This window comes from Xenopus laevis, chromosome 3S (genome assembly GCF_017654675.1).
Source record: "Xenopus laevis strain J_2021 chromosome 3S, Xenopus_laevis_v10.1, whole genome shotgun sequence".
Lineage (NCBI taxonomy): Eukaryota > Metazoa > Chordata > Amphibia > Anura > Pipidae > Xenopus > Xenopus laevis.
Window position 1 is genome coordinate 60,343,170 of NC_054376.1, and position 60,948 is coordinate 60,404,117.

The following is a 60,948-nucleotide window of genomic DNA, read 5'->3' on the forward strand; positions in this document are numbered from 1 at the left end:
TCAGCGCATTGTTTTCAAGCCACAGAGCCTGGAGAAAATTGAGGGGATGAACATCTAACTATATTTCTAAACGCCCAAACTTCGTTTAAACGTTCGTGAGTATACTCACATGAGTCTCACCTCAGTGTGTAAATTCTAAGCACGGCAAATAGTATAATCTGGAGGAGGCACCTTTTTAGAAATAATCTAATTTCACAAGGGGTGTAATCCCTCAAAGAATGTTATATGCAAATAATTCTAAATGTTTGTTTTTCTCTGGGGATCCAAATTAAAGAAAGATTTCTCACAGAAAACCCCAAGTCCTGAACAAGGATAATAATTCCTATGTATATTTTTCAGGTATAAAGTGCCTGTTTCACTGTTTGTATTGGCATCTCTCTGTTTTCTTCTCTGTAGATTATTCAAGTGTAAAGAACACAGATTAAGACTTTTCAGTACCAGACCTTTGTGTGAGTGAAATACAGACAATTCTGTTCATTTTCTGCTTGAAAGAATATGGATCAGAGTGCCTGTGCTGCTGCTATGATTTCCTGTAGCTGGTATATTTATGGACTTCTGAAATGGACATCCATGCTTTGTAATATATTTGTATATTGCAATTGGCGCGTCTGCAATGAAAACATGCCTTATGTGGATACTGGACCTACAAACTATAGATATCTGCTAATATACAACAGCTAATGATTGCTAAACATATAGTTATATACATATTCTTATACATTTGCACATACAGGTATGCGTTTGTTATATTTACCTATTCGTCTTTATCTTTCTATGTACCATTCTATCTACTACACATATCTATCTATCATTCTACAGAGGAGAAAAGTATGTGCAGTACAAGGGAACTATCACACAGCATAAACAAATTCATGTATCAAGCAACCAAGAACCAAATAAAATTTCCAGTGTGACTGTAGCAAAATGGTCTGATAGTCCTGGTACAATATTTCCCCCAATCACCTTCAGTTTTGATGAATCCAAACTAACCTAAGGCTTAGGTGACCTTTGAACTCTGGATCACATATCTTTTCATTCTGCATATGCTCCATATAAATTTTAAGAAGCAGCAAATATGTTTTTCATTTTAATATAGCTACGTGCAAAAGATAGTTATAAAAGCGGAACCTGATAGCCAACGCCTACCTAGCTGGCTATTAAGAAATTGCTAGTGGTCGGATAAACAAACAGCCGTACCAAGTATAAAGCTTATGCCCATATAAGATGGGTTGCAAGTGATATTTAGCCAATCATGTATAACACAATGCTTATGGATTATAACCTGTAACCTAATAAATATATGTGCAAGGGTCGAGACCAGCAGAACATTCTCACCCGAGCTACTGAATGCTTGTATTCTGTATCTCAATAAACTTTTCTCTGATTGCAAAATTGATAAGGGTGTTGGCTGAATCATTGGAAAGGTCTCTCACCGAGGTCCAGACCCAACAGTTTCTTAATACCATACACTCTCTCTACCCATAGAAATCTCCTTTAATTGTGTTTCCCAGTTTGTAGTCAAACCTGTATTTCTCAGTTTCACTGTTCCCTTCCAATTTCTTCTACAAGATTGCATTAAGCCAAAATACATGTCTTGTTTTCCACCTACTCTATTCTTTCTTTTGTAGTGGATAAAGAAGTGATTAACAGGTAGACACTTCTACCAAAACACTGGTTAAAGACTCAATTATCAATTACCAAAGTCTAGTGACCTGTCACACACTTACCCACACATGTGCTGCACACAGGAATGATCTCTACACACACACCTGCACAGACCCCACATGCATACTTACCTCTCTGCCTCACTCATAGCTAGGCTATGGCTTTCATTCTTGCACACTCAGCACTGGAGCATTGGCAACAAGTATTTTCCCTCGGTGGCTGCACACATACACAAAGCTTACCTACCCACTTGGCTTTTGTGGACCCTCCTCAGACAGTCTCCCATATTGAACAAATGCTTTCTCTGGGATATTCTAAGCTGTCAAGAAATTAAAATCTGGTTACAGAATCAATTATTTATATGAGTTCCTAGAAGGAATGATGAATAATGTGAGTAGGGAGGGGTGACAGTAACCCCTGCCATGCCAGCACATTGTAGCTCTATGCCAGAGATCCAGAAGGCCTTTAATGCCACTTAAGGGCTATTTGCATTCAGTTAGCAAGTAGTGTGTGTAGGAGAGGAGCAGGGTGGGGAGGGTGCAGGGGAGGGCTGTAGACACATGGTTATGTAGGGAGGTATACAGCACATAGAGTCACTGATGTGCCATTAATATTTCATTCCTTTGACTGGGTGGGGGTGTCCCCCTACAGCTGGAAACCACCCAGAATCCGCTAGGGTGGGGTGTAGGAGGAGTGTAGGAGAGCACTGCGAAAATCTTGCCTCACTTTACCGATTGGGTTCCGTTAATGCTGGCATATTTGTTGATAGCTGTCCAGAAGCAAATAACTGCAGTATGCTGAGGCCACAACCTGTCACACCAAGGGGCCTTGGCCCTAACTAGGGACCCCTTCTTATTTGGCAGTACTTCAATTTAGGGAATCTGTCTGGCTGAGACTTCTTGCAGATTGCTGGGTTTGTGCAAGAGGTAAGTCATGCGTTTATGTGAGTACAACTGTGTGAGAGGTATAGCATTGAGTGACATGTCTGTTAGTGTGAGTGCAAGAGGTAAAGCAATGAGTGTGAGTGGACTGTTACATTATGTCCCCTACTATAACATAAGCGGTCGCTAGCAGGAAAGCACATACAGAATAAGGATGAAAAGATAAACAGGCAATGGGTACAGTCTGACATACAGGTGTAAATGCATAAACCAAATGTACCTGTTTGCCCCACCCTTACCTGTTGTGCCAGCAGAAAGAGTGAGCTGCAGCCTTGCCACTAGCCCTAGCAATAATACTGATAAGAATTGCTGCAGATGGCAGTGATTACATGGCTGCTGTGGGGCGGCAGCTGCAGGAGGCGATTTTATCAGTGGAATAGCCTCAGAGGAGCATTCTAACAAAAGCAACATGTTGGGCTGTGACAATGCGCTCCTTCAAGTGGCCGGGAATTAATCAGGGGGAATTTATTGCAGCACCACGGACAGCTCCTGATGGATTCAATGAGCCTCTACCAGTTTATTCCTCCCATAGGAGAGAGCGCTGCTGTATGGCTGCTCCATTCACTTAAACAAATAGCTGCTCCGTGCTATCTTTTACTTACATACAGACTTACATGGGAAATAACTCATTCAGCTTTATTATAGAAAAAATCTAGGTGGCATTCTGAATACACGAAGAAGCTTTTATTAATTAATGCCACTTCACTAAGTAGCCCCCCCTGCTGCTTCCTTAATTGTAACTCTCACACAAAGTTGGTTAGCAGAAAAAAAATCTAATAGAGAAGAGAGAAGTAACTGCACACAGGGCAATATTGTTTTGTGTTGTAAATCTAGTGAGAGCAATCCAGCCACAAAAGGATTAAAAGGTATTCAGGAAAAAAATTAACTGGATCCACCCGAGGTGCACACGGATCAAGCTCCCCTTTTGGGTATGTACTTGCAAACATTTAATGTTCAGCATGCATATCATGTCACATTTGTTTTATGCTCTGTGGTTCATATGTTACTCAATACATGAAGTGGAGATAAAAGAGAAGATAATAGTATCATTTCTGTTTAATAAAATAGTATAACTCGTTGTATAAAAAAAATCATATCAAGGTACACACTCCTAAAATTTAAGTATTAAAATTGTTCATTGTAATTCTTAAATTCAGTTTCAGGCACTATTATAAATATTTTACACTATATTATAGGAGTGTATACCTTGATATGAATTTTTATACAACCAATAAGAATGTGTCAATATTTAAATGATATCATGTAACAAAATGTTTCTAAACAGTGATGTCAATTTTTGTACCTATAATGTTTTTAAAAACATGATTGTAACCCTAATATTTATATTATAACTCATTTTTCCTGTGTTATAACCACTTTGTGTTAACTAGACAGTGTCTAAATGTTAATAAACATATCTATTACAAAGCCCCTAGACAAAAATGAATGTACCTTATATAAAACAACTGAGGTCCCACAGAGCATCATGGGACTTGTAGTATAATAATCAAGTAGAGGACTATAGGCAGAGTTTTGTACTGCGAGAAGATTGACCTCCATTAAAGTTAGAATTGATGAGGAAACCACACCCTCCGTGATGAAGCAGACCGGAGAGTCTGTGAAACGGGTTGGGAAAGACAATAGTGTCACCAATCACTATTCCTTGAACACCAGTGTATCTCTCAACAGTATAGCCTTCTGAGGAGTCAGGACTTTTACCTCGGACTGTGATGCACTCTTGATGCTGAATTATTTGTAAGTAGGCAATTGACGTTCTGTGAATTAATCTACTGAATTATACTGTTTTCTTCTCAAATAAACCACAGAGCTTAAAACAAATGTGACATGATATGCATGCTGAACATTGAATGTTTGTAAGCACATACCCAAAAGGGGAGCTTGATCCATGTATGCACCTTGGGTGGATCCATTAATTTTTTCCTGAACACCTTTTAACCCTATTGTGGCTGGATTGCTCTCACCAGATTTACAAAAAACAAAACAATATTGTCCTATGTGCGCTTCCTTCTCTCTTCTCTTTTAGATATTCTGAATATATGACCTATTAGGTTTGGGTATAACTTAAAGAATTCTTACCCCTCAAGGAAACTTGCCTGGTACTATGAGATTTATTTTATCCATGTTTGTTTGTGGTTAATATATATTCGTATCTTTTTATAAATATAAACACACATATAGGTTTAAGGTATGTGATGGCATCTATCTGTCTGTCTGTCTATTACTAATCTATCTTTATATCTATATTCGTCTTTCAGTGTCAATACAACATCTCTCCAATCATTGCTTTGCTTCATCAAAAAATTTGCAACATTTGTGAAACACATTATGTGCATGACTTTTTTTCTCTCTCCAAATGCATTAAAGTCAAATCTTGCAGTGCCTTTTTTGTCTTGCGGAATTTTTTGTCCAAATGCTTTAAAGACAATGGGCGTTTTTTCTTGCAACGACTTTTTTGATCAATAATCATCTCTTTACATCTATCTATCTATCTATCTATCTATCTATCTATCTATCTATCTATCTATCTATCTATCTATCTATCTATCTATCTATCTATCTATCTCTCTCTCTCTCTCTCTCTCTATCTATCTATCTATCTATCTATCTATCTATCTATCTATCTATCTATCTATCTATCATCTATCAATATCTAGCTATCTGTTTATCTAAATGTCTTCTATGTATCTGTTCAGCTCCCAATCCCCTCTAGCATCTATCAATATTTCTATCATCTGTCTATCATCTATATCTCTCTATAATAAATTACCTATTTAACATCTATGTAGCTATATATCCTTCTATCAGAATCTAGCTATACAATCATTTATCTACCTGACATGTAGCTAAATATCAGCTTGCAACATCAACTGTTGCCTTTATCTTGGATCTCTATGTATTCTATCCATGAACAAATCTGCCTCTTTATACAAATATGTACAGAGCGCACCCCCCACCACTGTGCCTGCACTGTCCCAGTGTATGTTTAATGCATGTATAATTCCTTGCAAGGTTGCATAAGTGTCTCTCTCTGCCCTCTCAGCATGGGCCCTGCTGGGCTATTGATAGCAGGACAGGCTGTGTGTATCCTCAATCTGCTCCCTTTGTCACTGGCCCATTTAAGGTTAATGCAGCAAATGACTGGAACAGGGAACATAGGACATAAATAATGGCAGATCTGGAAAAAGAAAAACATGGATTAAGAAAACAGTGCATTTCCTTGCAAGCCTCAGGCAGTCTGTCAAGTTTGAAAGGGTTTTTACAATGAAAATGTTGGTGCCCGTGCGATCTCCCTGGGGATGCACAGAAAAGCATTATTGGAGTGACATTTAGTGGAGCAGAAAAGTGCCTGCATGTTACAGGGAAGAAAGAATGTGAAAATTATATCAACAGGAGGGCAATGGGGGTGGGGGAAGCAGACAAAATATGTTTACTTTAGTGGAAAGGTGGAGGAAAATGATGGTGGAAAAAGGGACAGGGTGTGGAAAAGCTATAGGAGGTACCTGCCAGTGTTGTCTGCCAGTGTGGGGGCTACAGAATATAGGAATATGCTAGGGTAGAGAGAGAAAATAATGGAATGAATGAGCAACAGAAGAAGCACAGTAGTGGGCACACACAGGAGTTAAATAAGAATAGCAAAGAATAATGGGAACACAAGAATCAAGAACTGAAGTGGGTAGTGGGCATTCTGGCCTAAATGAGAAGAGCAGTGGCTAGTGGGCACAACTGAAATAAATAAGAATACCAGTGGATAGTGGGTACATAAGAGTTGAATAAGGATTGCAGTGGGTAAAGTGGTGGGTGCACAGTCATTGAAGAAAAGCAGGTTAGTCAGCACACAATGAGAGGTTTATAATGGAAAGGCAGCATGGGAAGGTGAATAATAGGAGCGGTAGGAAACAGGTGGGGCAAGAGAGCTGTTCTACTCTCAAGGTTACACAGGACAAAGCCCCAGCCGAACAGCTCCGCCACCCTCCATTGGCACAGTCCAACCTCCAGCAAATAATTCTTTGTTTTATATTCTTGAGTGTGTGTATATAGTTGTGTGTGTATGTGTCCAAAGTGTCAGCACAAAATTGTTATGTTTATATGGTATATACAAAGCATAAAAATTAGCGTGTTATAAAGACCTATGCAAGCAGGAGGCTCTATGTATCTATGTATATATAAGCAAAAAGATTTTATATATATATATATATATACACATACATACATACACACAGTATTTCAACACGTTCCCTTTCAATTCAATTCAATTTCAATTCTCTTTGTGTGCATACATGTAACTGTTTTTCAGCAGAAAAGGTGTTACCGTATGAAAATAGTAATCATATGAACACATATCTGCTCACATACCGATCAAGCTACAAATTTATGTGTGCATAAAATAAAAACGGGATATATATATATATATATATATATATATATATATATATATATATATATATATATGTATATATGTATTAAAATACTGACACCCACATGTTTCTATTCAAACAAATGTGCAATTTGAGATATGCACATACATATGTTGCGCACATACATTTTATGTTTAAACACATTTATGTACTGTATATACAGTATAGAATATGTACTTGAATTTTTTAAATATACAATTAGTTATATAAAAATACACAAAATATGAAGAGGAAGGACTGGCCACATATAAAATGCAGGCAACAACCCACATACAGAAATAATCCATATAATTGTGCGAACAAGCACCCATGGATTTTATTGCCAACTGATGGAGGCGACTTTGTGACACTGCACTGGGGCAAGGCTGGAAGTTTTACTTAAACAAAATAAATAAGTAATAAAATTCAGGCATCCTATGCTAACAAAGTAATGTGCAACACATTGTTGTTCTTATTACGAATATGCACCATGTATAAATCTTTAATTTAAAAAAAAAAAAAAAGGTTGGATTTTTTGTATTTTTTTGCTAAAGTGATTTCTCAGAATTAAAGCTTACTGTGAGCACCATCACAGCAATTCATTGCACAACAAACCACTGATATAAACAACGTATTTTAAAAACTACATATCTGTACTTACACGTGAAAATCCGCACTGGTGCACACAGGAGATTTTGTAGCATCAGCAAATTTCAGAACAGAAAGACAAATCTTGTTACAAACAAATATGCAGACACTGACAATACAACGAGGTATAGAGCAAATATTGCAGAATGTTCACGTTTCCCACTGCTGTGTAATATAGTGCGCAAGCATATTAGTGATATAGTTATTGTCTTCTTCTACCAAAATAATAATGTTATGTATGTGTGTGTTCTGTATTTGCACCTGTACGTACACACGTTAAAGGGGTGGTTCACCTTTAGTATGTTATAGTATGGCCTGTTCAAAGCAACTTTTCAATTGGTCTTCATTATTTTTTTTTAATAGATTTTTCTGTTCAGATCCTCTCCTATTCATATTCCAGTCTCTTATTCAAAAAGATGCATAGTTGGTAGGGTAATTTGGATCGTAGCAACTAGATGGCTGAAACTGGAGAGCTGCTAAATAAAAAGCTGCTGCTTTTAGTGACATGCTTAGTACCACTTTAACATACTGTAGTACGTTAGGTTGAAAAACGATACCCATCCATCAAGTTCAACCTTTTAAAACTATATCTAACCTGCCTAACTGCTAGTTGATCCAGAGGAAAGCCACTCCAGTTTGCTTAAGTGTTCATTTTGGGGGTATAGTTTTCCTTTAAGCCCAACAGACCTTAGTTTAGAAAGCAGTCATTTGTGAGGCACAGTATCAAACGGAAAAATCCAAATAGATCACATCTAGTGCTCCCCCACTGTCCAGCATCTTACTTACCTCATCATAAATCACATTTGTCTGACATGACCTATCCTTCATAAAGCCATGCTCATAATGCCATTCACTAGTACAACATTTAATGTGATCCCTTAACAAGCCTTCAAATAATTTGCCCACAACAAATTTACTGGCCTATAATTGCCAGGATGAGATTGTAATCCCTTTTTAAATATTGGAATAACATCAGCTTTCCTCCAATCCATATGTATTATACCCAATGAAAGCGAATCTGAGAAAATCAGAAATAGGGGCATGTCTAAAACTGAAGTAAGCTCTCTTAGAACCCGCGGTGTATGCCATCTGGCCCTGGCACCTTGTTTACATATATTTTTATTAACGCTTTATAAACCATATCATGAGTAGGGATGTAGCGAACGTCGGAAAAAAAGTTCGCGAACATATTCGCGAACTTGCGCAAAAATGCGAGCGGTTCGCGAACGGTTCGCGAACCCCATAGACTTCAATGGGAAGGCGAACTTTAACATCTAGAAAAGACATTTCTGGCCAGAAAAATGATTTTAAAGTTGTTTAAAGGGTGCAACGACCTGGACAGTGGCATGCCAGAGGGGGATCAAGGGCAAAAATGTATCTGAAAAATCTGCCTGTGTGTGCTTGGAAGAGATAGTGTAGGGGGAGAGCTGTTAGTGATTTCAGGGACAGATGATAGTAAGCTTGCTGGCTAGTAATCTGCTTGATACTGCTCTGTATTGGAGGGACAGAAGTCTGCAGGGATTTGAGGGACATTTTAGCTTAGGTAGCTTTGCTGGCTAGTAATCTACTGTTCTCTTTAAACAACTGCCATACGTTGACCTTGTAGGCATTGTTTGCCCAGTTTTTTTGGACGCAGCCACTGAAGCACAGTTGCCAGAAAAAATATGCCATATAAATGCTGAAAATAGTAATTTTTCGCCATACGTTGACCTTGTAGACATTGTTTGCCCAGTTTTTTTGGACGCAGCCACTGAAGCACAGTTGCCAGAAAAATTATGCCATATAAATGCTGAAAATATAAATTTTTTTGGTTGCAGCCACTGAAGCACAGAGGCCAGAAAAATTATGCCATATAAATGCAGAAAATATGCATTTTTTTGGTCGCAGCCACTGAAGCACAGTTGCCAGAAAAATTATGCCATATAAATGCTGAAAATATAAATTTTTTTGGTTGCAGCCACTGAAGCACAGAGGCCAGAAAAATTATGCCATATAAATGCAGAAAATATGCATTTTTTTGGTCGCAGCCACTGAAGCACAGTTGCCAGAAAAAATATGCCATATAAATGCTGAAAATAGTCATTTTTTGCCATATACGTTGAGTCAACGTATGGCAAAAAATTACTATTTTCAGCATTTATATGGCATATTTTTTCTGGCCTCTGTGCTTCAGTGGCTGCGGCCAAAAAAACTGGGCAAACAATGCCTACAAGGCCAACGTATACACTACTACAGCGGTGGATACGGATTACGTAAAATATATGAATGCTGCTTGAAAAAAGTGACTCCGGTGTTTTTTCTGGAGACGGTAATATTATGGATATTTAGACAGAATGGGAACAAGGTCACACAGCTCGATGGCGGGTTGAAGAAAACAGTGTGCAAATAATGCCTACAAGGCCAACGTATACACTACTACAGCGGTGGATACGGATTACGTAAAATATATGAATGCTGCTTGAAAAAAGTGACTCCGGTGTTTTTTCTGGAGACGGTAATATTATGGATATTTAGACAGAATGGGAACAAGGTCACACAGCTCGATGGCGGGTTGAAGAAAACAGTGTGCAAATAATGCCTACAGGGCAAATAATGCCTAAAAGGTCAACTTATACACTACTACAGCGGTAGTAAAATAAAAAAAGTAAAATAAAAAAAAATGAATATTAAAAAAAAAAAATTAAAGTTGGTGCTGCTGAACTACTAGGAGCAGCAGATTAGCACACCAGTCCCACTCCCCAACACTGCTAGACTAATAGCACTGGGCTCTTATAGTAGTAGTAGTAGTAGTAGTAGTAAAACAACAAAAAAATAAATAAAAGCAGTCCTTACAAGGACTACTGTTATTGCAGCAGTCAGCAGATGAGATCAGAAGCAGGACAGCTGCCCACTGCAGCTACATACAGAGCACTGCAGTAGAAGGTAGATTACTAGCCAGCAAAGCTACCTAAGCTTAAATGTCCCTCAAACCCCTGCAGACTTCTGTCCCTCCAATAACAGAGCAGTATCAAAACGATTACTAGCCAGCAAACTTTCAACTGTCCCTGAAATCACTAACAGGCAGCAGCTCTCTCCCTACACTATCTCTTCAGCACACACAGGCAGAGTGAAAAAACGCTGCAGGGCTTCGGTTTTTATAGGGAAGGGGAGTGGTCCAGGGGAGAGCTTCCTGATTGGCTGCCATGTACCTGCTGGTCTGGGGTGAGAGGGCAAAAAAAAGCGCCAACAATGGCGAACCCAAAATGGCGAACGTCGCGCGACGTTCGCGAACTTCCGGCGAGCGCGAACACCCGATGTTCGCGCGAACAAGTTCGCCGGCGAACAGTTCGCGACATCTCTAATCATGAGTCAGCTTCTGACTACATTGAGCTGAGCCAAGGAATTCCAGGTTAAGGAATGTACCAATGGCAATGCCGTAAAAGGGCCAAGAGATCAAATCATTCTAACATAGGAGGTGGCCTGAATTGAACTGGAACAAATAATTTGTAAAGAAATGTATAGTCAAAATAGGTAATTATAAATGATTATTTTCTAATTTTTTGCCCACATATATACGAGAATATCTTGAGCCATGAGGTAATGGATTATCGAAGGTGGCATACGCTGTGTGTGCATGGATGTAACATGGATGTGTTTGCATGGTGTTATAGGATGGGAGTAGTGTGGCAAATTTTTGTTTGAACTTGGATGGGTATTTCTGTGAAATTAATGGCCTTGAATAAACCATCTGTTTTTTATTTTGAAATGGGCAGTTTTTTAGGGAAACTTTGCACCCTGTAGACATATATTACCTATCTCTCATTACTCATACATATATTAGTAAGTAGGAATATTTGTACAGTAGTATCATGGATAATGGGAATTTCCATGTATATGTTTTGCAGGTGAGAAAATGGTTGGCTCTCTACTTCTTTGTATAGTTGTGGCTCTTCTGGGGTTAACTCTCGGCTGCCCAGAACCCTGCAGCTGTGTTGACAAATATAATCAACAGTTTGCTGACTGTACCTACAAAAAGCTTCAGAAGATCCCAAGTGGGTTTCCTTCTAATGTCACAACACTCAGCCTGTCTGCCAATAAGATTACATCTTTAAAGAAGTCAAACTTCATAGGCGTGCCCCAAGTAACTTCCCTGTGGCTGGCTCACAATGAGATAAGTGAGATAGAGGAAGGAGCCCTGGCTACAATGGTGCATCTGAAGAACTTAGATGTCAGTCATAACCTGCTGGTAGACTTCCCTTGGGGTGATTTGGCCAGTCTTTCAGCCCTACAGCTTATTAAAATGAACAACAATCGTATGGTGAACCTGCCACCTGATGCTTTTCAAAACCTTAAGGAGCTAAAGTCTCTCAGGATCAACAATAATCAATTCACTGTCATCCAAGAAGGAACATTTAAGCCCCTCATCTCTATTTCACACATCCAAATTTACAACAACCCCTTCTACTGCTCTTGTTCACTCATCTGGCTTAAAAAATGGGCAGAAGAGGCTCAGTTTTCGGTGCCTGAGAAGGACAACATTGCATGTGCCTCTCCAGAGGAGCTCAAGGGCACACCAATTTTTAAGATACCAGATTTGCCCTGTGAAGCTCCTGCTGTGAAGTTGAGCTATTACCCAAACCTTGACAATACAGAGCTTTATGATGGCTTTACCCTTACTTTGCAGTGTTTGTCCAGTGGAATTCCTCCACCAACCATTAAATGGAAATTCCGTAATGCTACTCAAGAGACAGAGATAAAGCAACCAGTTACTGGGCAGGTCAAAGATTCAGCCAAGTCTCAGAAGTCTAGTTCTTTTCTTGTATATCAGAATGGGACTTTGGTTATTCCTCACCTTAGCAAGAAATTGGAAGGTACATACATTTGCGAAGGGAACAATGAAATGGGCAGTAGTCAAGCTTCAGTCAATGTGTCTGTAGCAGGGAGCCAGAAATATCCCACCAAGGTTACAGAGGAACCAACAAAAAGCAAGATGCCGACAGAGAGCAAGAAACCCGGTGTAAAGACATCTGATAATGGTAACAGCATTCTAAAGCCTGACAAGTCAGAGGAGAAAGGCAAACCTCTGATTCCTACAGATCAGCCTTTAATGACTGTTGGAAATAAACTAGTTATTCTGGAACACCCCAACCACCCTTCTACTCCTGAAAAGAAATGTGGACCAAGTACTGGAGGACAGCATATATCCAACCATGCTTTCAATGAAAGTACCAACCTAAAGCCTCACACATTTGAGCTTGGGGTTATTGCTTTGGATGTATCAGAGAAGGATGCAAAGGTTCAAATCACACCATATCATAATCGGCAAGGAAATTACCATCTTCGGATGCTATACTTATGCCAGGAAGGTGACAGTGGCCTTACTTTGGTACAGTGGTCAGAGATTGAGGACACAGTGAACTCTTATTGGTTCCAAGGCTTAATACCTGGTACTAATTACTCTATTTGTTTGGCCTACAAGGGGGAGGATTGTCAGGTGCAAGTGGTTTTTACTACCAAGAAGGAAGTGCCTTCTTTGATTATAATTATTGTGGTGAGCATTTTCCTTCTGGGTTTGGCCACCATTCCTCTAATGGGTGCCACTTGTTGTCACCTTCTTTCAAAGTACCATGGTAAAAATTATAAGCTAATTATGAAGGCTCAGAAATCAGATCCTATGGAAAAACAAATGGCTGCTGACTTTGACCCAAGAGCATCCTATATAGAATCAGAAAATAATTTTAACCCTGGTGAGATGGGGGATGGGGAGGCCAAAGGAGATTCAGTGCCCATAGAAGGAGAAGGAGAGGGAGAGGCAGAAGTTGAAGGAAGTGTTTTGGATGAGACAATTCCAAACTCACAGTCAAAAACCAACCAGGATGAGTTTGAGGTGGGATCTGAGTACAGTGATAGGCTTCCACTTGGTGCTGAAGCTGTGACTATTTCTGAGGAGATCAATGGTAATTACAAAGAGCCTGCATGCTGAATTGTGCATGTCAGAAGTGCTCATACATCTTTCCCAAAAACTACCATATGCTCAGTAATCTATGGGAAACAGAGTGGGGTGAGTAGACACCAGCAAGGGTTAATTGAGATTACAGTCAGCAGTCAGAAACATTCCCACATTTTAATGAATCTTGTGGTGCTATAAATCAATGTAAATTATCATCATTATCAACATAGCCTTTACTTATGTGTCTGCATAACCGGCAGCAGATTATTTACACAAAAATGTGTATTTAAGGATCTGACAATGAAATGCTGTACACGTATACTGTACAATGTGTTGTGACCCAAAACATCTACTATTCTATTAATAAATACATGAATGAACATGAGAACCACATTCATGGGATTACAAAATGGTTTCCAAATTGGTCCATTTCAGCTTTATTTAGGCTAAAACTCACTTACAAGCTTATTAGCTCAAATGCACATATACAAAAATAAATGCTTGTTTTTAAGCAAGAATGCGTAATGCTGCACCTTATTGGCCTAAAGCTGGTTGAATTGGATTGATATTTATTTATCTCACAATCCTATGAACTTAAGGTGTGCCCCTTTGTGTCCTACCGTTTCATGTGCACAAGTAAACAAAGTAAACAAGTATGAGCAGGATAGGAGCACAAAACTGACTCACTGCCTTCCATATCCTTTATCTAATTGCCTCCCCTCTACTGGTGTGTGACAGGTTTACCTGAGAACATATGGACAAGGCACCTATAGAGACTAGTTATTCCAAATACCTGTGCAAATCCAATTTAAACATCATACATTTATTTGAATAGTTCATACAATAAAACCTACAGACTTTTAAGAGCCAATAAACTTTTTTTCTTCATGAATTACCTAAGCATCAATACATCTTCCCAGTCGCATGTATAGTTTAGAGACTAACCTGCCTATTAATCCCAACCTGAGACCCACAATTCTATTCTCTCTCCTCTAAAGGTTCCATATGGTTTTAAAAGTGCTTTCCGTATCCTCTGGATGTCAGGTTCTGTGGAGGGCATATCTCAATCAGAGTTGAAAATGAACGGAACCTTGTCCTAGAGGGTTACATCTTTCTTTACTATAAGTGAGACATGGGATAAATAGATCATCTCAGTACTGAAAAGGTCATGCAGCTTTGTCAATAATTCAGACTAGTTCCAGTACACATCACAGATGCCAAAGATGAGGCCGGCCTGGTGCATCTCTGCTGTGTGGCTACATGATATACCCTGTAGAAGTGGATGGGGATGCTGACCACACCATTGAGTGTAATAAACAATACAAATAAAACAGCATATTGAATAATTGTGAAAGTGAACATATTACATCATATGTATATCCTACTGTATGTTTGTTGTCCGGTTGTTGTCAGCTGCAATATTACACACGGCACCATCAGTGGAAATGATAAGGCCACAATAGAGAAATACTGCTAAAATGGGCCACATTTTGAGTGAATCACCATTTATTCTTCACCCACTATATCTATTCCTCTTTTGTTCTGCTAGTTATTTATTTCCTTTTGTCCTCTATATTTCCATTTTCTCCTCCTTTCCCCCAATTCTCTTTATAGCTCCTTTTCCAATTCTCCTCAACTCACCTCTCTTATCATCTTCTTTACTCTTTCCCTCTGCACTCACTTATTACTCTCTTTTTCTTTCATTGTTTTATTCTGCCTTTGCTGCTATATTTTTTATTTCCTTCTCTGTCCCCTACATGCTATGTAATTGGACAGGCATAACATTCATTCACATAGTATTATGCCACTAGGATGGTCAGCCTGAGAACAATTTGTGTTAAACTACAATTCTCAGCCTGTTGGGGAGTAGCGTGTCCCTGAGACACTAAATACCCATTGCTTAGGGTACCTACTTCAGCGTAATTTCAGATCTGAGTGCAAAGGGTATTAAGGCAGACACACAAATACAACGTATGTGGCTAGTGGCAGTAAAGTTTTGCAGCCATTTTGCAGCTACGAATCAACTATCGTAGATAGTTTTTTTAAAATGGGATATAAATGTATTAGTATTTCTATAATATTTTGTAAATGTGGACAACATAAGTGGGAGTACTGGCAATCAATTAAAGGCATTTAATGAGTTCTGAGTGACCCTTTTGTTCGGTGGCAAATCTTGTCATTATTTCTGCAAGATTCCATGCACGTTAGGCCTCATTCCCACTTCTGTTATCACCAGTGTTCCGAGTGCAGTATGCTTCTATACTTCATGCGACGTCCCCTCCCCATCAGACACACTTTCATTATGTGGAAAATGAAGATTGGATTGACATATTGGGAGGAGAGATTTTATCCAGGGTCCAGAGAGATCTGAGTGCATTGGGTACAACTGCTGCAGCGCTTGTGTTCATTGGTATATTTACCATAGAGGCCTGATTTACAGATATAGATGCTAAATTGCACAGGTGCAGTTGCCAGTAGAAACCAATTAGCAATTTGTTTTGAATAGTTTACTACAAACTGGAAAATAAAAGCAAAGATCTGTTTGGCTGTGATGTGCAATTTTGTATCTATATAAATCAATCCATGAATTTTCTTATGCCATCACAGCCACGAATCATCATTTTGTGTGTTTTTCAGGAGGTGAAAAATGAGTGAAAAGAAGTGGGGCGTTAATGAAAAAAAAAAATGAGTGAAAAAAAGTGGGAGTGTTAATGATTTGGCTTGGGCTATATCTAGTGGGATCCCAGTGGTTAGTGGAGAGACCTTCCATTATACCCTAGGGCAGCATAAGCTACAAATGCAATTTGTTTGTCTTGGCCAAGGTGTGGACAAATTCCATTTCTGTATTGTCAGTAGTAGCTGTATGTCAGGGATATTTGGTGAGACACCGCCACATATAGAAACACAGCGGTGTATTGAGTACATAGCTTTACAGAACCATTGCTTAGGTGTTGGGGGAGTACACATACATGGATCAGTACAAAGCAATTCTGCATGTAAAGTATAACAGCCACAACATTTGCTCCTGATCTTGTTGCCCATAACAGACAGTCAGCAAATATCATTTGATAGACATCTGTTTCAAAGCAAACATCTGATTGACTGCTGTAGATTACATGACCATGTGTAAACCGTGTGAATTATTTTTATACATTACTCCCTTAGATCGCTGTACTGTGTTTAGAGAACTTCATATAATGTCTATATGAACATGAGCAAAAAGGTCTCTATAGTATAACTATACATTCCAAGGGTAAAGCAGTAAAGTGCAGAACATTCTCATCACACGTGACTTACATGTATTCATTTTCTTTATTTTAAATATTGGGAACTATTTCAGATGAGAGATAACATTGTAATATTTCCTTTGTATGTATATTTACCCTCTCTGCCCTTCCCTCAAGCTGCCCCTGTCTCTTGGGATGATTGTTTGACACTTACACTGCATAACTGGACTGTTTTGGCTAACTAATGCATTTAACCTGACCATATCTGCTATGATATTGTTTATGTAGGATTAGCAAATATAATATAAAATATCTATTAAAGTGTGTAAAAAACAGTGCTGTCATCCCCAAAGTTCCTAATGTAAAAGAACTGTCTTTTGATCAAGAAATGAGCCCATTTGATCCATTAGTATCAGTGAGTAAAGCCAGGAGTGAGCCAGACCCTATTATCAATTCATGTGGGTTCTACGCAGGATCAGAAGTTAATCCTATTTCAGAGGGAGAGAGTGAGCTATTATTGCTGACAATTAGAAAATATGTAATGCTCTAAATCCCATGGGTGTGGAGCTCTTATTGCATTAAAACAAGAGAATTGTGGGAGAATCCTGTGGCACTGCTTCTCCTATACAAGCTGTTGGGAATACAATGTGTCCTGGCCCCCTACCACCCCATTTACTAATACTGCCTCCACTCTCCATTCATTTCTATGGGATTTTGAAAGGCGCATTTATCAAAGGATGAACTTTCACTTCCACCTATTGATAAATACTCTTTTAAAAATCCCATAGAAATGAATAAAGAATGGTGGAATTTCACTCTAGAGGACTGTGGTGATTTCTAACTTCACTTTTTGATAAATATATCAAAAGTATATATATTGGGTGTACTGCTCCTTTCACATTGTCACTGTGTTGATGCACAGCCCCAAGCTCTGTCTTTCATATATATACAGTATGTGTGTGTGTGTATATATATATATATATATATATATATATATATATATATATATATATATATATATATATATATATATACAGAAATTATTAATTACAGTGCTACGCAATATGTTGGCGTTATATAAATACATGTTAATAATAATAATCTTCCCAATACACTTGACAGTCTTCAGTAATAGTTTTGTGCAACCACAGCCATAGATCAGAGCCTATACTAAAAATAACATCTGGAAAGGGATAACTGTTAGACTGAGCTTTTCTAACTTAGGGTTTGAGCAAGAAATACCAGGAAGTAAAGGAAGTTAAGGACTGATGGATGATTCAGTTCAAAAAAGCTGAAGAGCAATAGGTTGGGCAGTAATACTTGATATAAGTCTATTGAATGTACAAAGCCTGTTTTGGTCCTGTAATGACAACCACTTAATACAACAAAGGTGTAATGAACTTGTAGTGTGATAACTGAACATTTGCTGAATGGACATCCATGTGTTAGTGGGAAATAACTGTGCTTTGGGATTTGAAATGAAGCTCGGTGTGGCCTACATTGAAAGCCACACATGCATAATGCCTGATATTTGTAGTTTTGTAGAGTTCGGCCACTTTCTGCACAGTACAGTTTAACTAGGGACCCACATGGAATTATATACAGAGTTCACATAACAGTGCAGTGCCCTTGCACTTTGTGATGCTTGAATGGTGGGCCCACTTCTGCAGACTATGGGCCCCAGAAAGTATACCTGTTCCCCAATCAAATTTTCACCTGTTGCACCAGTAATAGCTATGCCCAAGATTATGTGAATATATATAAATATCTATATAGAGGTACAACCATACAAAATGCACAAATAAATACACCCATAGACACATCTTCTTAACTATTACTGATTATACAATGTAAATAGAGAAAAATCCCCAAACACACTCATTTAAAGAATGTAAATATACACAATGCACTTATTTTTTTTTTTTATTCTCTGTAAATCTTGAAAAATATCATTGCTGATCTTTGTGCCTGAAATGTATGTCATGTTCTTTCTCTAGCAGGAAAGTATTTGATGTGTTTTTAACCTTGTATAGCTAACCTTGGTGTTTTTGTGGGGTCATTTGTAGGGTGTTTTAAGGACATTTTCTAGTGGAGTTTAAAATAAATACATGTCTGATAAAGTAAATGATATGTATGTTGAGTTTTAACTAAGCTTTGACACCAGAACCCTTTACTTTGTTGCCACAAATCTTAATTTTCTTAACATCACTGGAAGTTGTTGGGACATGCGCTGTTCATACTCTTGACCTAATCACTGAATGGCCCACCATTTCACTCCTTCCTCAACTGCATACATTATCTTTCCTTAGAAGAAATGAAAGGGAATGTAAATCTAAAACCAGAGCAGTCAATAAGGGATACAGTTTGGGCAACAGGACCCTGCCAACCCTTGGGCATGTAAGGTGCAAAGTGAAAAATACAGCTGCAAAGCACAATGTTTTTGCCATCAATTAACCTTGTTTCCTCTTAATTTCACCTTCCACTGTCAGACTCAGAGATGTTACCAGGAGGGTACCCTGTAGGAGTAACGTGCATAGGGAACCATATACCACCCTTGGTAACTGAGCATTTTAGACTGTAGAGGTTGTTTAAGCAGAACATTTTATATAAAGATCCTGGTTAACCCTCTGCATTAGCTTACAGAGTTGGAATTGGAGAAGAGGGACCCAATGTAATATAGAAAAGTGAGAGCCCCATACATCAGGGGTGGCCATTCTGTAATGTTCCATACTAGATGTAGGCTTATGGCATTAGAATGCTGGTCTTGTTCAACTTATACCCATCCCCATCTTTGGGCTGAAAATTGACTATGGTACTTTACAGATTCTCAGGTAGTTTTGGGCTATAAAAGCACAAGTACTGGTGTTGTCAGGAGTTTCCTAAAGTGACCTGAAAGCATTAAAGGGAAGTATTCGGTACTTCTCCAAAGGCTGAAATACAGTACATTGGCAACTTGTGCACCACCAGCCTTAGGACTAGATCTCTGCTGGGCAACCTGTACTCCCCAGGGCTTTTCAATTATAACTCCCAGCCAGCATCTTACAGCCGACCCTCTGGCATTGCTAGTCCAGGCCTGCTCCCAGTACCAGTCAAAATATGGGGGCTAAAGCAAGACTAGACTAAAAATAAGATGTTTCATTGCTTATCTTAGGAAACTTCATTCAGTAGATCAAGACCAAGTGAAGGAAAAGGTCAAAGGATGGACTGATGGATGAGGGGCAGGGATACAAAGTCACATTTCCCGTTCCCCTTACCTGATTGGCTTAGACTAATATATGAACTATATACTGTCTATAGCTGTAACTCTGACACTATCAGCTGTAACCTGGATGCTTAGTTAACTGCCAACATACAAAGTTTTCTTAAAAGTGTTACCAATCAAATAATTGTTACTGTGAAATGCTTGTTATGAAAATGGAGATTCTTGGAGATCATGTAATGCTCAAATTGAATAAAAGTGAAGCAAAACAATAACTATACTTTGATTTATTTTGGTGGACGTTATATCTTGGTGTTTTCCCACAATGTCTACTTCCATCACTGTTCAATGCTGGTAATGGTTAACGCGGCCCACAATGGTCTTGACTTCTATCTGATTGGCCACTCAACTGTTTTTTGGTTACGTTTCCTGTGATCATCATGGCATCTTATCCATACAAACACAAAGGGCTCACTGACTAAAGAGGGTCAAAGCAGAAACAACCATGTCCCCAGTCATTTTGCTTATTATGCTCAGTTACTAAACCTTCAGCACAGTTAGTGTGCATTACCTGGGGAACTGTAACCAAAGCCTGCCCCTGTGGGAGGGCATAATTAAAGGCTTCCCTGAGCATGGAGCAAACAGTACTGTAGCAAGCAATGCCACAACACCTTTACACAATTACCCACATACTTTCTTTGTGTATACACAGCATGCCTGTAACAGAACTATGCTTTGCTCATAATGATGCCAATTACTTTTCCTCTAAAATACAAATTCTAAGTTCATGGCCACAAGATGCTTTAGTATACAGCATTTAATCAAGAGCTACTTGCATTTACTGTTCACCTGTTCCAGTAAGCATCCTTGCTTGTACCAGGGCAAACATTTATTCTTTACTACATAACCACTTATTTGATCACAGCCAGTGGGATATTAGTTTCTAGGCTCTGCCTTGTATCCTGTACCTGTTTAGCTTTCATTATGGCCAGTTATCTTCCTGCTGCCTCTTCTTTTGAATCAGTTGTGTAAACTCTTTGTTTTTCACTCCATCACTCTCTCCCTTCACTCTCTCCATCTGTTCACTGTCTTTCTCTCCCTCCTCCTCCAGTCTCTGATGGATGCTGAGAATGTGATGTGAATTGGTGCAGAGACTTATTGTTTTCTGTTGCAGCTGCCAATTCCCAATCTCAGCGGTAGGAATATTGCTCTCACACGCACACAGGCACTTTCTTGTCAGCATATGTTTGACAGCCCTCTGTTCTCAGAAACATGTCCACCCCCTGAACACACTTTATATGGATACCTTTATGAAGTGTCCTTCTACTCCTTTCTGGCTGTGGCACCTCTGTCTTTGTCATCTAATGGGGCAGACCCAATGCAATCCCACAATACTTGCTGGACTGTACCAGCAGAGAGCATAATTGCTAAATTAGATAGTCCAGCTACATTGACTACATTAAAAGAACTAAAAGATCATCCGTTTTCTTAGCCTGAGTTTTGTATGTAGATCTGCTGTCATGTGCTCCTTTGTGCAGCCCCATTAGCAGGCACATGTCAGCCTGTGTGGAGCTACACTAAGTGGATTTTGGAGCACAAATGCAAACTTTTGCATTTCTGATACAAAATTTGCTCATTGTAGTTCCACACATGTCAATGCCATGCATGTCAGTGGGGCTGCACAAAGTAGTGGATGACAACAGACCCACGTACAAAACTCAGGCTGAGGAAAGTGTATGATACACTCCCTGAAACCTTGGCCTTAAAGTAACCAGAGGTGGCTATTTGTATTCCCTGGTAAAGTGCTGCCTGAGGCAAGCTTCTCAGTCTGTTTTCCAGTTTTATCTCTCCCTTTGTCTCTCTCAATAAGCGTAACTAACATAGATTAAGTCCCTGCCCCGCTAGAAGAAATATTGCTGCTGGCAAGGTAGAATTATAACAGAATGTTGAACTGACATGAAAGTAAATCACTGCTGTGCATGTTTTAATGATTTAAAAATCACAATATTTTACAGGTGCTTGAAAAACAAAAAAAAGAACACTTTGGATGGAATTTATTTAGTGGCAAAGCCAACCAATGACACACCAGGAATACCACTGCTCTCTCTGTCCATGAAACTTGTGTCTCATATAGTTTAGTATATGACACCCTAGCCATTGGTCCATGTGTTCCTGTGCAGAGATCTGGCCATTTGGACATTGCTCTTTATGAATAATGTTCAGGAATCAGGAGAGATAATAATGGTGATAAGGTAAGGGAGGGGAATCAATAATACATGAGCAGCACTGTGTCATATAGAAGTCGACGAAGAAGTCGTCTTACAAATGACTCCCAAAGTATTTTATGCTACTCTCTCCCCCTTAAATGTTGTCCATCATGCCTATAACTTGGGTAGACATGACCCTTGTGATGCTTTAATTCTCCCCAGCACAGATACATTGCAGATTTCCCATTGAATGGCTGGTTCTCCCTCCCTCTGTGTGTTCCAGTCCTTGTGATGTGTAACCATGTCAATGCACACATCTCACTTTCTCCTTTCCAATGCCACCAGCTCTCTGGCAGATCCCCCAGGCTATAGTACTAGAAAAAGCTTTTATCAGAGGTGTGATTACTATCTGACCTCATTCTGACAGCTGCAGAAGGGAAGGGGTTTGGCATGAGAAGGCAGGGAGTCAGACTAGCTGTAATTAAGGCATCTTTCCAATGCCAATGTTGTCAATACTGCTTATTTGTACCTTTAAATTAGATTATTGGACTTTCAGAATTAGCTAGTTATTACACATTTCCTTTTTAAAATATTTAATTAACTGACATTATGTGAATTCTTTTCAATCCAGAAACATCGACAGTATGTAAGTTATGCCCATGACAAATGTTGTAAGGCTAATATTACACAAGGCAGATTCCCCATCGGTAAGCCTGAAACCATCCATGCATCTTCCCATAGTTCTGTGGATGCAGATCTCTGCCAGTACATATACGCTTGGGGGAGGATCCCTCTGTGTGATGGTAGCCGTTACATTTTCTTACCAAGGCCTCACATTATCATAGTCAATACCCACACCTCATCCATTTGAAACACCATTACTAAATTTGTGGGCACACAAGATTGGCGCAGAGTTGATGGAAGCATAAAAGCATGCATTTTCGCAATGAAATCCACTCTGTGTGTCTGGTTACACACATTCTCCACCTCTGTTTCTATGCAGGTGAAGAAAACACCTTCTGTGCTCAAAGCCTTAGGCTAATGCCACAAAAGGGCTGATTCTTGGCCAGTAAGTAATCGCAGGCCGAGAATCAGCCCACACTCTGTACAGACCCATAACCTTCCCTTCATTTGTGGCCTGTGAATCACACCTTCACACCTCGTGAGGACCCCTCTGCCATGGGGCCCCTGACTGGAGTACCTCATCATACCTCCCAACATTTTGAAAATAAAAAGAGGGACATTTTTGTGGCCACACCCCCGAATTACCATGTTCATTTTACAAAATTTGGCAGGTTATGAAAGTTTGAACATATTTTTTTTTTTTCAGTTATTACAGTTTTGCTAATGAAGGTGAATTGTCCTTTAAGCTGCGAGTCTAACATTTCCCAAGGGACCTGTTATCTTATATTGTTACAATTACTTATTTGCTTATCTCAAAATTGTTACAAAAGTATCTTATCTGCTCCTTGTGGCTGTTCTGTGCTCTCTGCCAAAATCCAATTAAGTTAGAAACATTGTTTCTTTTTCTGCTTGTTCAGTGCAGAATAAAACGGGACTTTTCAGTACAAATGAGGGACTGCGGGTTGAGCTGTCAAAAGAGGGACTGTCCCTCTAAAAACAGGACAGTTGCGAGGTATGTCTCATGTACCCTTCTAATGGTGGCCCTGCCCATGGAGCTTATATCTAGGGAAAGGTAAGAAACAGTGTTGTCAAGATAAAGAATAGGACAATATAAATACATATGCAGACACATTTAATGTTAAGACATTAAGAATATTTTTCTTATATTATAAGATATATTGACATTATAAGTTTATTATTATATACTATTATTTTACTGGCAATACATGTGTGCAGCAATGTTCACAAACTTTTGCTCCACTTTAGTACTGCTATACTAATGCTACTGTTGCTGTCGCTGTTTTTTCCTGATATTGCAGTTTCCCCCAGTCCTATTTTCTCTGCTAAAATCCATGTCATTGATCAGCCTGCTGGGTAGTTATTGAATTGTGGCACTGAACTAATAGCGTGAGTGTCAGTACTTTATCAGAAATGGTTTTGTCTACCACTGTGGTCACAATGCTGTGTGTGAAGTTAGATTTAATCTTGTCATACACAATAACATATGCACTTTGGCTGATTTGACCACCAAATTGTAGGACCAAATCAAGCTGATCCATTAACTAATGACTAAAACACTTAGGGATCCTGTATACCAGAAAAAAAGAGGACTGCATGTATTGCTCGATGTGGTCCCTGAACACAAAGATTTTCCAGCCCCCTCAACTAATATCTGAACAAACCCTGATCAAATATTTGTCGGGGAGACCATTGTTTTAGCCCAGTACAGGGGTTAATAGCCTGCTGGCATGGCATCATTGAACGTTTAATATACTCTTTGTAAGCACTGGCAGGTGACAAAAAAAGTACAGCAATACACACAATTCATGTTAATATCCCTTTAATAGAATATATTAAAATAGGGCCTACATTCTGAACAGAACTGGAGATTATTTTAATTGATTTTCCATTTTCTCCAATTACCTATTGGGTTAACTGCTGTACTAAAAATGAGTGAGGAAACGATGATAAAAGGCAGTGAAGGATTCCAGATGAGAGATTGGCTTGTTATGATGATATTTTTTGGGTTCTTCCCAGCCAGTGGGGAGGAAGGGGAGGAGAAGGAGCTTGTTTGCAATTTCTATTCTTGTGCTAGAGACAAAAGACTATTAAGGTAAGAAATTTGGGTGGAAGGCAAGAATGAATTATAATAGGAGCTAGAAGTGATTAAATGGCAGGTTTCTAAAAAATAAAAAGAGCAAAGAAGATAGGAATGGGTGGTGTGAAAAGAGTAACAGAAGGACAGAAGGAAGGAGACTGGCAACGCAGGGAAAGGAAATATTATCCAGAGAGAAGGATGGGGAGAGCAGGTCACGTAAAAGTCTTGAGAAGGGAGTTTTTATTTCTCCTTCCAAGCACAGTGCATTTGGCTGTCTCATATAAGTGAATTGCATGTGAACAAAGTTGGCAGAAACCCTAATATCCAAACATTAGAGAAAGGGGCTTCTTGCCATGTGTGACAGAGAGAGAAGCCAATAGGATTAAGTTAATAAACACATATATGGTGAAAGATAAGGGGACACTTGTTTTCTGGAGGAGCCCAATAACCATTTCCTTTGAAGATGAACACAACACCCTCTCACTTATAGGATGGCAAGTGCTGTATTGAAACTTCACACAGACCCTGGTTGCTCCCTCCAGTGAAAATGACTGAAGCAGCTCTGCCTGGGGCACCCAGTTATAACAATTAACTATGGTATCTTTAGTTAAGATATGAAAAGTTTAATACTAGATTTCATGTATTTAACACTGTGTGAAAGTATGACCTTTGGGTTATTGCTTGACTTCCTTTTCAGAGAACCACACACACACTCACACTGAATCAATATCAGTCAATTCTGTGTTGTGCTTGGCTAAAATTAAATTACAGAATGACTCGAGTGAATTGAAGTGTATGGGGCCCATGAAAATGGTCCCTTACTTTAATTTACTGTATATTATTTATGCAGAATTTGAAACTGCGTAACTCATGCATAAAATTACAGTTTATGTCAGGGGAACACAAATAATCAGTATAAACAGTCAGCAATCAAACACAGTATGTGTTAGAGGGACAGATTTCCATGTGATGCAGACTCTGCAACTGCTGGTGGAACCCAGAAGGGTAGAACCCTGAGTGGAGTCCTATAAGATGTAGATTTCATTACATGTTTGCAATAAAATTCATCTTCCTGGGCCTAGTGGCTCTAAAAAGAATTTAACTTATAGCTATACTGTCCAGTGAAACTTGATCTTTTCGTGCCTATGCCAACTCTGTTATATAACCATCTCTTTCAGGTCTATATGCAAGGTGCCGGTGTGTTTCTACTACAGCGATAGGATCCCTTATCCGGAAACCTGATATCCAGAAAGCTCAGAATTATGGAATGTCTCCCATAGACTCCATTTTATCCAAATTTTTAAAAATGATTTCCTTTTTCTCTTTAATAATAAAATAGTATCTTGTACTTGATCCCAACTAACATATAATTAATCCTTATTGGAAGCAAAACCAGCCTATTGTGTTTATTTAATGTTTAAATGAAATTCTAGGAGACTTGAGGTATGAAGACCCAAATTATGGAAAGATCCGTTATCTGGAAAACCCCAGGTCCCGAACATTCTGGATAACAGGTCCCATACCTGTACTTCAAGTCCTTCTGCTGATTGTTCTTACCAGGAGCTGAAGTTTGTACCAACAGACCTGCCTTCAAACCTTACACAGCTCAGCCTGTCAACCATATGACAGCTCTTAACACTAATTCTTTTGCCATTACCTGGAGTATCATCTCTCTCTGGCTGGCACACAACTAAATTGTCACAATAGTCCCTGGCACATTTAGGAATCTGATCCTACTGATGAACCTGGACGTCAACCATAACCTTCTCCTGGATTTTCCCTGGAGTGATCTCTCCACCCTCCATAAGCTTCAGATTCTTATTCTAAATAATAATCGATTGGTATACCTTCCATTAGACACTTTCAGCAGCACTAAAGAGCTGAGGTCTCTCCAGCTTAGCAACAACCATTTTTCAACAAAAGCAGAGGGTACTTTCCAACCTTTGTCTTCTTTGTCTCATATACAGCTTCATAGCAACCCGTTCAACTGCTCCTGTCAACTAATGTGGTTGAAAGACTGGTTGGAAAAAACAAACTTACCAAACAAACTTACCATTGATAGAAGGAAAGAGATTGCTTTTTCATCTCCTAAAGAGTTTGGGGTGTCTCTAGTCTAGACGATATGCCTAATGCTCAATGCAAAATACCTTTAGCAATGCAAGGTGACGACCACTTTATGGGAAATATCAATTTACTTTGCAAGGAGGCTGGAATTTCTAAATTGATAGTTAATGCATATTCCCAAAGGTTAAATGACTATAAGAAGGATACGGTGGCTAATAACATATTTTTTGGGGGAAAAAGTGTACAGTGCTGCATTCATAATGGAAAACAGCAGATAAAAACACCCAGGATGGTATATAGAGGAGAGAGAGACATTAGAAAACAACAGAGGTGTTTTAGAAGAGAAAGGAGAAGTTATGAGAGAGGGAAAGAAAAATCATAACTAGAAGAAAATTAGTTTTCTAGGATGCAAAAATAAAAGGGTCAACCCTTCACATCACAATGATCTTTGCATACTGTGTATTTGGGGTGTTTGTGGGAAGGGAACAGAGGGAGAGGTAGTTATGTTACTGGGCAAAAGCCAAGTGCTACGTGGGGCGTATAGAGGCTGCTCCATTGGTGCACATGTTTGCTCGGTGGGATAGTAGAGATGGGTTGTGGATGAGGGTATATGCCAAACTCCATCGAATGCGGGCAAGGTGGGATCGCCCTCCCTTTTGGACTTTTCCATCTGGGGGCATCAACTGAATTCCTGGGAAAATAAAAAGTAGCATGAGTAATATAGCATTTTAGTTCTTGGAAATACAATATCTGTAAGGTTCTACTGTGGAGATTAGATACAGAATAATTAGTTGAATTTAAAGGAACAACAGATGGAGCCAGAAAGTGTTATGTGATGCAACAGAGGTGGCTAAAAAGTAATACATGTATAAGGAGGTGAAATAAAACAAAAACAGCAATAGGAAGCTAAATGGAAAGGTTATGCAGGACAGAAGGTTATAACACAAGCTATCACTCCTATGTTATTGATTAATACAATACAGTTAGTTAATTAAACAAGTACTGGGTATTACAGTGTGCACATTTGCATTAATCAAGGAAAAATATATGAAGTCATAAAAGTCAGTAGAATTTCATAGTAGAATTTTTGCTCTAGTAAAAAAATTTCAGTAGTTAGTGATAAAAATTGATCATAGAATTTGGAGCAGACTAGCACATTTTCCCTCCGTAATACAGAATGTTTTTGTCAAAGCAGGCAGTGTAAAAAAATGTATAAATAAAAATTCTTTAGTAAAGCAGAGCAAAACGATATGTGTTGAAAACTGAAAAACCATTGACCATTGCAAGTGAACACAACAGAATGGGTGGAAACTTTTATAAGTCAATGACACGCAGTTAACAGCCTTCATGATTTCAAACTCAGCAGGAGGCAGCAAAATGCTTGAAGTTGCCCTACCATTGAATTGTCTGTACCACTATTGTTCAGAAATACTTACTGTCCAAGCGATAATCACCTGACCCATGGGTGCAGAGTCCAAGCAATTACCATTCAATTCAATTAAGGCTGCAGCTTGCCCACCATAGTGGAAAATTTGCTCATGGCAAAACACTGTTTTGAATCGCTTGTGTGTTCTTATGGCTAAACACAATAAAGCAGACAGCAAACACTGTCAACTAAAAAAAAAAATGAAATTTTTTTACACATGAAGGATAAAGGTAAATCATTTTAAATAAAAAATGCAGACAGAGAAAATGCCCCTACTTCATACCATGGACTCTGTTGGCATCTATCATGTTCTGAGCAGATTTTACCCCAAAAATGAGTATAAACACACTTTAGGCTGAAACCTGTTCTGCATGCACAGTGATGGGTAAATGTCAATAAAATCAATGGCATGAAGCCTGGGCACTATCAGACAGTATTGGGTTTTTCTTTATCAGCTGTTTTTCTGCTACTGGTGAAAGAGCTGGCACTGGCTTTTAGTTTTGCATAGCAGTTGCCAATACACTGCAGAAAGGATTCCAGAGGATCAGTCACAAGTATGAATAAAACAACCTGCATTTCAAGAATCGAGGGCTCCTGTTTTAATCTGTTCTACAGGTAGAGAGAGAAATAAGGACAGGAGAATACATGTGCCAACTCTTGACTCACCCTCCTCCAAGTCTGCTTGTCTTTCCTTTGAGGGTCCTAGCAGCAAGCAGAATGCTCTCACCAGTGGGTGACACTCGCTGACTTCCAGCATCAGAAAGTGGCAGTAATTCCGGTATGCTAAAACAGCCAGATTTACACATACGATTAAATGCAAAACATAGATATCTTCATGTATCACAGATACTATACTATACTATAGGTTTTACTCCTTTATATGGAAACATTATGTGAGCTACATTACTCATATAGGTAAAGTAGTCCCAAGAAAAACATCTAATTGGTAAGTGGCTAATTAATATAAATACATGATAGCATCCCCAAAGTGTCTTATAAAACACTTATTTATAGTATGCCTGTATCCCCTTCAGTGCTTGTAACAGAGAAAATATTTGTTCTCATTCAAATGGATGAATAAACAATACTATGCCAATACAGGCAGAAGAAGAGTTTTTATATTTTAATATATACATCACTGCACATACCGGGGTCCCAGCCCTGCACACTGTGCTGGAGGAGACTCACATCCAGGCGGCAGAAGTGGGTAACATTGAAGATTGTAGAAACCAAAAGACGCAAAAGGGATAACAGCAATCCCCTCAGGGCATTCACAGGCAACAGGAGGAACGTAAGCAGGAAGAGGATTCTCCTGGGACCAACCAGAACAAAAGAAACGATCATTGCCTGTCTGTGTAATTCTAAACATTATTATCTGCTGAATTATAGCTTTCCTACCAAGACCTGATGCTGAAACACATTACATAATATTCAAAACAGAGATTCACATAAATCCTCTATTCAGATGGCCTGCATTAACCCACCACTGTTTACAAGCAAAGGTGGGATCTTAATTCCATTAAATCTACATATCAAAATTACAAACCAAAAAATTGCTTATCATTGTTTTCATGGGTCCCAGTGAGCCTTAGGCTGACAAAGGTGCAAGTCACATAATGTTGCTTCACTGCACAGGGGGTGGGTATTTGCACTATATTATCTGTAAAGCTTACACTTCCCCTGTATCGACTGCAGGACCTTACAGTTTTCTACTACTGAGAAATAATATGAACATGTGGGGTTGTTTCAGAGAGTCCTTACTATACAGTACAATTAATTTACTGAAGGCAGAGTAAAGTGGTTATGAAATTGCGAACACGATCAAAGTGAGAGCATAAAAAAAATGCCTGGGGTAAGTCTAGAGATCCTGAAGGATCAGAAAGTTCTAGGCTCCTTGTGTACATCGATAAACAGGCACAATATGTTCCCCAAGAAATTCTTACCTGTTGTAACATGGTTAATTCTGCCAATCACAAACAGCATCTTGTATTTAGTAAACTTAACATTATGTTGTTTTTACTCAAACATTAGTACCTGTTATCGATTTGTGCCAGGGTTCTCTCCAGGAATAGAAAATGGGTGCAGAGATGCTGCAGTAATGCCACCAAGACCAAAAGCAGCCAGAATTGCCTAAGGGACATAGAAGAATATGGGCAGGATGTATATGAAAATCATTTGACTTCACAATGCAAAGCCTTTAAATTCAGTGAGAGACAGAGACAGTGTCCTGAAGCAAGCTCTGTCTGTGTCACTGTGGCTGAGTCTGTCACCCTGCTGAGAATGAAATGTCACATCTTGAAGCTGATTTCTGCCTGCCCCAGTGCACTCTGAGGCATGACTGTTATAGGGCAAATAGTTCCTTTTCTAATAACCCTTGCTGGCAAATCTATGGGCCTGGCACATAACATTATTGTGCATACACCCCCCAGATAACTCACCATGTGTTCTCTAGAATGTGGAGAATGATCTGGAACTTTCCATAGACGATGGGAATAATTATAAGGAAGGCTACAATCAAATTGCAAAAGAACAGGACAACATGCTGGATAATCAGACCTGTAAATAAAAAACAGAATGAAATGGGAAGAGGGTCCCTCCAATACCCCTTTCTGTGATACTCTAGATTAGCTGACAAAGGGACTGCCAAACCCTTCTGCCACCAAGAATAATACAAAGTCTCCCAAAACAGTAGGGGAGAGATTTTGGATAAAACGTATATAGCTTGGAGTTACAAAGAGGAGTTAAAATGTGCATTATTATATTATTAGCTATACACCCTGAATTAATTATGTCGTTTCAAGCAGAAATACTGGTGGCCTTTAAATGCAGAGCACTGGGCTGGACATCATGGCTTAACTCCCAGTATAAGGTACTAAACAGCAATCTCTTCATAGACAACACTAAGCCCCACAAAATCTATCGGAGACTGTCTCTAGGTAGGCATACAGCACTAAACAGAGGTTTATTTTATTATACAGGATTGGGTGCATGGCTATCTCTCTGTACACGGTACTGTACCTTACTATAAAGGATTTTTTAGCCTTAAAGCACTGGGCAAGCTGGCTATCTCTTGGTTGTGTGTGTTGCAGTAAGGCTACACTCATTGTTCAATCTAACATTATTCAGTAAGATTACCAAAACAGGTAACTGCCACCTGGTAGCTGATATAACTCATCCAACTGGAGAGTGCCATGGGTGTTGGTCTAATACTGCAGGACTGCAGGAACACAAGGGAAACTTGCCCTGAACACAGTGAATGGAGAGCCCATCTACGGGATGAGAGAAAGCAGAGATTCAGCATAGGAGATAAAAAACAAGACAAAACAAATACAGGAAGTTGTCAGAAACAAGAAAATACATAGGAAAGGCAATATGGTATCTCCAATTACCCTCCTCTCACTTCTAGCTACCATCCATTCAGCTTCTCACTCATATCATTAGGTGAACAAATTCAGAAAGTACCTGTAGAAATAAAATTCATAATCCACCTTACCTGTGCTTGACAAGGGATCTCAGAAGCATTGTTACAGTAACAGCGCAGGCCAGCACCAGTGCAGCAATGTAACACACTGTGGGCAAGAAAAGACTATTTAACCACTCTGTCTTGGCTACTGTACTCTTGTTAAGAGTAACCCAAGAACCAATAAACCTACTCAGCTCCCAGTCTCACCTTCTACTGCCCAGATATAATATGCAACAAATGCCACTGCTCTGGACTTATCTTCATCCACGGTCACACCAAAGCCAGCCAACATGAGGATAAAGTCAGCATCAACAGCCTGGCGGACTTTCTTCACGGTAGGAAGAAACATGACAAGTAGCACAAGAGCCACCTACATCAAAGAGAAAATTCTTGTTTTAGCATTATTATTGTTATATGTAACCACATAAAAATACAATGGGGTGTTCAGTTTATTAGTGCTTGCCTTCCACCTATCCTTATTGTCTTGCTGCTAATTCTATCTGGTTGTTGGAGTCACTGACCATTGCAACCATGGTTGCATTTTCCCTTTTATAATTATTTTTTATTTTTTTTCACTTATCACTCTATTCAAGCCCTCTTTTATTCATCTTCTATTCGCTGTCAAATGGAAGAACACAAAAAATAAAACAGACTAATTGCAATTTTTATTAGAATACTACTGTCTTTAACTTATCATCTGCATTTTTCTTTTACATTTCTTTTTATTCTTTCTTGGATTATTACTGGATTGAACTAATGTTTGCACCACTAAAAATTCTTGACAATCCCCTTATGGACCAACAACTACTAACAGGAGAAATTGTGACAAGCAATTCTACTAATAAATCTTGAGGCCTATATATTTAAATTTATTGACCCTTTGCCAACCTGGAGGGTTTTAAAATTCCTGGATCAAAGTCTCAAAATACTCATATGATGAGCATGAGATACTCAAATGGTGAGCCTATATACCTGGGTGAATCAGAATAGAAAGCTATTCTTGACCAAATGCCAGAGACATCATTGCATCTAAAAGAATTATGTTAGTTAGGTTCTTAAAGATATACTGCCACCAGAAATGAAACTTTTTTTTACATCTACCATAATAATGCCTTTGAAAGCAACTTGTAACTATGCCATAAAGTATTTGCACAATGCTTTTACATTACCTGTCTGACGCCCCATGTTCCTGTATGAGGGGGCTGCCATATTTGTGCAGCAGTAGTCGGCAAAACAGTCAGGTTTAGAAACTTCAACTAACAATAACTTACAAAAACAAACCTCTCAGAATAAAATGATCAATATGACCTATAGGTAACTTTTAATGTACATTCATATTTTAAAAAATATTTTTTTAGTGTCAGTATCGCTTTAGCAGTGTTTATTTCATTATTCATTGGGAAATGTACAGCTACTGTACATGATAGACAGAAATCCTGGTTTACTGGAAAGAAATAGCTATTGTTATGGTCATGAGAGAGAGCGTCTAGGGCACCCAAACATAATAGCTGGGCCCCTATATACTGTATAACGTATCTATCACAGAGGTTATGCTACTACTACTATGCTGACCAATGACCCATGTTCATTTCCAAAGAGAAACTAATTAATAACAATTTTTACTTGGTCCCTGGTCTGTATGGCAAGTGATTAGGTTAATGAATTCCATAAATGATGGGGTGCTTGTTTGGCCTCACTGGATACAGCACAAATGAGCTCCACATTTTTTCACCTTTCTGAGTGTTATATAAAAACAATACATTAAAACTTTTACGAGAACATTTAAATTCCTTTAAATAATTAATGCTAGACTTTTTATAATCCCTTACAGTCTTGAAGAAAAAAAAGTTTTTTGCAAGAGCATCTGGTTTTGCATGCTTGCATGTTTTCCTAACAACTTTCCATAAAACAATCTGGGATCCTGTTTAGGTCTACTAATATTTTATTCCATGTTCTGCCGTGTGGTTAACCAGCAAGTTGTGGGAACACTGCTCTCTGAGCTCTCTTATGGTATTTTTCTCTAGTTATTTCCAATACCAACAGTGAGGCTCATTTAATAATTGTGGGCACATTTGCACTTATGCAGTAACCCATAGTGTTCATTCATGTCATTAACTTTGTTCAGGAAACTGCAGGAAGAACACTGATAGGAAGGATCTGGTTGGTTCCTGTGGGATCCTATATTAGTGAAAATTAGTCAATTGTTAGTACTGTAAATAAGCAGCACCTACCTTAAAGCTAAAGGCAACAGAACTGCTCAAACTAATCTATAGTCTTACTTTTGAAATACATTCCGGGCTCTGTGTCATTACCTGGTATCCAGACAGTATTGACGCTATAACTGCAAGGATGGCTCTCAGTGACAAGCGGAAGCCTACCGAAACATAATACAATACAATTAGAAGACAGTGGGGAATGGTTAAAGAAGGCTATTCTTTAATTTCTAAAATTCCCTAACCCCATATTGTAGCCAAGGGGTGCCCAAGACGTCGATTGTGGTCTACCAGACGATCACATTAAAGTTCCTTGTAGATTACAAAAAAATTATTGTGTTTAAAAAAAATTGATGCACGTAAAAAAAAGATTGTCACCCATAGACTTCAATGCAATTCAGCCAATTAGAGTACTGGGGGTATTTATACATGGAATTGCCTCTGTGCCATCCTGCTATGAGTTCTTAAGGTAGATCTCATAATGGATGTCAGATGGCAAGAGTAGATCACGAGGTGACAAAGTCTGGGCACCCCTATTGTAGCCCATGTTTGTTAAATAATTGTAAGATCCCTATTGTTATAAATTAATGAAAAGCACTGGCGCCATATAAACGACGATGATCTTTGCATGATACCCAAACAGACCATTTGCTTTTTTGCAGTAATTCCTATACACTATAATAGGAGGCAATCTTAACCCAATAGCTAGCCAGTGTTTTGTCATGGTAAATGGTTTTCTGTACAAATTGCAAACTAAAATGGCAAATGAGCCACATATCTACATAGGGCAAAAAGGTACAAGACGTTTATATAAAATAGTTATATCTTGATGTACTGTGTATATGTGGTGGAGAATGATATGGTACCTGCATTTTGAGGATATAGATAGGAGCAGATTATTTGTGACACTTGGGATCCAAAACCACTGGACTCTTTACTGTTAATAAAAAAAAGAAGACAGATCATTAGGGTGGTATATACAATGATTTCATACAGGTAACAATTGCTTAAAGTGGCACAATGCAGAAATTCTGTTTCAGTTTTTGTAATACCACCCTTGTGTCACTTGTAGGGGCCCTGGCCATTTTTTTTTCTTTTAATAACTCGTAGGGGCCCTGACCACTAATGCTTTTTAAAATAACTTGTAAGGGGCCCTGGCCACATATGCTTTTTTTTAAAAAAAAAACTTGTAGGGGGTCCTTGGCCACCAAGGTTTTTTTTTTAACTTGTTAGGGGGGCCCTGGGCACCAAAGTTCTTTTTTTAACTTGTAGTGGGGCACTTAATGTTTTAACATTTGTGTCTTGTGTGGCCTTCATACTGATGGGTGAGGGAGGGGGCCTAGAAAATTTTGTTGAGCGGGGCCCCATGATTTCTGATGGCAGCCCTGCTTGTGTGTATGGTTTCTGCAAGATCTATTTACTCCATGTCTTGCCAAGGATATTGCAAGCTACTAATAGTGACCAGTTACAAGGCAGTATGAGATGCAGCAGAAATACCTGGAGAGAGTAACAGAGACTGAGCAACAGATAAAGCTTTGCAGAACAAAACACAAAGAGAAGAACATCATAAACCAACCTGCCATCTGAATCTTTCCGTCTTAAAACACTTTTGAGATATTGTAAGTAATTATTTTTATTCGGCATCTGAAAAAAATAAACGGATGACCATGTCATTACATTAGTAAGGCATAAAACGGATTTGGTCTTAAAATGGAACATTTAGCCCAAATGGCAGCCAGGTTTCCCCTATGCATTAAAATGGTGTTGTCTTTCTATGCTGTCTCTTATTTTCATGTGCAACCCTTTTAGTAACATAACACATCAAAATATACAAAACAGTTAATAAAGGGGTATATTCAGGTCCGGACTGAGAATTAAATTAGGCCCTGGCATTTTAGGTACATAGAGGCCCAAACAGCCCCCATCAGCCCACTAAATACTCACTTTCAATAGGAGCTTATAGCAGACCCTCTGGCATTTCCCAGAACCCACAGATTGCCAGTCCGGCCTGATTCTTATAACAGTAAATGGTGGGTCCTGGTGCACATGCCCCACACCTTCAGCATAGGGACCAGCACAAAGACACAATAAAGACAGGTTGACACAGATACAGACCCCAGTTGAAACAGGAAGCAACTTCTTGATATTTAAATTTATTTTACACCATTACATAATCATGGAGAGCAGCCTTACACGTTTCGTGCCACCCAGGGGCTTTTAGTCATAGGCTGATCATCAACACTATACACAGACACTTTAAAAGGCAAGTAAGCCAATCATTTTGGATAATAAAACTACAAATCACAATGTAGAAAACATTTAGTTGACTCCAAATGAAACCTACAGATGAAAAATAATGGCCTTAATGTGTATAAATTAGTCCAAAAAAAAAAATGCATTGTACTGTTGCTCTGCACTGGTAAAACTGATATGTTTGCTTCAGAAACTCTACTACAGTTAATATAAACAAGCTGCTGTGTAGCCATGGAGCAGCATTGAAAGCTGAAAAAGGAGAAAAGGCACAAGATACACAGCAGATAACAGATAAGCTCTGTAGTATACAATAGGATTCTTCAGAATGTAGCCGTATCCGGAGGGCTAGTGGGGATGGTGGACACTTGATGCACCAGCCCCAAGGGGCCCGGACCCCTCAGTCCGATGCTGTTGAGAAGCTTTACTGGAACTCATACACACACTATGACTGAGAATAAACAAAACCTTGTCCATTTGCATTCTAGATAGTGATGGTACATGCATGGTTGCTAAAATCCTGTCCTGGCTCTTACTTGCTTGATTTTCCCTTACATGTAAATGGCACTTTTGCTTGTCTGGACCAAGCTTACCATGAGAATGTAGAGCAGCACAGCTACAGAGATTGTGTAATAAAGTTCTCATCTTTATCTATGTTGCTTCATCTTTTGTCACCCTTTAATTGTTGCTTCATTGGCATTTTGCCATTCACCAACACACATGAACTCCCCCAGCTAAACAGTTACAGAGACACCAAAACCTTGACTCAGAGAACATGCTGATAACAAGGCACTGACAAGAACATTGTAATGGAACAAAAATTCTAATTATTCACTTCAATTAAATATTTACAAGAACTAAACTGCAGTGAAAATATGATTAAGGAAACATTTACTTAACTCAGGCCCCAAGAAAGTTCAGTGCCAGCTATCCCTTCCCTCACACCCTTTATGTGCCAAGTTGCCATCCATGCAATGAAACATGCTGCCAGGATCCCCTTTTATAGCTTGAAGGATGTTTCCATCTTAGAAAGAAGAAACCAAATAAACCTGTGTTTATGCACATGGGACACATTTTCCTGGCCAAAACCAGCCCATATGAGAAGGTGCCTCTTCTGCCTACCCCTAATTCTGGTGACAGGCAAATGCCACATGTGTCAGCTACTTCACACATAGTACAGGAGGTATCACCATTTGCTTCACTGCAGAAAACAGAAATTAAAGTATTTGAAAGTGGTTGATTACTTATGATGCCCTTGGGCACAGAATCACTTCTTGGGTAGGGACAAGGATCAAAGCTTTGGTCTCTCTGACCACTATCCTTGTTAAGGTGGCCATAGACGTAACAATTACGATCTTTCTTGGAAAAAAAAAAGATAGTTTGTTTCAACACACACGTGTAGAGCTGAATCGTCAGATATACAGTTAGAAACAATAGAATTCTACCTGTATCTGACGATTCAGCACTAACAATGGCCAATGTTTTGGTCCCTTCAAAGGCACCCGATTTATATTGCTTGTCACACCAAAGTGCACTTTCTATTCCCATACATATATTTATGGCTCATACTGCAGAGAGCAGCAAAGTGTGCTACGTTGTTATTAAATAGTTTCATATTTTAATATTAAAACATTAATATTTTAGCTAATATGAAACTGCAGGCATCCTTTTTCAGTGGTTTTCTGTCTCCATTTTATTTTCATAAACAATATCAGTTATAGGACTGTAACAGGAAGGTAGATGCAAAAGCTGTTTGCAGTCGGACACAATAAAGATGCTATAGATCTTATAATGAGACAAGGTTCAACCTATGCAATTGAACTGCTTGTCAGTTTGTTTGTCATCTGCTCTTATCTAGTGCTGTATCTGTGATCTCTCCAAGGGCTGCCCACCCTTCTGCCATCAACATGTTGCTGAACTACTAGGGATGGTATAGGGCAATGGAACATGTTGGTGTTTGTTGCCCGTGCTTTGTCGCAACTACAAAATTCTACAAAATACCCTGCCATTTGACAATGCTGAGAATTGTTTTCGCTAAAACTCTCAAATTGCATAATTGCCTCAGAGAACTGTAGAGAAGGAATAAACCCTAACCCACTGGGAAGAAACTGTTCTTGGAGAACGTTCAAATTACATACTATTGCATTCTGTAGTATTACTGAGAGAATTCAGTACAGGTATGGGATCCGTTATCCGGAAACATGTAATCCAGAAAGTTTAGAATTACGGAAAGGCCTTCTCCCATAGATTTTATCCAAATAACCCACACTTTCCAAACAGATCTAAACAGAGAAACAATTAAAAACCAGCATATTGGGTTTATTTAATATATTTTGAGGGAAACCCAGCAGACTCCATATATTGTTTCAAATCAAATCACTAAAGGCAATTTGTCACTGAATGCTGTCAGTGCATAAAAACTTACTGCACCTAACAAAGGGTATGCTTCAGAAACCTTGTGATTTGAATAAATGTTTAGGTTAATGTCACACTGCAAATGTGCAGCCAGCTTAAAACTGCATGTGTGTTGCCTGCTGCAGCTGTCTTTTAGTTGATAAGGAAATGTGGCAAAAGCAAACGTGTGAGTGCTTTCAGTATTTTTGACTGACAAGCACTCACACCTGCACTTTCCTGCATGTCCCATTCAATAGAATGCAAGCTGTGGAAGGAAATCATGGGCTTGGGCTCCAATGTGACATTAGAAAGCAATCTGTATGTACACTTTGTAGTAGCCTGGCCTGGGGAAAGCATTCTGCACCCATAAAATAAGCAGGGCAAAAGAGTACAAAGAACACTGTTTATTTGCACAGCTTCTTGTACAGACTGAGAGGATAAGACAATTGCATTTCTTGAGTAGAAATAGTTGAACCCAGGGATTTCTTGCGCATACCAAGATAAGAGCTTGCATGGATCCTCTTGTTTAGAAGGAGGTGAAAAGGCTTATATATGAATGCAAGTGCAAAGTGCAAAGTCACAAGCTACAGGCCCAGGCACTGGGAAACGAATGATGTTTTTGCCAGTATTTTGCACTTTGCACCTTACCCCCTTTAGTAAATTAGCCCTCTACAATTTCTGCATTACAATCCTTTATTTATAAGTATGAGTTCATTGAAATTGTGCAGTAATCATTATACAAACAATTCAGAAAGTGCTCATGGAAAGGCAGATGTTAGTCTGTCAGTGTTTTTTAAATAGGGCTATTTGCTGAATTTCCATATATTTATTCCTCAACAGAGAATGTGCCACACATGTGCCACCTTAAGCTCATGCGGTGTATTGTCTGATGGCATTTTTTTAAGATAGCAGAAAAGCAACATAAAAAGCTGAAATGTAGGTTTTCTTATTGAAATTTAATAACTAAGGGGCTTAACTCTTCTTCACTGAACTGGTAAATTAAGGTTAAATAAAGATCATCATTATAATTAATCCCAAACAGAGTTTTTCATTGATTAATGTGATAATTAGTTATATCAACATGATATGTAACATAATGGAACTTAACAGTCTTTCCATTGTGAATTATTCAGGTTTACTTTAAAGGAACAGTTCAGTGTAAAAATAAAAACTGGGTAAATAGATAGGCTGTGCAAAATAAAAAATGTTTCTAATATAGTTAGTTAGCTAAAAATGTAATATATAAAGGCTGGAGTGAACAGATGTCTAATAAAACAGCCAGAATCCAACTTCCTGCTTTTCAGCTCTATAACTCTGAGTTAGTCAGCGACTTGAAGGGGGGCCACATGGTACATTTCTGTTCGGTGAGTTTGCAACTGATCCTCAGCATTCAGCTCAGATTCAAAAGCAACAGATATGACCCATGTGGCCCCCCCTCAAGTCTCTCATTGGTTACTGCCTGGTAGCCAGGGTAACCAGTTAGTGTAAACCAAGAGAGCTGAAGTAGTGTTCTTACTGACATGTTATACATCAAATCACTCCAGCCTTTATACATTACATTTTTGGCTAACTAACTACGTGTATATTAGAAACATTTTTTATTTTGTGCAGCCTATTTATTTACCCAGTTTTTATTTTTACACTGAACAATTCCTTTAAAAATTCAATAACAATATTTCAAAATAAAAAAATAAATGGCAGGTTCCTCACCAGTGGAGAATCGGCCTTGTGTGCTGTGAATCTTATATAGAGAGGGATAAAAACTTCAGACCAGAGGGGCTACAGTGGACTTCTACACTTCAGTAAGCTGCAATGTGATTTCATATTTTAGAAATCAGAAGCAATAAAGTTATTCATATTCATTATTTACAGAAAGGAAAAATAAAACTGACTTTTAAGACTACACATAGAGATTTTAATTTCTATGTGTAGGGTGACTGGGGACCTAATTTGTAAAGGGGTTATACAATGTTCTGAAAATATTGCGTTACCACGTTTAAAATATGATTAAACACATCTTAAAGGGAAAATAAATTCTTAACCCTTCATCTGCCAATAAACTTGCAGATGAGAGTGACTAGGGGATTAAGTATTTGAGTAATGTCTGGCAATGGCACTAGGGGTGCTGCTGCGATGAGGCGAGTTGAGAAATTCACCTCAGGCGGCAGCAGCGCGCAGGTTACCAGGGGCAGCATACTTAACGAAGAAGGAAAGACCTATTTATTTGGGGGTGCCAAAAGTTAGGCATCCCAGGTGATTATATATACTTACCTGACACCCTATCAGGAGAAAACTGCGAAATAGCCACTTCTTTGTTAAAATTCCGCTTTTCGCACTACTGAGCATGCGCACCTGCACGAAGAGAGAAGAAGCCACAAGCCAATCGTTCTGTGGTGCTCACTGGAAGAACCCCAGGCCGATGCAGTTTTTTTGTGATAGGAGCACTGGGCCGGGGTGTGAGGTAAGTATACAGCAGCGATGATCCCCAACCAGTAGCTTGTGAGCAACATGTTGCTCTCCAAACCCTTGGATGTTGTTCCCAGTGGCCTTAAAGCAGGAGCTTATTTTTCAATTCCAGGCTTGGAGGTAAGTTTTGGTTATATAAAAATCAGGTGTACTGCCAAACAGAGCCTCAGTGTAGGGTGACAATTCACATAGGGGCTACCAAATGGCCAATCACAGCCATTATTTGGCACCCCAAGAACATATTTCATGCTTGTGTTGCTCTCCAACTCCTTTTACTTCTGAATGTTGCTCACAGGTTGAAATGGTTGGGGAATGGGGATCCCTGGTATAGAGTATACAATCACTTGGGGGTGCCTAACATTTTACCCTAAGTAAATAGTGCTTTTCCTTCAAAGAGCCAAAATTCAGATGAAATGGGATTTATGGCTCTTCTAGTGCAGACAGTGCAATTGTGCTATCCAGAAAGCTCAGAATTACAGAAAAGTCATCTCCCATAGACTCCTTTTTATCCAAATAATTTGAAGTTTTAAAAATGATATCTATTTTCTCTATAAACATAAGGGACCTTGTACTTGATACACTCAAGCCAAGATATAATTAACCCTTATTTGGGTTTATTTAAAGTTTACATGATTTGTTAGTAGACAAAGGAAAACTATACCCCCCGTACAATGTAGGTACAGATATTGCATAAAACAGCTCATATGCAAAACCCTGCTTCATGCAAATAAAACTTTTTCATAATAATATACTTTTTAGTAGTATGTGCCATTGGGTAATCATGAATAGAATTTTTTTTAAAAAAAATAAGGGCCGCCCCCTGGGATCATACGATTCACTGTGCACACAAACAAACCAATCCTGTTGGCAGTTAGGGCTGTAGTATTTCTTTTTTTTTGTAACTTAAGTTTTTTTTGTAACTTAAATTTTTTTTTCACAGGTAAAGAATAGAAACACAAATAATAAAGTGAATAGGTACAAAAAAGTACAAAGATAGAAAAATAAATCATATGTTAAAAAAGGAAAAAGTTCGTATGATGTCTGTGAATAGAATAAAGGAGTGCAATTATGGGAGGCTCCGCGGGGATCCAATCCCCGCATACATCATTTAACATAATGAAATTATACATTGTCACGTGCAGGCAGAAAATTTCAGACCCAGAGAATAACATATAAGGAGCATCTCCACCTCAACCCAGGTATCTCAAGGCATGAAAAGACCATTATCAAGCTGCCATCACAATTAGTATTACGTCTAGAAATGGAGTGAAAGTAGCTAGCTAGTAATTAGTCAAAATCTAAGATACCACAGGGAGTAGGGCTGTAGTATTTCTGGTCAGGTGATCTCTGACAGCACAGATGCCATCAAGAAAATATGATTTAAGAGATGTAAAAGGGCAATATTTATTTAGCTATCTATACCTATTTGGTAAGATTCTTTAATATGCCACTTAATTTAAAATGAACTATCTGTTGCTTAAGTATTCATTTTGGGGTATAGTTTTCCTTTATGAAGATCCAAATTATGGAATGATCCATTATTCAGAAAACCTAAGGTCCCGAGCATTTTGGATAACAGGTCCCATACCAGTATCCATTGTAAATTGCAAGTACTTTTTAGATCAATAAGATCTACTGCTGTTGCACAAAGTGAAGGGTTTGTTATCCAAGGGCCACAAAACAAAACGGATATATACTGATAGCTTTGTTAACCCATGTTCAATGGCATGCTGGATCCCAAAACCATATTCAGCAGCAAAACAATAGGTATAAATTCTGCAGCTAATAACTAATCCATATTTATCATCAACATTCAACAAATAAGTGTGGCATTATCTGTTGAGAAACACTGAGCAAACAATGCTTTTTTGTCTTGACGATTATGGCACATGGTATGTTCATTAGCATTTAACATTTTAACGTACCATGCATTGATTTGTAGACTGCCAACTCAATGTGTTGATCACAAATTAACTCACAAACACTTTGTATATGTTGAACAACAAACAGTACAAACTTGCAGAGTGTGATTATACACACATCCTATCACATGACCTGATAATTAATCAGATAAAGCTTGCGTAGGATAATAACGAGTTACTAAGGAAATCAGGCTGATTAATCACATGAAACAGATTTTGGGACAATAAGCACATTCAGTAGAAAACAGTAGAAATCCCCTATACACGGACAGGGCTTTGGTAACATCTCAAGTGGGCAGCGCAGTGCCAAGCTCCCCCTGACCTGGCCAGCCAATATTTCTCTAGAATAAATTGTATGCCAACTTCAGGCTCACAAACCTTCCACTTTAGATGGCTTATGAATAGGATAGTGACCTTACATTTACTTGTTACACACATACAATGTACTGTATATGGAATAAGGAGCAGAGCATACATTAATTTGTGTTTGTGTCTTAAAACACGTTGCCAGCTCTTTAAAATGTTACAAAACCTTAATTACCTTAGAACTATGCGTAATGTGGGTATTGATAACTAGCCAACAAATCCCTTCATTAATATACAACTCAGAGTAGGACACGACCCATGCCAGCCATTCCTGCAAATGCCTCTAATCCCAAGTTTGAGGAAACATTCCAGACATTTTAATTGCCTGTCACACTTTACACACAGGATAGAGCACATTGTGGGCAAAGCTTGCCCATTTTTACACAGTACCTGTTCAGAGTGGGATCGCTGGCGCAGACTGTACATCGTCATGGCAGGGTACACAGCACTGAGCAGTATCAGGCAGCAGATTTGGGGCAGTGCTGACAGCAATGAGTAGTATCTGTAGAACTAGAGACGTAAAGGGCATGTTAAATTAAATTAGACACACAAATTCCCCTATTTCCTTCTATTCCATATGAAAGTATTTCCTTTTTCTGCCCTTTTACTTCCTCTTTCTTTCTTTTTCTCTTTCTTTCTCTTTTCCACTTTTAAACTGTAGTTTCTAAGTGAAGTTTTTTCTTTGTGCACCCAACTCATTCTTACACATACCCCTCTACCCCTCTTCTCTTTCACTCCTTCTCTTTAATCTCTTCATGGTTTCTCTTGTTTCCAGGGCCGGATTTACATAGTGGGCGCCCCTAGGGCCACTGCCGTTCGTCGCCTCCTGTCCCACCCTTTATTCGTGCATATTTTATCATCTGGGACATTTAAAAAATTATTGTATCTCCAGCACATCACCTGTGTTTTTGAACCAATGTAGGTGTGGTTGGGCAACATGCCACCCCCCTAAAATCCTGCACCCTAGGCCCGGGCGTAGGTGGCCTTTCCACAAATCCGGGCCTGCTTGTTTCCCTTCATATCAGGCTTCTACTGACCTGTGGTGTTTCTGGACACTCTACAGTCTGCCAGATAAGGGCACCACAATGAAGCCAGGATAAGATTGTGCCCAATAAATACCCGATTGTCCGTTGTACACTTTGGCATGCCATCAGGGGATAATACAAAGCAGGGTAATAGAAGAGAGCCAACATCTTCCATATCTCTGTTGGATGGATGCAGAACAAAAGATGAAATGATATGCCAAACCATAACAGTTCTACCATGCCCTGCTTCTAAGCTGCATCAGAGATGTACTTTTCTGCAGGTGACACTTAACTACACTTTATTATCAAGCCAATGAGGTTATAATAATACTGTGATCTAAATACATAAAGTGTATTCCTGCTCTGCAGATATCAATCATTATAGTTGCAGGATCCCTACTGCAATAAGTGAAAAACACAATTACCTTGTCTTGGCCCCCCAAGTTCTGTGATGAAGTTAAGATTAGTAGGGTCCAGAAGCAGCCGCCAAAGAGAGGAAAAGAGCAAACCAAAAACAGCACAGGGCATCCACCTATTATAAGAATCCTCCAGAAGGTTCAGAGGACTGTGAAGTCGGTACATCAAGCAATTAGAAAGTGTATAGGTAAATGCATGGGGAACAGACAACAGGTCAAATTGAAGGGTGGTTGCACAGTGAATGGGTGGGAAACACCAAGGAAAACAGTAAATAGTGCAAAAAGCAGATAATAGGGTGAGGTTATATACCTGAGTAGGCCTGGGACACCCCAGCAGCAGGATTTGCAGAGTTTTTGACGCCGCATAAGGAAGGAGAGTAGCAGCATAGTGAGAAGCTGCAGAGAATGGGCAGTAAAGCAGTTATACAGAACAATACCAAATGATTTACAAAATGCTCCTATTGCACAATTAATAAGGTGCCAGGAAAGCATGCATATGGAACACATAAAAGCTTTATTGGCAGCATGCTATAGGAACATACAAGAAGTAAATGCAATAAAGGTTTATAGAGGAATTACATCACATGGTAGTAACATGAGCTATTAGAAGCTGTTATCTGATGCTATTTGGAGATATGCAAGGAAAGGCTAAATGGGAACTAATCTCAGTTTATATACTACTGCTATATATATATATATATATATATATATATATATATATATACACACACACATTATATATAATCTGTACTAACTTGTATTTTACATTACTTCCTATTTATAGAACAGAAGCACTAGAATCTAAAAGTACATATCAATCTGTGACATGTCCTCTGAAACATTAATGCCTTCCTGCACATAGCTGGGCTGACAGAACCATGCCAATGCAGTTAGAAGTCATGAAAATAAGATAAACAGATCGATGATAGAAAATACACAGATAGAATATAAAAGGACTGTTGTTATCACTGCCATATACTCACAGATAATGAAGCTAGGATGAGGTGATACATCCCATATGACAAAGTTGGGAAACATTCTGGAATAATTCTGCCAAAATAAAACAGTAACACAACTGGCATCATAACAAAGATGGAGCAGTATTTACTAGAATCACTAGAAGAAAACACACTGCCAAAGCAATAAGGTATAGAAAGAAACAATGTTGTTCTGAACATGGCATAAGGGTGTACAGTTAAAGACTGCCCTCCACACATTTAGGTAATAAGCTATCACGCAGCCAGCTACGTTCCTCTTCAATCATTTTTACATTCTGTTTCATAGGGTAGAGATCCGCCACAACTAATGGGCACACTTATTCTAAACATTTAAAATGAAGCCATTTTAAATGTTTAAATGAAACATTACTGTAACTAAAGAAAAGGCATGTTATTTGCTGTTATGATCATCCTTTTGGTGCTGTTGTTGCCATTAGGCTTCTGGGACTTGCAGTCCAACAACAGCAGAGTAACCAGTTGAAGCTCAACGTGCTGGACCATCTGCCATAGGCAAAATGCAGGCTATAATAAAAAAGTGACCTAATATAAACACATAACAGATGCCAGTGCAGTGAGGATAAGTTTGGAAAATAAAAGAGCAGGCTGTTGTTTTAATACCAGGCAGAGGGAGTGTGCTCTGATAAAACAAGGGGGGTGGTGGCACTCACTCATCAGGGTTCACAGTTGGTTCTTGTGGTTCATCTATGTACCAGTCATCATAAGCAGAGTCTCCTTGCTGAGGTTCCAAACTTCCCTGGAGTTGTTCTATGGACATGGCGTTGACCCCAGTTCACAGTTCCTGAATGGCATAAAGAAAACTCCCTGTTATATACCCAGGGTCACCTGACCATGTTGTACAGCATCCTTTTGTTTAAGGGATTATAGACATTCCCTTATTAGGGTCAGCAAGTGCCAATGGAAAGGAGTAGCAGAGAAAGCATGTGTCAGTAATTATAACTAAAAAGTACCAGTGTAAATAGAATGGCAGAGGATGAAGGGAGCAAGATGTTAGATACGTATCTAAAGTCAAGTACAGGGAAGCTTTTAGAAAATTGTATCAAATGTGTGGGCTCTACACGTAGCTGTATAACAACATATGTATCCCATTCACTTTCTCTGTAAGGTTTAACCCTGTCCTCTCATTAGTAATAAAATAGTACTAATTTGAATAGCCTGTCAAGCCATAAGCAAATGGAATAGCAACCTAAAAACTATCAAACTGCACTAGAGCAAGTTCAACTGTTTTGCCAATGATTTAATCAAACCCATTTGCTCATAAAAATGTAACTGATATATAAAACCATCATTGTTAGTCATCCAAATAATGTTTAAGGAGTTGTCAGGTCAGTAAATGAATACTCACCCTTCCAGGTCTGCCAATTTACTGCTTTATAAATGTAGGGGACCGAAAACACAATGGCAGCTGAATGTGAATTTGGATAATGTTCGGGATAAAGACTTTATTTGCAGTAGATCTTTTTCTATACTATAACAATATTTTTAAATATATTTTAAGCTTCAGCTCAAAAGGGGACCAAAAATGTATTCAAACATGTCTGAATGCTACCAAGTAAGGGTAATATAGTCTTTGATTTTGTTATTGCTCAGCAGCAACCAAGCCAACTGGGGCTTCATTTTTTTTCTCAGGGATTGTTTGTTCCACTACTATGCACTGGAGCACTTGTTGCATCCCAGGAGGTAAGTAATGCTTTTATATGAAAAGAAAATGATGCTCATGCATGTGCCACTAAGTGCCCACACTTGTCCTCACACTGATCATTAATGATTTCTGTGTAACAACAGACATGCAGAGATAGTCCTGTGCACTGGTGAATAAATGCTGAGCTATAAAATTCTGTCTAGTAAACAAGTGTGTTCGTAACTGTGCTCAGATGTGCAGGATCATTGCTAACCTTGGGTCCAATATCCCTGCACCCTTCTTTTCCTAGGCTTTGATTATTTCAGCTGATGGAGTTCCCAGCCAGGTCGAGAATAGAATTGTAAAGCACTTTGTAGCTATGCTTTGAAAAGTGCTATATAAATAAACTTTTACTTTACTAAAAAGCATGTAGACAGACAAAGTTGAAAACAAGCAAATGAGTTAATACAGTAGATACATTTCCCCATTCTTGCCTGCACCCACTAAGGACAAACCCAATACAAACATTTACTGATGTCAGTCTACTTTGAAGTTCCCATTGTTACCACAATACTGTTCCCATTCACAGAATTATGCCTATATGACCATCAGACCTTTACCCTTTATCTGTGAATTAAGTACAAACCTTTTGTTTAGAGCCGTGACGTCTGATGCTCTGCAGGTGCAGAAATAGAACCGCAGAAACACCTGAGAACTGCCGCAGAGTCCAAATGAATGCACGCTACTCACTTCTCTTCATCTGTGTGTGTTAGATTGGAGGGGGTGTTGAGGTCTGATTTATCTGAGTTGAGGAGGTAAGGGGGGGATGCCCAGACAGAGCAGGCAAAGTTCAGTGGGAGGGGGAAAACCACAGCAAGAAGGTAATGGATGTTATTCAAGAAATAGGAGAGTGTAGTGGGAGGCTGTTATCTTTTAATCAACAGCATTTATTACTTCCTGAGATATCTCATCTACCTTCTCTTGATTTCACATACTACTGTACATAGGTTTGTATCTTCACTGCTCCCTCCCACTGGCATCATAAGGAACAAAATCAGGAAAGGGCTTTTAGCATGCAGCACATTTGTGCCTCTGGACCAATCACAAAAGCTTATGAGCACTGTCTTTGATTGTGGTAACTTGTGGTGCACATTGATATACAATATGTATTATGGCATGTTTTATACAAATTCATTTACAGCTCTTATCTTTACCGGCTAAATTCATTACATCACGCAGGCAAGAAGAAAAGAGCTTTGAAGCATAGAATGATAATCGGGAAAAAATACTTCAGGATGAGACAGATGAACGACTTTGAATCATTCTGACTACAGAAGAGCACTTTTTGGAGCCAAATTACTTAAAGTGTTTCTTCAAAACCCCCAGAGTATTTCAATGAGGCAGTTCTGACGTGGCATTCGGATTGCTATTTTAGACACAGCATGTGACATGCTTAATGGCAAATTGTTCAAGCCACCTACCTGGGTGACCTGTTGCTTTATGACAGTGCTGTACCACATGAAAATAATGCATATATATGCCAAAAGAAAGCCACCACATTAGACTTGTCAGCCAAGACCTTATCAAATTCTCATCTGTGTCCTACGGAACGCCCAAATTCCCATAGTGCGCTGATATTTGCTAACGTCTTAACTGCAACTAAACGTCTGGCGTAACCATGCTCAGCCAGCCTTCATCCTGAGATCTTGCCAATCATTGACATAACCAACATTTACAAATATCAACTTAGCACAGCTTAACCAAACACAAGTCTGAAAGTTTCATAACTGCTATCCTCAGCAGTGGCCAAGCCATCCTCCCCTAAATGCTAAACTCACGCTTTTGTAGGATTGTGTCAGATTGACAATACTCCTCTGACAAGTCAGATGCATCAAATATAATGGGACTGATACAAAAATCTGATGGGTAAAGTAAATTACACATTTTCCATCCAACACAACGCCCCTGTTGGATGGGAATGCAGTATGCCGCGTCTTCATCAGACAAGATATAAACTAATGGTGTCAGACTTGAACAAGAGACTATATCTGACTTTATGTGATCCGACTTTATGGAAAGGACAAAATGATATGCTGTGAAATTGCCCTTTAAACTGCAAGACTCATTTCTCCCAAAATACTTGCTTATCTTAAATAGTCACAAGTGTATGTTTGCTAATCTTAAATTTTTACAAATGTATCTACATGCAGGCTCTGAGTGTATTTATTTAATTAAGCTTCAGAAACTAAACTATCTCTGACCTAGCTACAGCCTATGAAAGCACTCATTCTGCTTTGCTAATCAAAGGCTTGACTTACAGTTGACATTATATGCAACTTCTTAACTACAAGGCTTTCAGGTTTCATATTCAACAAGGTATCATTATATTTTTCTCTCCGCCACCACTATTTTCAGTAACTTCCCACCTGGGCCTCTTACCAATTGCCTCATCTGTTTACCTTTCTTTTCAAATTTTCATCCCATGTCCATTCTCTTAACCTTTTTGCTTCATCTTCTATGAACTGGCTATGCCCCCTTCTATTTACCTTATGTATCACCCTCTCATCTCCCATAGCCTCATATTCTCTACCTTTAATAATTAGTTTCTGCAGGCATTTTAGCTCTCTGGCATATCCATCCTTTAAGATAGCTTGAGGTTTAATAGTGGATCATGGTCATCACAATGACCTAGTGCACAGCTGTGTTCTAAAGGATTTATCATCATTACTAAGAATAATGTAATGATTATTCCAGTTATAACAGAAATATACAAAAATGGTGTGACTGACTAATTCTGTAATCTGCATGACAACAGATTGATTGGTTCAGAATGTTGAGGCTGCCAAGAAAATACACGATTTACAGTAATCTGAAAAACATATGAGCATTGCATTAAATGTTAGCGGTCATAGCAGTGATAGGAAGACAAGGTGAGAGAGAACCCACATTGGTGTTTATTACATGTTAGGAATCCAGTTCAAAATCAAAACCTTGTATGTGAAGCAGTGTGGATAGCAATCCTGCTGAATTGACTAAAATAGGAAAGCATTCACCTGAGAAAAATTCCAATGCAGTTATCAACTGTTCAATTCAGTAAGACAGCTGATGGCTGAAACTCTGTGCCATGTGTCACATCATAGAGCTGGCTCGCTAAAGGAAAATATGTTCACATCTGTGTGTAAAGCTTCCCTTTCTTGAGGTGATTATAAAAAATCTTGTGAAGCTGGCCATACACACTGAGCTTGAAAATAGCTTGCCTGCTCTTTGAAAAGGTTTTTTTTGCACATCGATGCATTTTAAACACCATAGTTTTATCTGCAAGTCACGGTTTCAATTGTTGTTCTTAGGACAGGTTTGATATTAAAGTCAGATGAAAAGCAGCACAATCATTAGGAGAACAACAAGTGCAAGGGAACGCATGAGTTAATGGACAGGGCCGGATTTACGTAGCGGGCGTCCCTAGGCCCACTGCCGTTCGTCACCGGTGCCCCCCCCCTTTATTCATGCAAATTTTCATAATTGGGACCTGAGCAAGGTGGATTGGGCACGGGAAATGTACAAAATGATTTTATCTTCTGCGCATCCCCAGTGTTTTTGAACCAATGTGGGTTTGGTTGGGCAGCATGTCGCCCCCCTGAAATCCTGTCGCCCTAGGCCCGGGCCTAGATGGCCTTTCCACGAATCCAAGCCTGTTTATGGAGCGCACACATCCACTAAATGCAGGTGGAATGCAACTTGCTCCACATTAATTCAAATTCATAAAAGTGGTTCACAAAATAGCAATATCATGCCAAAGATTGCAAAAACATCACCCCAATGGAGTATTTTTTAATATGATGCTCTTTTTATATCAATGTTAATTTCACTTATTTACTACAGTTTTACTTCACTCCACCATTTTTGATCACAGCTAATTGCTTATTTAGTGGCTATGTTTTGCTTCACACTGTTTGTGAATTTCTCCTAAAGCAGCTTATCTGTCCAAAATAATAGTTATAGCTGTTTCAAAGACTGAGCATATGGCTATAAACAAATCCCTGTAATGATAAACATCTACAAAAACGAACATGCTGCAGTGATTGTTTGCAAAACATTCAAATACATGACACGTGGCTGCATGGAGATCAGCACAGTCTGCAGCATGCATTTGTAACATACCTGGCAAGCTGTAAGGTTTAGTCAGAATCAGGGTTTGTCAAACAAATACAAGGTTTCAGGTGGCACAGGTAAGTTCTGCAGAGGTGGAGTGCACCACACTCTGCAATAAACACTTAAGCTGTTGCATTAGTCCTGTGTGCCATTGGATTTTTTCGTTTACTAATAACATTGGGAGGTGGCCGGACCTCCACCTGTGAGCACCACATCTTTAATTAGCCAAGAGGGCAGGGAGTGCGAGGACGAAAACCATTTGTATCTGCCATTGCTTTCCTTCACCATTCTCTTGACTGGGCATTGCCCCATTAAAGTGTAACTCCTCCTCCATCCATGACACATTTTACATCACTGTTGCGAGCAGCATGGCCTTCATCCAGAGCACTGACCCACCAGTATTCCTAGGTAGAATTTTATTTTATTTAGAATCCATTCTGCAACATGTGGATTTTATATGTAGTTGTTTTACATGGACAAGAAGGCCAACACTAACCAAACATCTTTTGGCTAATGCCATACAGTTATGAACACTACAGGGAATAGTGAAACCAAAAACAAAGATAGGATAATGCACACAGCAGAGCCTGGCTCAGCCCTGTAGTAGTTGCAGGAGCAGACTCCTTAAAAAAAAGGAAAGAGGTGATTACAAAGGATATGATATTCTTATACAATGACATTTAGTGTTAAATGGATATGACTATTTATATATAAATGCCTCATTATGTTGTGCAGGAGACAAATATTTAAAATTAGATGCCACAAAGGAGATATGACTGGAGTGGACTATAGGCTTCCCAAGAACTATCCACTGAGAACTCAAGGGTCTCATCTAAGGGCCCTTACAAATGGGCATTTATTCATGTGTCCCCTGCAGTTAATCCTTCAAGCATTGCATTACTGAGGACTACAGAACAAATGCAGCCAATGCTTTTTGGTCGGGTGGTACTCATTCAGGCATATGTAAGTGCAGGTAGAATACATCAAGTCGCAAATTCCGCCTGTGTTCAGTATCAGGCACATGCCAAGGATGCAACATCTTTTGTTTTGCCTACCTCTGGTTTGGGCCCTTGTTCCCCACCACTTGTCTGTACACGCTCCTCCCCGTGTGTCATCACAGCTCATGTATACTCCTTTGTGCATGTGTAGGGGAGGGGCGAGATGGATGGTCAGCTTGGCCCGGCTCTGTTTGGTACATGTGCCTTGTGTGGCCTGGTTGCAGACACATGGAAAGGTGTCAGCTAAAATTGACAGTTGCATTTCTCAGTAGCAGCTCAGTAATCCAGGTGCAGATTGTGAACTGTTACAATTTGCTATATTAGTTGATGCATTTCTCAGCAGTATCTGTGTAATATTAGCAACTATTGTATGGATTAAACAGCTGCTCAGGAATTCTGAATATAAGAAATGTACCAAGTAATGTATCAATTTAGAACAGTTTACAGTCAGTAACCCCCCCCCCCCCAAGCTCGAGCTGCTTCAGAAACACATAAGGTGGAAAATAAAACTTTAAACTTCAATAATAGAAAAATAGAAAGTAATTGAAAAAAGCCTTTATTTCTGGTGAGCTATTGGAAAACAACTGAACTGAAAAAAGTGTTGGCGGGGGAACAACTGCTTTAAAATCATTTTTACAATGGTTTATAATCAAATATGTGCTGCAGATTGCAAAACATGAGTGCATCCAGGCATTATGCATCTAAAATAAATGCTATTTAGCCACTTAGTATTCAGAATGTATGTGTTCATTTTTAACATGCATTTTACCGTCTGACAGAAAAGCCTGGGTTTGATGATGCCAGGAGAACTTTAGCTGTCTGAATGCATAATGTAGATGGTAAAGTTTGGTGGGAAAGGAATAATAGTCTAAGTCTCTTTTGCAAGGTTTGGGCTAGGGCCCAAGCTCCACTGAAAACAAATCTTAGGGTTACAGCATACAATGACATTCTTGATATTGCACGCTTCTTATTTTGTATCAACAGTTTGGCAAAGGCTTTTTCCTGCTTTAGCAGAATGATGCCACTGTGCACAAAGTAAGGTCTGTACAATACAGGTTGTAAGAACTGCGTGGCCTGCACAGTGACCTCATCCCAACTAAACACCTGTGGAGTAAATTGGAATTCTAACTATTAGTAAGGCCAACCACCTCAATGATGATGCTCTTGTGGCTGAATAGAAGCAAATCCAAACAAAAATGTTTCAAAATAAATTGTAAAGTATTACCAGAAGTAATAGTGGTTGCAAAAAATAAAAATACATCTTTGCAATAATATATTTGGTTTGGTTATGAGAGGTTTAATAGGCAGGATACTCTGGCCATACAGAGATGCAAACTAACCCCATGTGATTAGCTCAAACATTAAAAAATAAGCAGGACTGCATCATTATCACCCTAATGACATAAGGTTAGTTGATATGTCTGCACTTTACCCCATTTAACTTCAATTATAGACTATCTTGTTCAGCTTTATATATATATATATACTTTAGTTATTTATATCCTTTATTTATAAATAGAGCAGCATGTCGCAGAAATTATGTATATCGTTGCACCAGTGAAACTTAAGCAGGCCCAGGTCAAACCAGTCGGGCGCCCAAGGCAACACAGCTGGCACCTGTGTGGGGGGAGTTGATTCAGAGAGTGCTGGTGGGGGATAAGGGTCTGGACCAGGGGTAGGCTAAAGAACATGTACGTGCTTGGTGCCCCCACTTCGTTGCACCCTAGACATGCGCCTCTTCTGCCTACCCCTAGTTCTGGCTCAGGTTGTAAGAACTAAGAGAAAAACTACACTAACTCCGTGCAAATAGGGTCTTTGGTGGTAGCAAACCTAGGATATCTATGCTGCAACACAGAAATGCTACCAAACATGCCACAGTATAATTATGAAATCATAGCATACTGATGAATAGTTGCTACAGATTCCAACCATGAAAATGGCGGTGTGTTTCTGAATTGTCCCAGTCAGATGCAGTTTCTAAAAAAGTATACACACATGATAGAGTAGGTTGGACAAAAGCCTGGGAATGCAGATTAGAGCTCATGCAACTTATTTCCCAGAAAACACCCCCAGTTTCAAGAGAACTCAACCTAATATATGCAAGTTCTTGGGTTGCACTGATTGCACTTCGCTAACACATTGCAATTACATTAATGCAATCAGGGAAGCCATTCTTTCTAGAAGTGTAATAGTTTTTTTCAATGCATGGTTGCCAGGGTGATTTGGACCGTAGCAACCAGATTGCTGAAATTGTAAACTGGAGAGCTGATGAATAAAATGCTAAACTCAAAAACCACAAAAAAAATTTGAAATTGCAAATTGTCTCAGAATATCACTCTCTATATCATACTGTAAATTGACTCAAAGGTGAACAACCCCTTTAACCTAACAAAGTCAAAAAGCTGTTGGCTTTTCAGCCTGCAAATACTACATAAGATTTATATGCAACTCACCAAATTAGATTTTTTTTTGTCCTTTTTTTTATCATGGGATACACATCTCCCAGAAATAGTCCTTACATAAATTTCTATGAGAAAAAAAAAAGCTAAAAAGATGGAATAATTGATTATAGTATGTAAAGAAAACAGACTATGAGAATAGAGGTTGATTGAGGAGATGAAAAATAATAGTACTGAGAGTGGCCCCTGGTCTAAGGTTTTATGGTGAGCCCCTGGTCTAAGGTTTTTGGGTGGGCCCCTAGTGTCCCAGTCCGACACTGTATGGCTATATGAAAGTCATATACAGTAGTTCTCCCTGTAGGTATGTAAATTATGGCTGCTAAAAACAAAGCCAATGTATGGTTCATTTCCAGATACATATATAGCATGGATGAAAGCTGAGACACAAGTCTGTGTTAACAGCACACTACACTTATATATAATTAAAACACCAGAATATTGCATTTTTGTATTTCTTGTTTGAAGATATGTATCAAATAAATGCATTCCAGGTCTTAGGGAAAATGATAATTTCACTATTTGAAGTAGAGACTTGAAGCCTTGGGAAGAGATAGGTAGGCTTAACAAGCTGTATTGTGACATATATTGAATTTGAGAGGATTGGGCTGGCCACTCCATAATGTCACGCAATCTTGTTGGTCTGGAACAAAGAAGTTGCTTGTTTACTGACAAAAAAAAGAACAATCTTGCTTTTATCAGTCCATAAATTGTTGCACCATTTCACTTTAGGCCAGTAAATGAGTTCTTTGGCAAATTCTAACCTCTTCAGCACGTTTTTTCAACAATGGGACTTTGCAGGGGCTTCTTGCCGATAGAGATGTCGCGAACTGTTCGCCGGCGAACTTGTTCGCGCGAACATCGGGTGTTCGCGCTCGCCGGAAGTTCGCGAACGTCGCGCGACGTTCGCCATTTTGGGTTCGCCATTGTTGGCGCTTTTTTTTGCCCTCTCACCCCAGACCAGCAGGTACATGGCAGCCAATCAGGAAGCTCTCCCCTGGACCACTCCCCTTCCCTATAAAAACCGAAGCCCTGCAGCGTTTTTTCACTCTGCCTGTGTGTGCTGAAGAGATAGTGTAGGGAGAGAGCTGCTGCCTGTTAGTGATTTCAGGGACAGTTGAAAGTTTGCTGGCTAGTAATCGTTTTGATACTGCTCTGTTATTGGAGGGACAGAAGTCTGCAGGGGTTTGAGGGACATTTTAGCTTAGGTAGCTTTGCTGGCTAGTAATCTACCTTCTACTGCAGTGCTCTGTATGTAGCTGCAGTGGGCAGCTGTCCTGCTTCTGATCTCATCTGCTGACTGCTGCAATAACAGTAGTCCTTGTAAGGACTGCTTTTATTTATTTTTTGTTGTTTTACTACTACTACTACTATAAGAGCCCAGTGCTATTAGTCTAGCAGTGTTGGGGAGTGGGACTGGTGTGCTAATCTGCTGCTCCTAGTAGTTCAGCAGCACCAACTTTAATTTTTTTTTTTAATATTCATTTTTTTTTATTTTACTTTTTTTTATTTTACTACCGCTGTAGTAGTGTATAAGTTGACCTTTTAGGCATTATTTGCCCTGTAGGCATTATTTGCACACTGTTTTCTTCAACCCGCCATCTAGCTGTGTGACCTTGTTCACATTCTGTCTAAATATCCATAATATTACCGTCTCCAGAAAAAACACCGGAGTGACTTTTTTCAAGCAGCCATAATATATTTTACGTAATCCGTATCCACCGCTGTAGTAGTGTATACGTTGACCTTGTAGGCATTATTTGCACACTGTTTTCTTCAACCCGCCATCTAGCTGTGTGAGCTTGTTCACATTTTGTCTAAATATTGATAATATTATCGTCTCTAGAAAAACCACTTGAGTTACTTTTTTTCAAGCAGCATTCATATATTTTACGTAATCCGTATCCACCGCTGTAGTAGTGTATACGTTGACCTTGTAGGCATTATTTGCACAGTGTTTTCTTCAACCCGCCATCTAGCTGTGTGACCTTGTTCACATTCTGTCTAAATATCCATAATATTACCGTCTCCAGAAAAAACACCGGAGTGACTTTTTTCAAGCAGCCATAATATATTTTACGTAATCCGTATCCACCGCTGTAGTAGTGTATACGTTGACCTTGTAGGCATTGTTTGCCCAGTTTTTTTGGCCGCAGCCACTGAAGCACAGAGGCCAGAAAAAATATGCCATATAAATGCTGAAAATAGTCATTTTTTGCCATACGTTGACTCAACGTATATGGCAAAAAATGACTATTTTCAGCATTTATATGGCATATTTTTTCTGGCAACTGTGCTTCAGTGGCTGCGACCAAAAAAACTGGGCAAACAATGCCTACAAGGTCAACGTATGGCAAAAAATGACTATTTTCAGCATTTATATGGCATATTTTTTCTGGCAACTGTGCTTCAGTGGCTGCAACCAAAAAAACTGGGCAAACAATGTCTACAAGGTCAACGTATGGTGAAAAATTACTATTTTCAGCATTTATATGGCATATTTTTTATGGCAACTGTGCTTCAGTGGCTGCGTCCAAAAAAACTGGGCAAACAATGCCTACAAGGTCAACGTATGGCAGTTGTTTAAAGAGAACAGTAGATTACTAGCCAGCAAAGCTACCTAAGCTAAAATGTCCCTCAAATCCCTGCAGACTTCTGTCCCTCCAATACAGAGCAGTATCAAGCAGATTACTAGCCAGCAAACTTACTATCATCTGTCCCTGAAATCACTAACAGCTCTCCCCCTACACTATCTCTTCCAAGCACACACAGGCAGATTTTTCAGATACATTTTTGCCCTTGATCCCCCTCTGGCATGCCACTGTCCAGGTCGTTGCACCCTTTAAACAACTTTAAAATCATTTTTCTGGCCAGAAATGTCTTTTCTAGATGTTAAAGTTCGCCTTCCCATTGAAGTCTATGGGGTTCGCGAACCGTTCGCGTTTTTGCGCAAGTTTGCGAATATGTTCGCGAACTTTTTTTCCGACGTTCGCTACATCCCTACTTGCCGATATGGCTTCACATAGACATCTCCTAATTGTAATAGGACTCACAGATAACTTTAGACCTTTTTTGATCTTCCTGGAGCTGATCATTGGCTGAGTCTTTGCCATTTTGGCTTTTCTTCTATCCATTCGAATGGAAGGTCTCAATTTTCTTACACATCTTTCAGGTTTTGTTTGACATTTTAAAGCATTTGAGATCAGTTTAGCTGAGCAACCTATTTTTTCTGCACTTCTTTATATATTTTCCCCTTTCCAATCAACATATGCTGTTCTTCTGAACAATGTCTAGAACGACCCATTTTCACCAGCACGCTCAACATTTACTGCATTCCTTTCTTAAATAAGGGCCGTAATTGACACCTGTTTTTTCACAGAATGAATATATCTATATAGCCATTAAAAAGTGTGTTTTGTGGGGAATTGTAAAATATATAGAACTGACACTTGACTGCAGGGCTAGTGGAAGTCTGTATAAAGACATAAATCCATGAAGTTCAGCCCTTCCAAAACCCTAGTTCAACATACATGTTTCTCATTGTTATGATGGCAATACACAGGCGGATATTATCGTATGATATTACAAGCATGATATTCTGTATGTGTAGGGTGAGAGACTGATATCAGCAAAAGCCTTTGATAACTGGATCAATGGATCTGTGATTCCTGGAGATACTGGTCCTAATCCTAAATGGTAATTGTCGCGCATTGCTAATAATTATTGAATCATTAGTAATTCATCCTTCCCGTGTTCTGAAACCACACAAAGTTATATTCATGGCAAATTTACAAAGATGGAAATCTTCAAAGATGTTGCATACTGCTTTATAAAACGGTTCAATAACATTCTCCTAAGCCTTCAGTGCTCAGTATTTTAATTCCAGGGAATTAAACCCCCCCTGCTGCGTTGGAGATTATATAATCACATGACTTGGTCTTCTGGAGACTACAGGACATCCACTGGGGTACTGGGGTCTTAGATGTTATCAGGTAGAAAGGGGTCTTTATGGAAGAAAGTTTCCTTAGCCCTATTGCTTATTGTTCTGCAGTACACAACCCTGCTGTGCTGTTTAATAGGATTTCATTGTCAAGCTATCATAGGGCAAATAGAAGACACAACTTTGCTAGTAAACCCATGCACTCTACTGTGAATCTTACTCTATAATATGTCTTTTATGCATTTTCCCTTAAAGGCAATGTAAACTAAAGTTAACATTTTCTTTAACTGTAATTATATGCAACTTTCCAATTTACAGTATTTAATTTAAAATATTAAATGGTTTTAGAGATGTGTAAATGTAACTGCTATTTAGATAAATTTGAAAATGCAACTGCTATAACTGCATAATGATTGTCTGTCCCTAGCTATGCACTGCTGGTTCAGAATATTGCAAGCATGCAAGGCATTGTGGGATTTGCTGTCTTGACTGGAAGAGGGCTGGCTCTTGCTACAATTTCAATTACTGCTTTCAATTGCAAATTACATTTAATTAATAAAGACAAATATTTCCAACCAAGGAAAGGTGCTACAGATCAGCAAAAATATTAAATTGGTTGCTACTGGTTACTGCACCTATGTTAATAACTTATCGACAATGCCCAGTCAGGAGAGCTTTTAAGCAGGGAGCCAGTGTGGTCCTTAGTCACAAAGCTCTAGGCCAGAATATAGTCACACATGTCCTCTCTAACTTATTTCCAATGCATCCCTTCATTCAAATCAGAAGCAATATGACTTTTGGAAAAGTTACAATAAACTGGGCAATGGCACCTGGAACAGAAACCAAAGTAAACACAACACGTGGTCAGCATCAAACAGTTGGAAAATGTCACAATGTCTTAGATCAGTTGCATATAATAATGGGTTAAAACTATGGAAAAAAAGGAGGTCAATGCATCCAGTTTTACTTCTGGAAAGTAATTTGCTTCCAGGATGATGCAGGGATATAATGAGGAAGAACAACCTATACTACAGTTCACTGTGCTGCTCTCTAAACTTATTAAATGTGTGCAGCTGCCAGTAGAAACAGGGGCTTAGTATTATGACCACTGACTCTTATGTCTGTTGGGGAATGATAACATGGCAAATAAAAAAATATATTATATCTACAGCATATGACACAGCCTTTAATGGGGGACATACAATTATGTATGTAATAAATCATATATTTGTATGGTTATGCTGAGTTAAAGGAAAGTAAACATCAGCGTTACTGTATGCTTCATTTAAAAGTGGATGGTCATTCAATCAAGTACATTGATTATAGGTCTTTGCAGCTCCAGGTTTGTACAGGTTTACATTGTACAACTATAGTTGCTGAATCAATTATAAAAGTGCCCAATTGACAGCATGGACATGATTCACATTGGGGCTCATTTACAAATAACATAATTTGTTACAGTAACCAACAGCAACCAATCAGCAATTTAAATTGACTACGGAAAGTAAAAAAAAAAATCTCTGATTGGTTGCTAGCGGCAATAAACTGTTAGTAATTGGACACAGAGATGCTCCCACCTGCTGGTTTCTATTATGTTATGTTATTATGGGCTAGAGACATTGTACCTATGAAGAGGCCCCCAATGTTATATTCAGAACTGATTAGCAGAAGGAAGATAGACTAAAGCATACTTGCCTGGCTTAAATAGCTGCTGTCACATGGGGCATACAAGCAATCCTCATATGATTCTCCTCCTACCTTGTAACGTTACAATGTTCCTGTAATTAATAGATGTCTTCCTATGTCTTAG

General features: G+C 38.9%; 2 protein-coding genes and 1 long non-coding RNA gene across 5 annotated transcripts in view; 1 reads left to right on the forward strand and 2 right to left on the reverse strand.

Moving 5' to 3' along the window:
• The window catches only part of LOC121402170, an 8,138-nt gene extending 4,822 nt beyond the window's left edge, over positions 1-3,316 (reverse strand). The window contains exons 1-3 of one of the 2 annotated variants that reach the window (XR_005966647.1): positions 2,846-3,316; positions 1,912-1,984; positions 403-608 (exon numbers count right to left, since the gene is read on the reverse strand). This is a non-coding gene — a long non-coding RNA (uncharacterized LOC121402170). Of the gene's footprint in view, positions 1-402; positions 609-1,911; positions 1,985-2,845 lie in introns of those variants that run through there. The other variant, XR_005966646.1, reaches the window with a different exon arrangement.
• On the forward strand, positions 2,242-15,111 carry islr2.S (immunoglobulin superfamily containing leucine-rich repeat 2 S homeolog). Of its 2 annotated transcripts, none has more exons than XM_018255580.2 (2): positions 2,242-2,591; positions 11,554-15,111. In XM_018255580.2, exon 2 carries the CDS (start codon positions 11,562-11,564, stop codon positions 13,629-13,631), a length of 2,070 nt encoding a protein of 689 aa, XP_018111069.1. In that variant the 5' UTR covers positions 2,242-2,591; positions 11,554-11,561; the 3' UTR covers positions 13,632-15,111. The 2 variants fall into 2 exon arrangements, with proteins under 2 accessions (XP_018111069.1, XP_041444297.1); XM_041588363.1 differs by lacking the exon at positions 2,242-2,591 and adding an exon at positions 4,240-4,361.
• Positions 15,112-27,544: 12,433 nt separating this feature from the next.
• On the reverse strand, positions 27,545-48,405 carry stra6.S (signaling receptor and transporter of retinol STRA6 S homeolog). Its single transcript, XM_018255581.2, has 18 exons — positions 48,242-48,405; positions 46,625-46,755; positions 45,942-46,008; positions 45,269-45,354; positions 44,968-45,107; positions 44,555-44,721; positions 43,908-44,027; positions 35,696-35,763; positions 34,986-35,056; positions 34,219-34,280; positions 32,114-32,276; positions 31,937-32,012; positions 31,579-31,712; positions 30,882-30,999; positions 30,478-30,573; positions 29,592-29,755; positions 29,110-29,226; positions 27,545-27,708 (listed from the first exon to the last, which is right to left on the reverse strand). The coding sequence occupies exons 2-18, from the start codon at positions 46,729-46,731 to the stop codon at positions 27,545-27,547; spliced, it is 1,920 nt and encodes a 639-aa protein (XP_018111070.1). The 5' UTR covers positions 46,732-46,755; positions 48,242-48,405.
• Positions 48,406-60,948: the final 12,543 nt, after the last annotated feature.

Excerpts from the sequence above, each read along its gene's own strand:
- islr2.S (XM_018255580.2), top strand. The coding sequence starts at position 11,562 with ATGGTTGGCTCTCTACTTCTTTGTATAGTTGTGGCTCTTCTGGGGTTA.
- stra6.S (XM_018255581.2), bottom strand. The coding sequence starts at position 46,731 with ATGTCCATAGAACAACTCCAGGGAAGTTTGGAACCTCAGCAAGGAGAC. Across the intron at positions 44,722-44,967 it reads ACTTGGGGGGCCAAGACAAG|AGATATGGAAGATGTTGGCT; the intron begins GTAATTGTGTTT and ends TCCATCCAACAG. Across the intron at positions 34,281-34,985 it reads TCTATATCCTCAAAATGCAG|GCTTCCGCTTGTCACTGAGA; the intron begins GTACCATATCAT and ends ATGTTTCGGTAG.